Source organism: Lactuca sativa, chromosome 5, assembly GCF_002870075.4.
Source record: "Lactuca sativa cultivar Salinas chromosome 5, Lsat_Salinas_v11, whole genome shotgun sequence".
Lineage (NCBI taxonomy): Eukaryota > Viridiplantae > Streptophyta > Magnoliopsida > Asterales > Asteraceae > Lactuca > Lactuca sativa.
Genome location: NC_056627.2, coordinates 129708514 through 129780602, shown reverse-complemented (window position 1 = coordinate 129780602; position 72089 = coordinate 129708514). Strand labels below are relative to the sequence as shown.

General features: G+C 33.7%; 5 protein-coding genes across 39 annotated transcripts; 2 read left to right on the top strand and 3 right to left on the bottom strand.

The window, feature by feature from the left end:
• The first annotated feature begins 18975 nt into the window (after window positions 1-18975).
• On the top strand, window positions 18976-21181 carry LOC111880392 (uncharacterized). Of its 35 annotated transcripts, none has more exons than XR_008224347.1 (6): window positions 18976-19282; window positions 19371-19476; window positions 19591-19625; window positions 19842-19970; window positions 20252-20518; window positions 20816-21181. XR_008224347.1 is itself a non-coding variant. In XM_042902553.2 (6 exons), the coding sequence occupies exons 1-6, from the start codon at window positions 19165-19167 to the stop codon at window positions 20900-20902; spliced, it is 480 nt and encodes a 159-aa protein (XP_042758487.1). In that variant the 5' UTR covers window positions 18976-19164; the 3' UTR covers window positions 20903-21181. The 35 variants fall into 35 exon arrangements, 16 of the variants coding, with proteins under 16 accessions (XP_042758487.1, XP_042758492.1, XP_052620250.1 ...); XR_008224346.1 differs by having other exon boundaries at window positions 20813-21181; XR_006192382.2 differs by having other exon boundaries at window positions 20799-21181.
• Window positions 21182-25210: 4029 nt separating this feature from the next.
• Window positions 25211-26755, bottom strand: LOC128134212 (uncharacterized). The gene has a single exon (XM_052771688.1). It carries the CDS (start codon window positions 26753-26755, stop codon window positions 25211-25213), a length of 1545 nt encoding a protein of 514 aa, XP_052627648.1.
• A 399-nt stretch (window positions 26756-27154) lies between these two features.
• Window positions 27155-44656, bottom strand: LOC111880382 (uncharacterized). Its single transcript, XM_052771687.1, has 13 exons — window positions 44226-44656; window positions 43966-44120; window positions 43698-43862; window positions 42683-42792; window positions 42509-42580; window positions 42221-42297; window positions 39853-39924; window positions 38908-39781; window positions 38553-38793; window positions 37929-38448; window positions 37574-37814; window positions 28977-29160; window positions 27155-28862 (listed from the first exon to the last, which is right to left on the bottom strand). The coding sequence occupies exon 13, from the start codon at window positions 28481-28483 to the stop codon at window positions 27155-27157; it is 1329 nt and encodes a 442-aa protein (XP_052627647.1). The 5' UTR covers window positions 28484-28862; window positions 28977-29160; window positions 37574-37814; window positions 37929-38448; window positions 38553-38793; window positions 38908-39781; window positions 39853-39924; window positions 42221-42297; window positions 42509-42580; window positions 42683-42792; window positions 43698-43862; window positions 43966-44120; window positions 44226-44656.
• A 2894-nt stretch (window positions 44657-47550) lies between these two features.
• Window positions 47551-51324, top strand: LOC111880381 (uncharacterized). Its single transcript, XM_052771686.1, has 3 exons — window positions 47551-47745; window positions 47860-48100; window positions 48206-51324. The coding sequence occupies exons 1-3, from the start codon at window positions 47551-47553 to the stop codon at window positions 51322-51324; spliced, it is 3555 nt and encodes a 1184-aa protein (XP_052627646.1).
• Window positions 51325-53209: 1885 nt separating this feature from the next.
• On the bottom strand, window positions 53210-54314 carry LOC111880378 (CASP-like protein 1). Its single transcript, XM_023876797.3, has 3 exons — window positions 53956-54314; window positions 53743-53872; window positions 53210-53602 (listed from the first exon to the last, which is right to left on the bottom strand). The coding sequence occupies exons 1-3, from the start codon at window positions 54237-54239 to the stop codon at window positions 53375-53377; spliced, it is 642 nt and encodes a 213-aa protein (XP_023732565.1). The 5' UTR covers window positions 54240-54314; the 3' UTR covers window positions 53210-53374.
• Window positions 54315-72089: the final 17775 nt, after the last annotated feature.

Sequence of the window (72089 nt, the reverse complement as noted above, 5' to 3'; positions counted from 1 at the left end):
GTGCGCACATCTCTTTCTCCGTAATCGCCTTTCTAGCGAAGCCGTCATTCCCGAACTCCGAGGTACTCATGCATAGAGTACCTTATGATTCGTGTCCTTCCCGAAGAAACCTCAAAAAGCCTTCCCAAAATACCACTCGTAAAGTACGTCAAGTTCAATCTGAAGACTCTTACGGTTGATGTATCGCTGAAGAATGTATACACAAGGGTGGTATATAATCAAGGTTCTACAGGTTTAGAATTGATGATTCCGCTTTAACTTCTTTTCCTTGTTTGGATGTGATCTTAAAGAAGAATCATTTATTCGACTACCTTTTCAATCTTAATTATATACGACTCGTATACACGAGACTTTGATTGATGCACCATGTATGACTTCTGATATGAACTTCAGGACGGAGACTACTCAAAACTACGAGTGATCGTGTTTTCATGCGAATAAACTTAGAATCCAATCAAATGCTACTCCTATAACCGATTTTCCCTATAGTCTAGCACCTACAGAGACACAAGAACTGTCCGGTCAAAATTCACGCACTGCTCAGCAATGGCTTATTAAGACCAAGCTCCTCACCCTGGAGAGCTTCAGTCTTGTTCTTCAAGAAGAAAAACGAATTGTTTCGTAGGTCCATCGACTAACGGAGACCTCAGCAAGATCTCCATTAGAAATCATTACCCTGTGTCTTGCATAGACGAATGGGTTAACCAACCGCAAGGAACAATTTATCTTTCGTAGATAGACCTGAGTTCCGAATATCACCAGTTACGAGTATTAGAGAAGGATGTCCCGAGGACGACCTTCCGAACTCGATGCGGACGCTACGAGTCTGTAGTGGTACCCCACGGATAAGAAAAATGCGCCGCAGTATTCATGAACTTAATAAATAGAGTATGTCGTCCTTACTTGGATCAGTTCATCATTATCCTTGTTAATGACCTACTTATCTACCCTCGTAGTAAGGAAAGAGCATAGAAAGTATCTGTCCGACGAGACTCTTGTAATCCCACTCGACGAGATCGAGTTCAACAACAGCCACACCTTCATTAAAGAACCGTAGTGACCATGGACTAAGAGGTCAAGCGGACAAAGCAACGCTGCATCCCATTAGTGAAGGTTCGTTGGAATGCCAAGCGAGGACCTGAATTCACTTGGGAGCATGAGGATCAATCGAATAGGAAGTATCCCCATCTCTTTGCTTTATTATTCATACCTACTTCCGTACCTAAACTCTAATTTTGGAACGAAATTCCCTCTAACGGGGGGATGATGTGACAACCCGAAATTTTCTATCCTGTACAGTCAAACACTTCATTGAAAGACAAACTCATTTCTGCTATCTTTTATCACAATTTGGAGTTTATTTGAGCGTTCGGATCCTTGTACACTTACGGGATAAGTGTTGGGGTTTATCTGCTGAAGCTATAATACAAAGAAGAAGCCTCAAACACCTTGACCATGAGCTCACGGCTACCACAATGGAGTTTACGGCCGTAAACTCCATTTGGGCTGAAAACTCACACTATACGATCAAGGTTGGCCATTTGTTTCATTCCTTTCCTTCCCTTGGCTGATTCTCTTTCAAATCCTCTCAAGTATCATCCACATTTCCATCCTTAGATCTTCAAAACTTGTAAGTATTCTTCCTTGACTTGTTGATACAACTCTTAAACTAGCATTCTCTCATGATTCCATCCACAAAAATCATGTTTTCTTAGATCTTTAAGTTTCACCAAGAACACACACTAGATTTCTTGGCCAAAACGACCAGTTCAAGCTCCTATATCGTAAGAACTCTTGTTCTAAATTGTTGTACTCTAGATCAAACATGTTTAGGTCTTAGAAACATCAAGATTTGAGGGTTGGATAAGAGTTTACAACCAAGGATATCCCAAGGCCGTAAACTCCCTTTAAGGGTGCATTGATGCCCTAATTTCCTTCCTTATGCCTAGAACTTAGCCTAGAACCAATCACCAATGAACTACGGACCTTAAACATAAAAAAGACCATGAACATATAGAGTTTATAGCCGTAAACCCATGAGGAATGGTCCATGGGCCGTAAACTCTATAAACGGGTGAAAATGTTCCACCATGACTTCCTAAGGCTTAGAATTGAAGTAAGGATGCTTCTTTATGAGTTATAAGACCTCAAAACACCCAATGGCACTTAGTAACATGAGTTTACGGCCGTAAACTCATGAAGGAATGTTCCTTTGGCCGTAAACTCATGTTAAGATCAATTCTTGGACCTAAGCTCATACAGCCTCTTATTTTACCTTGGAACACTTAACCACTTGAGACTACATACCTTTAAGCCTCTAAATATGACCCTTTAGAGAGTTTACAGCCAGGAGTAAACTCCCCTGGGCCGTAAACTCCATTTAGTGTGGTCCATGGGCCATAAACTCAATAGCAATGCCTTACACTCCTTTGTTGCAACCTAATGGCCTCCTAACACTTAGACCAAAGTTTTTTCCACACATTAGGGTGTTTATACTTGTCTAAATAGTGTTAAAATCACTAATTGTATACATATATGTCTTTATATGTTATTAGGATCATTGTGTGTGTTTAAGTCTTCACTTGACACCTAACACTTGTCCGACACTTCCATACGATCCACTCACTACAGGTGAGTTCATACCCCCTTAATTAACCTTTTAAATGTTTTTAAATGTTTATAAATGATTTTATGGGGTGGAATACAAGTTGATTAATGCTAGTTATTATATCAATCACATGTGATTAATAACTAGCATAGAAATGGATTTACTACACTTTTAGTTGTTTACTAAGTATACTACTTCCAAATGACTTACTCAAAACATTTTTACATGTTTAACTCTTTATCAAACTGTCTTACATACTGTATCTTTCCTTTCAAGCTCTATTACAATTGTGTTTCAAACAAAGGATTTCTTATACTTTAAACTGTTATTATCAAACAAATTGTTTTCAAATCATTTTATAAACTGACATCAAATCATCAATTCTTATTTATTAAACTTTTCAAAGGTTTTACAAAACTTATTTTATACTTTTATATTTTCAAATGCATGCCTATATATGTATAGTTATATAAGTAATGTTTAAAAGACCTAGGACTACTAGCTCGCTTTAATTCCTTTTCCTTGTTTGAATGTGGCCTTAGGGTATCGGTTATTTGTCTGAATGTCGTCTAAATATTGGTTATATATTATGTATACATATATAGTCATAAAACTTCTATCAGTCAATTCAGTACCTTTGGGTAGCAAAGGGATACTTTCGGTTATACATGTACATTACTAGTAACAATAATAGGTATAGTTAGGAGATACTACTTATTATTCCAAGTACAAGGAATCACACAAGAGTAAGTTCATTCATGAGTCTATACTAATACATTACATACTATATGAAGAGATACTATTAGATACTATATGAAGAGATACTATTACATACTATTACAGAGATACTATTACAGAGATACTATTACATAATACTATTCCATAGATGCTATTTCATAGATACTATTACATACGATATGGGACTGACCATTCTACACCCGACTTTTTGCTACAGTGGGAAAATGCACATCGACGGACGTATACGGTTGTACTGTTCGGCGAGTTACCACGCCGTGAATATCCTAGTGCAAAGGGATACGATTTAAATAATTATATTACTTTCCTTATTACCTTTATTTTGTGTCACATTCACATAATCGATGAGGTAGACTAGATTTGAATAATAATAGTTGTACAAGGGAAAAATCTTCACTTATGTAGAGGTTCAAACCTTCAAAACAGTCGAGTCTTGGTAGAAGACTACTTTTTATACTAGTAGGAAATATGGGATTTTCTAACATTTTCATACTTATACAAGCTTTTCTTCAAACATTTACAAGTCTTTTTTTTACAGTTTTACAAATCAAAGACACTAAAATACTTATGAATTCACCAGCTTTAAGTTGATACTCGCTTTTAAAATAACTTGTATTCTCAGGTCACCAATAGATAGGTACGATGTCTAGGTTTTGTGAAGACAGAGCAGTCAAGACTCGTCTTTTATTTTGATTATTCATTATGTTGTTTTATTCTATGAAAGAACACACTTGTATTTAAAATTATACTATTAATGCAATGGATGATGTTGTTGCTTGTTTACTACTTTGTGTTGTTGTGATACTTTACATGACGTCCTCCACCCCAGAACGTTTCCGCCGTTCTTGGTTTTGGGGTGTGACAGTTTATTGGCATTCTATGTAGTGGTATCGAGATTCAAGTGAAATTGAGGAATCAAGCATACTAGTCCTAGTTTTCAATATTGACTTAAGTTCCTACGAGACTTGGACCTAATTTATACCACTAGGTCAAGTGCATGATGTGTGTATATGATTCATGAAAAGGTGTTCAAGTCAAGGAATGAATTGAATTTGAATAGTTGTTACAGTTAAAGTAACTTTAGAAGTCACATACCAATGTGAAATCTAAGTACATTATCCTTCGACTCTACATGTTTCCAAGTTTCTAGTAGGTTATAACATACCTCCTAGTTATATAGTCTAGTATGTGTCATGCCTATATATGCAACTAAGATTATTCAAATCTAGAACTATCTCAAATTTCGACGGTTGTCACAGTCTCCCCCCGATTGAAAGAATTTCGTCCTGAAATTCAATTCGGATGTATTCTATTAGAACTTAGTTGAATACAATTGTATATTTGGAGAGGTGGTCACTTGAAGAGCTATTTGATTATTTTGAGTTAATTCCTCAAGGGAAGAGCCCAATTCATTAGCTATAATCAAATTAGTTTTTCCCTAATTCGAGTTCTACAGACTAGACTGTGAGAAATTAGGATCATGGTAATCATAATCCAACCATGGCGGCCAAGTTGAAAAGATTATCTAGTTTGATATTATTTAACTTAAAAGAGCATTATAAGTTTTTCTGAAGCATCAACTGCATCGGGTGCTAAATCCACACTGATCCTTAAGTCGCATTCTAAATCATCACTAAGTGTAACTTCACTGTCTAATAAAGAAGGGATTAGGAACAATTTGTTCACTTCCGGATTAACTACTAAATCTGAAAAAGTTATATTCGGAAATAAGAAGGGGTAGCACGAATGAAAGAGAAGCAATCGAGGGTAAGTTCCTAATGATACTTGCTAAGGGTAGGTAACGAAGTTTTGGTACATCTCAAGTGTAAAGACTATTTAAGTATCATCTACAAAATAAATTACAAAATGACCAAGGATTTCAAAAGCGATATTCATTACTATTGTTACTCTTGTTACAATAAAACCATAGTTGAAGAATATATATATATATATATATATATATACAGAGAGAGAGAGAGAGTCAATGTTGCAAATAGAGGCGATGAAGGTTTATGATAAACTAAATCACATTGTGTAAATAGAATTTTGAGTGTTTAGAAATGATAATTAAGCTCACTGTTATCAAAATGTGTAATAATTCCTAGAAAATGAAGATACATGAGTGATAATCAAACGAAGTAGTAAAATAATATAAAGATTAATTAAGGTTAAAGGCTTAGGTCATCATTAAGGGAATTCGTAGAGAAATATTTATATTACAATTTTTGAAAAATTGTCCAACTGTTTAAGTCAGGACAAATTCAAGTTTACGAGTCAGAATATTTATGAAAACAAGGTTGAGAGTTTAGGAACTCACTAAAAATTACAAAGTAGAATGCTACTTAAGAAATGTGTAAAAATGTCGATCATTGAAAACAGTGCATTCTTAATTTAGTGTTTCTACAAAAACAATCATTTAGAGAACAAATAATAGTAAAATTCAAAACTTTTGATGTATTTAAAAAAAGAAACATAAGAAAACATATCCTTCACATATATTTTCCGGATATAGAAAAATGATAAGCATAAGGGTATTCATCTTGTATATTAATTATAAGGAAAAATACAATGAAATTTACATTTTAAATCAAGTTTCCGAATTTAGAACAAAATAGCAAATGTAAATAAGGATTACTTGTTTACAATATATTTTAAAATAAAAACAAAATGTATATGATAAAAGGCATATATGAATATATCAAAGTTGACTAAATCAAAATTATGCATCACGCCTATATACACATTAATCGCTCAGATTGATAAGGATAGCCATATAGTCTGTATATATGCATAGGGACATGGTACCAAGAGAAGAAAAACAGACAGAAATAAAGTTAGACAATGTATTATTTTATTATTATGAGTGTGCGAGATCTGAAATCAGAAGGAGAGCAAGAAATCAAGTGTGGGGGAAAGAAAAGGAAAGTAGCAGCAATATCTTTTTATTATTAAAATTTTAAGATCAATAACTATATGTAGATTTAAAACTAGGATGAGGTATAATTTGAACTTCAATCCTTATGTTGATGATTAAATAGAAATGTGGATGTTTTAAAGTGTTTGCTAAAAATCATGAGTTATCTTATTAAGTTAAACTCCATATGTGAAAAAGAAGAAACACTAAAACTGGTAATTAAAAATCTGACAATTTGACTTTTAGAATGGAGTCCAACAATGGTTAAAACAGATAAGGTAAAGACTCAATAGATTTAGAAGAGTAATTATACATTGTTGAAAGCACGTCAGTGGAAATTTAAAAGTGAACACTAATTGTTGCAATGCTTTATATTTAGAAATTTTACAGATTATAAAACTTATTTGAAATAAAATAAACAAATGAGGTATGTTGGAAATTTTGGAATTAGAGATGTCTTATAAACATGTTTAGAGTAGAAAGTTGTAAAAATATCATGTTGGGTTTCAAGAAAACACATTTAGTAAAGTACAATGCCTAAATGAGAAAGTGGTCAAAAGAGTTAAAACAAAAGTGGTTTGAAGATCCGATGAAGCATTTACACATAATATGAGCTTTAACGTCATATGTTTCAGTTTTATAGCATAGAGTTTAAACACTTTTATAAAAGAAAACGTTTCTAAGTTTTTCGAAAACATGTCAAAATAGTAATCAAGATTTAAAATGGTTTATATGCCCTTAAAAGCACATTTATCCATTGAAATGAAATTGAAATAGCAAGGTTAAAACCAATATTGGTTAAATTGTGTTTTGAAGAAAAATGTTAAGTTAAAGCAATTTGTCAAAATATTTTGGCAAGAATATGGCTTACATTGTTAGGAAAGGTCTAGTAAGTTGTACGAAGTGGTTATAAAGTATTTTATCGATGATAAATAAAACCGATGAAGCGAAATAACTTTTCGATGGAAGATTAAGAAGTAAGGAATATGTAGATTAGTGTAGCTGATCGTACCTAAATACTAAGACGAGTACAAGGCGAGTATAAGGCGAGTACCGATGTCTTTTCCCCAATATAAAGGACAAGAAAAATTGTTTGTAAAACGTTTTATGGTGTCAATGTAGTTTCTGGCCTTTTTTAGAGGTCAAAGGGATATCCTATGTCAAGTTTTAAGCTCAAGGTGGAAACAACCTAGAGTTAAATCGTAGCGTAGAAATAAGGTCTCACTTATAGGTTAAACCTTTATGTCTCCTCGTGAGTCGAATCGGGAATGCTCGCCAATGATATCCAAGTGATTATTAGTGGCGAATCATCTACCTCCTTATGCGATGCTCCATTTCTCATCCGTGTCGGTATTGGAATACTTTTCCTATTTGTAACTCTAGTACGAAGACGATGAAGAGGTATTAAGGAATAATTGGTATAGGTTTTAACTTAAGATTATTACTAGCATCTATCTAGCTACTAACCTTACATCTAAAGTCAATAGCTATTGAGGAATACTCATTCTCAATACTAAGTGGATGCTCCTAGAGTGGCTAGTGATTTAACCTAAGTGGTTAACCTAGCACTTGATAAGGGATAAGAATATTTCTAAATATGACATTATGGTAAAAGTGTACTTAGTTTCTAAGTGTACCTAGATGAATGTCTATAATATGCAATGCCTATACACACACCAAAAAATTTTGTTTATAGAAGTTCAAGTTGAAAATCATTTTGAACATAATTCTACTACAATCGTTTCCAGCCTCACATTAACTTTCCTTAATTAAGCATAGTTGGCCAGGATATACTTAATTAAAGTCCAATAATGCGTACTTGAATTAGTTATACCAGTAGTATGTTCAATATTTTAAAAATGTTTTGAAATTTTTTGGCTATAGTTGTGGTTCTCCAAAGGAAAACTGGTATTCTCTATAACCTTCAGCTCTGATACCATTTATGTCACACCCTGCTAAACGGAGCGCGAGAGTATAAAGGGTCTCATTTCAAAAGTTAAAAGACAACACCAACCATAGTATTTAAAATCATTAAAAATTTACAATGAGTTTGAACAACTTTTTAAAAGAAATTAAAATGTATTTAAAAGTCAACACATGCAAATGCTCCTACAAGTGTTGTGTCTCTACGTGCGTCTTACTAGATGATTCCTGCAAAAGCATGTAAAACGAGTGTCAAGTAGAAAAATAGTTGGTGAGTACTCATAGATTTAAAAATAATATTTTTTTCATGAATCGAAATCAAAGTTTGATAAAAGTTTCCATATATGAAAATATATTGCAAAAATGAGTAAATAAGTTTGTGTAAACAAATTTTGTTGTCATCATGAGAAATAAGGTATGTTGCCCAAGTGAGTTGCAACATTCATATTCTCATGGGAAATAGAGTCTGTTGCTAAAACGAGTAAGCAAGTTTCATTGCTATAATGAGCAAACAAGTTTGTTGCTACAAGGAGCAAAGAATTTCATTGCTAAAACAAGTATATAAGTTTCCAGTAATAAAATTCCGTTGCTATAATGAGAAACAAAGTATGTATGTGCGTAGTGATCAAATCATGAGTTCACAACCCAAGCCTAAGACCGAATGCAAGTTATATTGTATAATGAATGAGAATTTTCATCTTTGGAAAATTAAGACTAATTCTTTGTTCACATGTATATGTGAGTCAAGTGAAGGACTAAGGGATCGAGTACACATTTTCATGCACTGGTCAGGTCCACCACAAAGATCGATAAGGCTATTCGTCATGATTTACTAAAAGTTAGTAAATATGGTTACACTTACAAGTTTAAGTATAATTCTGAAACATTGGAAAAGTTTCAATGTATGGCAGAACGAATGAGAAGAATCAAATTAGGCAGAAAGATAAAAGTTTCTCAAATCTAAAAAGATGGGAGAGTACTTTAGTATCATGTTTTGTGATCATCTTAATGACTAATAAACCATATCATAATTAGTCCTCTAAGGACATCTTAGTGCATTCCTATGGCTAAGAAGAGGAATCATGAATTGTTGAAGTGGTTAGATCAAGAAGATGAGTCATACTTCGTTCCAAAACAATTCCTAGAGTCATACTCCAAGATTGTAACTTGAGTGACATATCTTAAAGAAGGTTTATAACATTTGTCAAATGTAAGAGTAAAATATGTTCTACTATTGTACATTTGAAATTGGTAAGTTGTGATATTTTGGATAAAACAGAGACCAACCAAGGCCAATTGTGTGAAGTGTTTGTCTTGATAAGCATCTGCACTATCTCTTGAATATTTGTTTGTCAGGGAATGGTTCTTGGCAAGAGAGTCTTATATGTCAAGAGGACAGTGGGAGTCTAAAAGATCCTGAAATAGTTTCAAGATCTAATCAAGAATAAAACCTGATTTTATCACTAGCACACGACTTGAGGATTGTAACCTATCGTGTTGACATATTCTTATTTATATGTCCATTCCGGTTAAATCTGACTATGCATATGAGTTCTACAAGTTCTTAGTTGTCTGCATAACTACTTGAAAGCAATGGCAGGCCCTTGTGCTGCCATGTGGCAAGAAGTTAAGATTACACAAGTTCAGTCCATATGGTATAGGTTTGTCACTAACCTTGTCTTGTGATTATGGTTATGACAAATTCACATGGATAGGAACACATACACCATAAAATCTAAGTGTCATAAAATTTCTCTTCGATTCATGAAAATGATGGTGAGGAAACACTTTCACTAAATAGATTTTAAATAGATAGCAATTGTGATATTTGCATTCTCAAAGTCGTTAGTAGAGCGTGTGTGATTAACCGGAACACAAACATGGACTTGTGAGAAATGGCGAAGGTCTAAACAACTGAGACTATGATTACAGCATCCCTTTTCATAGTTCTACAAATTGTTTAGACACACATGTGAGCTATCTAAGAAAAGGTGTATGATTTTGATAAGGTTTTATCAAAGCATCTCGAATCAGAAATCTAAACTTTGGTAAGAAAGTCATTAAAGTATTGATTTCTAGAAGTCCAGCTGATTTCTGGATACATGTCAAAGCTAGTGGAAGCATAATTGCTATGCTGGTAATTATCATGCTAGTGGGAGCATGATAATTATGATAAGTATTGCAAGTTAGAAATGTTAATTATAGAAAACAAAAGTTTCAACAGGGAAAAGTTGTTTTGCTATAATTAAGGGAGATGAAATTATACTTCATTTCAATTCTAAAAGCTTAGATTGAGATTTTAATCATCTTTAGTCAATGATATATATATATATATATATATATATATATATATATATATATATATATATATATATGAATTTTATTTTGGAATGGTTCAACATAAGGAAATTCTATATATATTGCGTTCTCAAAATTCGATTATGATTACGACATCCCTCTTCATAGTCGAATTATGTAAACATCGCAAATAAAAAATATAGTAGCAAAAGACTGGTCTAGGATCATGTCTTTATGTGAGACATCATGATCGTGTCCCATATGCTTCGGGTATAGGATCGATTACATGTGCTATAATATTTATCATTTCTAAATTTTCCAAATGCTTAGGGCATTAAGAGAGGAAAAGGTATGGAATTGGATATGACTAAAGATTAATCAATTGTTAAAGACAATCTGAGGTTTTACCAAAGATTGGTTGCTCAAGGACAGTTGGAAGTATGGTGTAATTTTTTTGGAAAGGACCATAATTGACACATTCTGAAGAAAGAGGCAACTCTTGTTCAGAAGTGATAGTCAAAATGGTAATATGGAAATGTATCCATAGGTGTAAGTTATTCAATCTGTGTAAGATTAGAAAAACTTAATGCAAGAAGGATGTTCAAAGGAATGTACTTTGTATTTGAAACTTCATTTCCATGGAATTAATCTCCATTGAAGTACATTGTAATGTTTGTTGCCAAGTCTTTGTAACTTTGTGCATAGTCATTACAAGAGGATCAATGCATATGTGTTTAGAATCTAATTGATTTCGGTAAATGGAAGGAATTTGGAATTCTTACATTTACGATAAGGATTTGGGATTGTGAAATAAGAATCATTGGAATTATGTTCAATTGATTTATTCCACATATTAAGGATCATGAAAAAACATAGTGTGCATACTTGGTGTATGGCATAACTATTGTTTGGACAAACATAGTGTGTATGCTTGGAGCATGGCATGACTATTGTTTTAATTCAATTATTAAGTTGATTATTTGAAACTTATACAATGAATAATGTGTAATCAATATGGTGATAAATAAAAGGTGTTTTACTTATATTCATAAGCTCTGAGACCATATTGGGTTTGATTATTCTTCTGTTTCACTTTGCATGTTTTGACTTCCAAAATAACTAGGTCATTCTTCTCGAATAACTAAGTTATTCAAACCATCCATGGTCGATAATACGTTGGAAGTAGGTATTAAGGCAATATTGTTATGAATTGGGTTTGTAGATGTCTAAAGTGTTTAGACATAGCAAAAGGTTGTTGCAACATTCATGGGTGCTCCTGGAATGAGATTCAAGTATTGGATTCAACCCACGCTCGTTTGAATCACTTCGTGGATTTTATCACGAGTGAATCATGAGACGATAATATCTTATATTCTTCAAACCTAGAGATATGAGTTGTTGACTATGAGTTGGTTATACATTGATTGTACGAAAATGCATTGGTAACTCGTTCTAAAACATGCCTTTGTGTATGATTCAACAAGTAGTAGTACAAGCATATAAGTCGAAGTTTATCCATTCCTTTTACCCTTGGAGGGATAAAATCGATATATGTGGTCCCCTTAATGATTTAGTGATGACACCCCTAAGTGCTTGGCCAAGCCTGGACTGATTTGATTTGTTCAATTAGTCAGTCGTCATAAATCGTAAATTGGGAAATAAAAAATGGAGAGAGAGAATGATTATAATCCATGTCGTAGTCCATATGATATCTAGAATGGAGGAATATATGATCCTTTATCTAATGAACAACGTCATTGACTTGGTCAGAGTTCGGCAGCGGCTTCAAGAGCTACGATTGCTAGTTGGGATCTTGGAGTCATACGCAATAATAGTTTTAGACTTATCCAAGTGGGAGACTATTGGATTAGATGTCTAAGCCCATAAATATTATTGGTATGTACTAGACCCGAGAGTAGCATGGTCCATTTAGGTTGCATGGCATCAGAACAATTGGATAGACAAAATGAGAAAAGGATACTTATGATTTATATTAATATATTATAAGTTCTAATATGTTAATATGAAATCATATTATTTAATTAGTATTGATCAAGAATTAATTTAGACTTAATTTAGTGATCAAAAGGAACTAATTAAATATGGACTCTTATATATATATATATATATATATATATATATATATATATATATATATATAGGATAGGCCAAGTTCATGTAGGTTGGGCTAAGCTTTCATGGATAGTCCATGGAGTGTTTAACCCATGGATCCTATGGAAATGAAAAGTCATGGGTTTTAGGATTTACATGAATGTAACCCTAATCCTCCACACTATATAAAGAGGTCTATGGTTCATGAAATGGTGGCTAACGACTAGTGTATAGTACACAAGAGGGCAAATCCGATTTCATAAGAGTAAACTTAATTATTCTTCTTCTCAAGTTATTCCAAGGGTTTTTGGTGTTGTGTGAACCATTTGAGGTGCAACACTTGGGGCACTAAGCTCTTAAAGGTTCAGTACTTCAAGATCCATCAAAAGGTATGTCATTCTACTAGATTTTTGTATTGTTTATACTTTATATTATGCTAGTTAGGATGAAACCTTGGAATAGTTAATATTTGCGTGTATAATAGAGAAAACATATATCCAAGGTTTACAGGGTTGCATGTACACCATAGGAGTGTTAGAATGCTCAAAACCCATCAAAGATAAGGTTGAGGACAAAACCAAAATCAAATTTTATGTTTCCTTTCCTTTCATGGACTGAACTTTGCTTATTCTTAGTTTCTCGTCCTCTAGTGGCACAAGGGCCTACCAGCCATTCCAAGTTGCCACGTAGCTCACTCCCGTTGACCAATGTACTATCACTGACCAATGTGCTCTGTCTTTTGTAGTCAAATGAGAATTATAGAACTCACATGCATAGTCAACTTAACTAGAAGGTGCACAAAAACAAGAATGTGTCAACATAACACGATATGTAATCAACCTCAGGTCGTGTGCTAGTGTTAACTAACATGTTTATTCTTCATTGACTCCTGAAACAATTCAAGATCATTAAGACTCCCACTGACTTCTTGACATATAATGTTTTTCTGTTAAAGAACATTCCTTGACAAACAAAAACAAACATTCAAAAGTTAGTGTAGGTTCTTATCAAGACAACACTACATTTAATTGGTATCAGTTTATCTTTTTTTAGCAAAAACATCACAACTACCAATTTCAAATGTGCTCGAGTAAGAAAAAATTTCTACTCCACATTTCATGAGGTGTTATAAACCAACTTAGTTTGAAATAAGCTTCAAGATAAGATTTATAGTTACTAGAGTATGACTCTAAAACTTGATTTGGAAAGGAAGTATGATTCATCTCTTGATTAAACTATTTCAGCAATATTTGATTCATCTTCTTAGTCAAAAAAATTGCACAAAGATGTCCTTAGAGTATCAATTGTGGCATGGTTCCACAATCATGAAGATGATCATAAAACATGATACTAAAGTACTCTCCTTTCCTTTCAGATCAGAGAAACTTTTATCTTTATGCCTAATAGATTCTTCATATTCGTTCTGCCACTATTTGAAACTTTTCAAAGAATTAGAATTACACATAATCTTATAAGCATAACCATATTTACTGAATCATCAATAAATCATGACGAATAGACTTATGTCTTTTGTGGTGGATCTAAATAGTCCACATCAAAGTGTACTAGATCCTTTAGTCCTTTACTTGGTTCACATAAACACATGATCAACAAATTAGTCATGATCTTCCAACGATCAAGGTTCTCATACATCACACAATCAAATTGTATGACTCGAAGTTTCTATCCAATTGAAACTTTGGTAATGAGAATTCATTTTCACTTGGTTGATTATTACATTACCACAAACGATATAACTAAGAATCAATCCACATTTAACATTGCCAATAATAGAAATATCATCACCAATTTTCATAAATGCCATTGCAAGGAATATAAAGTAACAAAAATTCACTTTATTGATAAAATGCCAAAAAATTTGTCCTTACAATGGAAATATAAAAACTATGTTTGTAGACATTTCCTAAGCAATCTATCCGATCATAGAACAAGACGACTGAAATCCATCTTTCATGATCAGATTAAGCTTGCTCTTCTTAAGCTTCCTTCTTTCTCTTAGATTCTACAAAACATCAAAATGTGACTATCACATCATGTATTAAGAATCTATGAATAGGAACTTAATAGAGTTATATAGTGGATGCACCTGAAGTAGAGTCACACAACTTGACTTTACTATCTCTATGATCTTTCAGGTGGTCTGGGCAGCTTCACATCCAATGTCCCTTCATTGGCAATAGAAACATATGGAATCTTCAGGAATGACACATAGGACTATCTAAGAATTAGTCTTTCTCTTAACCATATGGTCAAACGGTTTGACCTTGGGCGATCCCTTTCCATTGGGAAGAGAAACCTTTTCTAGACTACCAATGTTACCATTGTCACTGTCCATGGAAACTTGGAAGACAGATCCTTCAAACATATTTGCTTGACCAGTGCACTTGAGCTTTTCTACTTCAACACCAATTAGCAAATATGTCAGATCAATTAGGGTCATGTTGTGGTTAGTCATATAGTAGTTCTTAATGAACTAACTATATGAATCAGGATGCGAGTGAAGAACCAAGTCAACAACTAGCTCATTTGGGAAAACGACACCCAACATTCCTTATTTGTCAATGTGTGACTTCATTTTTAGAACATATCCACACATAGAATTTCCATCTATGTGTTTACATGCCAACAGGGCTTGAGTAACTGTGAAATTTTCAAGTTGAAGAAAATGTGGGTCGGGGAGAATCACTGGAGGGGGGTGGAGGAAGAATTGGAGAAGCATGATTTCCAGTTCCACCGTTTGAAGAAAGGAACATTCTTTCACCTTGATCAACTTGTGGAATATCATCTTCAGATTGAGAAGGAAAACCATTTCGAAAAGGATGAGGAAGACCATAGATGTCTGACCTCGACATCTATAAAGCGAGAAAAGGATTCAAGTTAGTTGATTTATTTAATCCTTAGTTATTAACCCAAAATTTAAATTAAGGCTAGGATCCATATTTTCTATTTGAATTCTGAAGAGGGATGTCGTAATCAAATTCGAATCTATTTCAGGTAGGTAAGCTTTTACCAGTTTCAATCTAATGAAACTCCTAGATTGTTGAGATTCATTGAACTATTCAATGGCATGTTTAATCTCGATTATGCTCTAAATTTTGTGACTGGGATGTCGAGGATCACAAACGAGATGTGAATAACCATGCAAATTAGCTAGGTACTCTCGATCTCATTTATCATTCAATTAATGTGTCGGTTAACCACTCACGCTCCATTAATCAATGATAATTTACGTGACACCCATTGCCAACAATATTAGTTCATATTAGTTTGCCGACTAACCACACATGCTCTACTAACGCCCAATAAGGTGTAATGTGCAATTTCATGGGTTAGCATCAAATTCATATTTTTCCTAAAGTAACTAAGAATGAGATTTTTAGAAAATGGTTTAGTTACTTTATCATTATACTTTTAATGAGGATTAAGTGTCCTATCGAACTCGTTCGGCTAACGACCCTCCACCATACAAGAGAGCGGTGGGTAAGAATAGATACCCAATGGCGGTCATTTTATAGGCCGCTTCCTTAAACTACCCTTATCGTATGGCTTCGTGAATGAGGCGTACTAGCGATTTGACAAACTTTTCTTATACACATATATAATATATTGAACATTAAATCTTACATATAGTATAGGGTGTATTTTAAACATTTTAAAATACTAAGGGTTTACTCTTTTAATAAATTAAACATTTATATAATATATTGAACATTAAATCTTACATATAGTATAGGGTGTATTTTAAACATTTTAAAATACTAAGGGTTTAATCTTTTAATAAATTAAACATTTAATTTAATTAAATTTAAACCACCTATGGATTTACTAATTAACATTAATAAAATCCATAAGGATATATTTTAGGGTTTATCATTCTAAATTTCCAAAATTAAACCTTTTAATTTCAAATTTCAAACAACCCAAAATTATTAATTATTAAGTCCACTTAATAATTATATAGTAACCAGTTATGGATATATTAATTGTCCTTTAATTAATCAATTGATTAAATCATTAATCATATCCATAAGGATAATTACAAACAAATAAATCATCTTTATCTCATCCATAATTATCTCCTAACATTTAGGTTATATTTAATTATTTAATATTACCAAAAATTAGATTAAGGCAGAATAAATAAAAGATAATTACCAAATATAAAACTAGTACATTAAGTTAGGCAAGAAAATCCGAAATATGGGATCCGAAGCAACAACTCGACGAGTTGGAGGACCAAAATCGATGTGTTCATGCAACTCAATGAGTGCCAAGAGCAACTTGACGAGTTCATTGAACAAAATGTCGATTCTGTTCCCTTCTCCTAAGAACAATTCACAATTGCATCATATTCAATAGAAAACTAATCCGAGGCTCTGATACCACTGATAGGTTTCAAGAAAAACATACAATCCTATCTATGAATGAAACCATAAATTGATTGGATCTAAGTTTTCTCTAATTGAACATGCAAACTTCAACAACAGAGAAGAAACCCTAGATTCTATGTATTATAATCGAAATTCACATAATAAAGATTAAAATGCATACCTTGATTGTTATATTGTAATAACAATCTAAAAACCTTGCTTGAAAGACCTTCGGTAGCAAGCGCCACAAGTGTCGTGCCTCTAATGGCTCACAAACAAACCTAGCAACCAAGGATTGCTATATATATATATATATATATATATATATATATATATATATATATATATATATATATATATGTGTGTGTGTGTGTGTGTGTGTGTGTGTGTGTATATATATATATATATATATATATATATATATATAGAGAGAGAGAGAGAGAGAAAGAAAGAAAGAAAGAGAAAGAAGATATAATTTCAGCTTTAAACCTTTAGGAGGAGTGCATTGATGAAATCCAACCCTATGGAGGGTTTATATTGATGTTAAGAAGATATTAGATTAGGTAAGTGTATCCAAGATAACCCTAATCCCTTAACTTCCTTCCTAAGGCATCCATGGCACCCTTAGTGCCCAAGGAAACCCTAGCAGCATCTAGATTGTGTCCCCCCCCCCCTCCCCACACTTAGGGCTAGCAAATATGTACCATGGAGAACCAAACAACATTTTACCAACCGAACCAATAAAATCGGTAATCAAGTTGTTTGGTAACCAATATGTTTGGCTGGTAATACCATGCCAATTAAGTAGTATTGGTACGGTAACAATATGAAATTTTTAATACCATGGTTGTACCGTACAAAACAATTCATATATATATATATATATATATATATATATATATATATATATATATATATCAATTAATAAAAATAAATAAATATTAGTTCTCATATATGCATGTTTTAGTTAGAATAACAAATAAAAAGTCTTGGAATTAATAAATTAACACATTGATTAACAAATTTCTTGATACTTATTTTTTAAAGAGCATGAAATCGATGATACAAACGCACATGACGCTAAAACTCAAAAGGAATACTAACTTCTCATTCCTTGTATTGCTTCAATTTGCTTCCTCAAGGAATTTGCTAGGGGTGGGCCTCTTTTAATCCTTTTAGTCGCTTCCAAAAGATATAGTAGTAACACAAGCAAGTGAAGCAACGATTAATTGCCCACAAATTTAACTCATATTCACGTATAGGTATATATTAGTTAAGTTTTTTGGTATTTACCATTATGTACTAACGAAATTTGTCGGTAGCCAAATTAGTTGGTACCAAGTATACTTGGTACGGTACTAGTAGTTAAATTCTTATGCCAACTCTAGTTGGTACGGTGCATGGTTTGAAGAAAAAAAAAACTTGGTACGATACCAATTCCACCCCTACCCCCACTATAGGGAGATTCCAAAATGCTTAATGCTCAACCATTAAACATTGTCACCTTTAGTCCCTGTAGTTTCAATTAACTCCTTTAATCTCAAAACTAATTACAAATTAATTTCTTATTAAATATTAATTAAACATTATGATTTCTAAATAATATATTATTTCAATAATACATTAATAAAACATTTATTTTGATTTCTAATTAAATTATTAACCAAATAATAAATTAATAAATCATTCTTCTCTCTCTAACAGTTATCATATTCAATTGTCAGTTTCGAAGGCAACGAAAAGGACATTGCTACTATCAATTGAAGTACATACCAATTATAGTTGTCAGCTTAGACACCTAATCCAATAATATATATATATATATATATATATATATATATATATATATATATATATATATATATATATATATATATATATATATATATATATATATATATATATATATATATATATATATATATATATATATATATATATATATATATATATATAAAAGTTGTGATGAGAAATCCCTATCGATCAAACTTCCTTGGCTCTCACCATCTCTAATTAAACCCCAGGTCTCCCAAAACCTCACCCCATGCCTTGCATATGCTCTTTTTCTCTCTGGAACTTTAAGCGGCATCATCGTCCCACCGCCTTCCCCCTCTACCTTCTCTCTAACCCTAAACCGCCACTAAATCTCCGTACACACAAACATGTACACTCTAAAGAAAACCCCAGGTGTATGTCATTTGCCAATGCTGATATTAGACATCGACGCTACAATTGAAGGAGTCAAGGAGGTGTTTCATGTGAATCCATATCTGTTCTTAGGTTTGTCTACGGATCTTTATAATGAAGTAGATTTATGATTTATTTATCCTTACATCGATTTGTTTTGTTATCTTTTTCTTATATGAAGGTTTCTTTGAAGAGGGACATTTTTGCTGTTATATTTCTCTTGGATTTTCTTTGACCGTACCACTCTTCGTAATAGGAAGACACGCTACAAAAGGTCTACTCTCCATGTAAAGAATCTCTCGTTTCATTACCTTGACTTGATGACAAAAACTCATATTCTTCTTTTAATAACATATTCAATCTGTTTTTTTAATCATATTGAACATGTATCTACACGAAAGCCGAGTATCTGGTCAAATCCGAGAGTTTTATAAAGGTGTAAGTTTTACCAGTTTCATTTTATAATTGGATTTTCTTCTTTTTTATAATTTGAATGAATCCTTCTTTGTGTTTGTTAAATTGGTGGTAGTTTTTACCTGGTATAATAATAATTTTAATACCAGAGTCAAAACCCTCCTATTTTTTCAAAGCTTAATATGAGTTATATATATATGGTATAATAATAATTTGTTTGTATGTTGCCAATAAGTAGTTTACTGGTGTTTCAAGGGAAAGAAAGACATAATCTCTCAAGTGAAGGGAGAATTGCATATGGATCTGGGTGTTGTTGTTAAGCTTATGTCAAATTTATTGATCAAAATCATTAAGTTTAGAAAAGAGGGTGAGTTGATTTACCTAATTTAACTATACCTTTGTTTATTTTAGTGTGTTAAAATTGGTTTCTATACCTTGATATTTGGTTTTGAGTTTAAGACTCATGTTCTGTAACGTCAATTTTGATTTCTAGATTTAAATTCTTGACATATATACTGTCCAAGTTTGATCTTTCTTATAGTTTGTGATTTGATCACTCTATGTGTTTTGTTAACTTCATAACTTATTGTTAGATGGGATTTTTAGTAAAATTTTCATATTATCTCTTCTTTTTGTGTTTATGGACAGGCTGGAGTTGTGACATGAGTAAGTGGTCTATGGTCTTAATTCTATTTGGTTCAGTTGGCTTCATTTTTAAAATTTTCAAGATTGAATAAACCTCTAAGGTTTGTTTTTTCCCTGTTTTCATAATTTTTATTGCTTTTAGGAGAAAGGTTATGATGTTAACACAATGAACTATTAATTCTAAAAAAACAGTTAAACAACTTTGATCCGTTCTTGAAACAGAGTGTCCCTTATGGGAGTTGATTGCATCGAAAGGAGTTAAATTTGTTGGTAATTAGTTTTCCATAATAACACCTTATTGCAATTTGCACATTATGTTACTGTTGATCTAATTATGAATGTAAAAAGATGATGTTTTTTTTTTTTTATTTTCATTATGAAATTAAACATTGCATTTAGAAAGATGTTTTTTTATTTTATTTTACTTGATTGATATAACTATAAAAAATATTAGATGATTAATATATAAATCACGCCTTCTCTCTTTCTCTCAAATGACATGCTTCTGTTTTCTGTTTTCAGGTTATTTACATTTTTAATCATATCACAGGCTTTCGCTTTCAGCAGGTTATGCAAATGAGTAGGAAGACAAATCAACCACAATTTATACGGGGAACAATCTCGAAGGGAAAAAACAAAGAGAAGCAAAAGTAAAATACTCCAAAAGCAGCGTAGCAGCATGAACATCTGATATAAGCAATTAAGCAGGAACATAGAAACCGAAGTGTATTTTAGTAAAAAATTTAACTATTAATAAAAAAACAATAATTGGTTATTTGAGAGTTTGTAGTTCTTTTGATTTATTAATTTTGGAAATCTCACATTTTATTCTCCTAACTTTACATGTCATGGTTTGAGTTTATCTATGTAAATGATTTACCTAACGTTGTTTTTTTCTTCGAATGCAATGTTTGTTAGTGGCAATTTAATTTATATATTTCACAATGAAATGTTTTATTGTCCGACAAGATTAATTAACAAAACAGACTATACAACATTTTCTAAACATATATTTTTTTTGTCAATTAAATAAGTAAATTACATGAAAGGTCCCTATGGATTGCAATATTATTTATACTCGCTCAATATATTTTTCAACTCAGGAAAATTATAATGGTTTGGTTTTATTTTGGTTTAGTCATGCCGAACCAAAAATGTCTTTATTGCCCTTTAATATTTTATTTTTATTTTTCTTATTAATTATTTGTTTAGTATAATTTTAAAACTTAAATTTGGCCCATACCTTAATTTACCCCCTATATTATACGACATGGTTCTCAGTTTAACATCATTTCATGTCACTGTTGCGCACGGTATTGTAAGGCTATGAACCTAGCAATAAACTATATATGAAAGGGAACTATCTAGCGCAAAACAGTCTACCAAAAGGCCGAAAAGAAACTATATTCCGAGAGGAACTAGCTAACGACGACACATCGCGTGGGTACCTCAGTAGTATATATATATATATATATATATATATATATATATATATATATATATATATATATATATATATATATATATAGGTTCAGGTTCATTTGAGACCATTCTAATTTTGTAAGACCGTGAGACCAAATCTAAAAATAATTTTAAAATGCAAAATAAATGGAAAAATCCAAAAAAAAAAAATTAAATATTATTTTGGGAACTTGAATTAACTAAAAAAATAAAAACAAACAAAAAAAATAAAAAAAACATCCTTTTTTTTGAAAAATACATGAAATATTTTAATAGAATATTGCACTGACATATTCTAAAAAATAATTTTAAAATGCAAAATAAATGGAAAAAATCTAAAAATTCTTTTTTTAAATATTATTTTCGGAACTTGAATTAACTAAAAAAAATAAAAAAAAAGTCCCATTTTTTTTTAAAAAATACGTGAAATATTCTAATAGAATATTACACTGTATATATTCTAAAAAATAATTTTAAAATGCAAAATAAATAGAAAAATCCAAAAATTCTTTTTTTAAATATTATTTTCGGAACTTGAGTTAACTAAAAAAATAAAAAAAAATAAAAAAATACGTCTCACAGTCTCACAAAATTAGACCGTCTCACATGAACCTAACCATATATATATATATATATATATATATATATATATATATATATATATATATATATATATATATATATATATATATATATATATATATATATATATATATATATATATATATATATATATATATATATATATATATATATATATATATATATATATATATATATATCAGCTTATTTATTTTAACTCCTTCCTATTATAACAATTTTTTAGTATTGAATTTGAAGTTTGCTCTAACTTCAATTAATATAAAAATCTATTCTAGGATATCAATATTGCGATTAAACCTGAACTTTTATTTGAAAACCGATTTTAGCATATAGTTTTTAATCCGATAAAGATTTTCTTAATTTGTTATACAATAATATCAAAATCGATATTTTGCTAGATTATCGGAAGTCCGTTGAATCATAACCTATTTTAAAGTATAATAGTTTACATATTCCTATTAGCTCGTTTCCTTCTAAAAAAGTTCAATGACTAAATGTGAACAAACTTCCTATTGTATTATATTTTAGCAAAGTATTTATTTTTGTTAAATTCTAGTAACATTTGTTGATGAAGAAATCTATGAAATAATAAAAGAAAAAAACAAAACCCCGAAAATATATTAAAAAAAACGAAAAACCGAAACCGAAATAAAAAAAGCAATGGTTTGATATTTTTCAAAATAAAAAATCAAAATTTCAATCTGATTTTGGTTTTACAAAAAATGAACTATTCTCAGTGATGTGAATTATGACCATTGATTTGGCATGCGGAATTAAAGAACACACAAAGAACACAGTGATTTGGTTGTTTAAGAGATGCATTCGATTATGAAAGGTGTTTACAAAAAAGGATCTAGATCTAGATTTACATAATTAACACACACTAACATTCTCAATGTTACATCTCTCAAGCACACCTCTACCTGTGGTATGAACCCATTTTATATAAAGGTGTTTACATGTCTATCTCTCTATCTCTTATGTCACAAGGGGGAATTTTAGATAGAAAAATTCCGAATTGAACGCTTTCTCATTTCCTTTTTGGTTTTATAATTATTTTTTTATTATAAAAAGGGAGAGAGATTTAGATATAGAAATCCAAAAGTTTAATTTTTGTAAAACCAACATCAGATTGGAAAATTGTGATTTTTTATTTTGGAAAAATACCAAACCATTGGTTTTTTATTTTGGTTTCGGTTTTTCGTTTTTTTAATATATTTTTCGGGGTTTTTATTTTATTTCATGGATTTCTTCATCAATAAATATTGCTACAATTTAACAAAAATAAATAATTTGCTAAAACATAATACAAGAGGAAGTTTGTTCACATTTAGTCATTTAACTTTTTTAGAGGGAAACGAACTTTCGATTTTGTTCACATTTAGTCACTAAACTTTTTTTTGTTATTTATTTGCCACTGAACTATTGAAACTGTTCACATTTTACCCTTATGACCGGTAACAACCGGTCATAAGGGTAAAATGTGAACAGTTTCAATAGTTCAATGATAAATAGATAAAGAAAAAAAGTTTAGTGACTAAATGTGAACAAAGACGAAAGTTCGTTACCCTTTCAAGTCATTATCCCGAAGAATAAATACGACAAAAGTCAAAAATGGATAATAAATATGAGATGGAAGAATATTTAATATTATATTATATTTAAAATATTTATTAATATTATTGGTTCGGTTCGGTTAATAGTGGTTCGATTTTGGATGAAAACCATAACCGAACCATATGTATTCGGTTAAGCAAAATTAGAAACCGCACCATATATTTTAGTAATGATTCAGTTAAAATGGTTCGGTTATATTGGTTAATTTGGTTATGGTTTGGTTTTTTGGTTAATATTCTCACCCCTAATGTCCCGAACATCATTTTGCATGAGCCTATATATAATTTGAAAATGAATAAAATGTCATAAACCAACATTAAATAACATATTCGAACAAAGCGCAAAAATATATTTTCTTCCTAAAATCATTAATAATTTGTAAAAAAGATTGTTCACATTTTGACAACTTTTTTTTTTTTTTTTTTATAAATTTGACCATTTAACTTTTTAAATAGTCTATAACAGGTGACAATGATAATATATGAATACATTTAACAAGTTAAATAGTAAAATACATATAAAAAATTACTTAAACATAAAAAAAAATAAAAAAAAAATAATTACCTCGCAAATAATTTTCCCTTGTATTAATTATCTATCAAATTTTACACCTAAAAAGCTTTTGTCTGTGTGAATAGTATATAGCACACCTTTTGGGTGTGTTACTGTACAACATGAGTGAAATGGTGCAAAGTTTGGACGCCGGTTGGAGCAAAGCAAAAATTGACACCAAATTACTGTTTTGAATACTGTAAAGAGCCTTAGAGATGCCCTCAGCTAAATCTGACTAAGAGAATATTCAAATTATAAAAATTAAATGAATAAAAAAATATGTTCTAATAAGTGATCATGTAATTAATGTTTCTTATCTTAGATTAAAGGTAGGCCAAGATGCCGAACTATATTTACTAAACTATTTCGACGTTTTTTTTTCGGCGCATTTTAGGGCAAACTGCCAAACAAACTGCCAAACAATGTTTAATCAATACAAAAAGAAAAAAAAAATTATAAGCAGTTGATGTAAACAAATAGACAATAAGATAAACTTTCGGTAATTCTTGTACTTCCAAATAGCCGTCTACCCGCGCCAAGCGCCGGGTGCGATTTTTCTTTATTTTAGACATTAGTTCGTATATAGGATTAGTGTTTTTGCACAAATAGTTTGCTACACATAAACAATTATCAATAAGAGTCATGCTATCAAAAACGAAATCAGAAATAATTAAAATTGAAAAGTTGTGATTCTGTAAAAATGAATATGAACACATGATTGGCTAGTCATTATTTATCATGCAACACTTCTTTATACACGACATTTGACGTATAGACTTCACTGCCGTTGAATTGTTCATCGGGTTTCACCAATACTTTTGTAGTGGCACGTGATATCCCTCTGGATAATGCCACATAAAGTTGGCCATGTGAGAAAACCGATTCTGGAAGATAAATTCTTACACTTGGAATTGTTTGTCCCTGAGCTTTATTTATTGTCATTGCAAAACATAATCGAATTGGAAATTGCTTTCTCTTCAGCTTGAACGGGAACGTGTCATCTTCAGACGGACTTAGAGGAATCCTTGGCAAAAATACCCTCTTTCCAGCATGTTGACCAACAGCTATTTCAGCATCAATGACATTGTGCTGAAAACTTTTACATATCAATCGGGTGCCGTTACATAATCCATTTGATGGGTCGAGATTCCGTAACAGTATTATCGGGCATCCAACTTTCAGTCTTAAGTAATGAGGGGGCAAACCACTAACACTGAGCGTGTTCAAGAATTCCACAGGATAGAAGTTATTTATATCGTCCACGACTTCATCAAAACTATAGTAAATTCGCTCTTCTCCATGGAATCGGCCGATCAAATAATCATTAATCTCATCGACACTATCATTTCTTGTGGATAATATTGCACGCGAAATTATATAATCTGGTTCAGATCTATTAATTTCAAAGGATGGAAAGATTGCATCAATCAAAGCATGCAATGACTTTTCTTTTTTAGTGAAGGGAATTACCATATCATCAGGGATGCGAATAAAGTTTCCGTGCACCGTTTCTTCAACTCCATCACCGACACGTAATAGAAAGTCTGAGAACCATGGATCGGTTAGTGCTCTCATATTTATAGTTAACCACAACTTGGTAATCGAAGACCAAAGAGGTGACATACGTATGCTAGAATCCACAGTCTGTGCTCGTGTTCCAATGACAACCGACAATACTTGTCTGAAATCACCTCCCAAAACCATTATCTTTCCATCAAATGGGAGCATCACCCCAGTGATATCTTTCATTGTACGGTCAACCGCCTCCAATGCATGTCTTTTAGCCATCGACACTTCGTCCCAAATGATTACTTTTGCAGTCCGAAGTAGTTGTGCAGTACCACTTTGTCTTGAAATCTTACAGACTGAGTTATTTTCAAGATTGATAGGAATCTTAAAGTGAGAGTGAGTTGTTCTTCCCCCGGGCATGTTATTAGCCGCAACACCAGATGAAGCAGTCGCGAGTGCAATATGACCACACGAACGAATATTAGCAAGTAAAGCTTTGTACAAAAATGTTTTTCCTGTTCCACCAGGACCATCTATGAAGAACACTCCAGGAATATCATTATGGACATGCCGCATGATCTCATCATATGCAAACTTTTGTTCGGGATTGAGAGAATCTCGAGCTTGTAAATGTTCATGTTTTAAAACAATAGAGCATTCTTCTTGTACCTCACGAAAAACTCCAAATTCTAAATCGACGTTTTGATTTATTTTTGGAAGATCAAAATCATCAATGCGGTCACCCATAGATTGTAGGAATACCATGATTTCAGTGAGGACCATATTCTGGACTCTCTCAACACTGCCGTATTGTCATCTATAATCTTCTGAAAGTCCATTGTAGTGCTCATGCCATAACTTACGAACATCTCCTGGCTCACAAAACCTCAATATTGTTGCAAACAACCTTCTAAGAGCATTGGGAAATTGAAACAAAGATGCCTCTGTAAGATATTGAGACAAACCATCATCGGACTCTATTAAGCCTCTTTCAAGAGCTGCTTTCCGAAATGTTGGGTATTTTATATTGTTGACCGTATACAGATCTTCAAAACACGTAGGGCCACTAATATGAAATAAAAGTAGGCGAAGGTAGTATCGCTCCCCTTCAGCAGGATTAGCAGAAACCAAACGACCTCGCATTAATCCTAGTTTTCGATGATTCTAACGATGTGACATCGGATCCCACGTAAACTTTTTAGGAAAATCTCTGTATTTATATTCTCTTGCACGAATATCTTCTTTATTTTTTAGAAAAAACGCAGTCAACAATGATCTATTATCTCTCTCCTTTTCAACAACGCTAGGCAGTGTATCATCCTCACTGAACCTAACTAACTGTTGATTTGGGAGATGCACCTGCAAAGCCATCACACAAGGGTATATCTGAGAAAGGGGGAACCTAAAAATCCTCCATATTGCCTCAGGAGGTGAGACATATCGTGCATCCTGATACCGTTTTATCTCATTGATAACAACTGGTTGTCCATCCGGATCAATATTGATAACTTGTTTGTCATGGCCCTTGTAAATATACTTAAACACATATTTCACAGAGGTTATACTCGAGCAGACTTCAACATTCATATGGCAGTTAAACATCATTAACAACTTTGGGTTATACGGGACAACCCATCTGTTATCCATCTTATTGCCCAGTATGTCCACCTCTATACCATTATCTCTTCTTCGGTACACAGGATATGAGTCCTTTCCTTGTAATGTTGTTTCATTGAATTGTCGAGGGTATCTAAAACGAGATTTCTTTTGCTCATTATTCATACAAGGACAATAAGAGTTTAAGCTACCGCAAGGACCATGTATCATGTGTGAGATGACCAATTCGTGCATTTTAGGATACCTTATTGGGTCTGGAATTTCAGCACATACTATTTTGTCGTAATGGTCTGCATTAGTAAGCTTGTATGGAGGCATCATTATCAAGAGGAAATGCGCATGCGGCAAACCACGCTTTTGAAACTCAATGACATAAACGTACGAACCCACTACACCAAGTACATGCTTATTGAGGAGTTGTTTCTTAAGATCCTCTAACTTAGCACGAAAAACTCTTGACACAAGTTCTGATCGATCTTGGGCCGTCTGCCAAGGTAGTAACTCATTTTTTATTTCTGGCCAATTTGGATTGCATGTCATTGTAAGAAATATGTCAGGCTTCCCGTCATCTTGAACTAAAGTCATGGCGTCAAGAAATCGTCGCCGCATGTCACGGGGTCCTCCGATGAAACTTGCAGGCAACACGACACATTGCCCTATCATAGTCGGTCGAACCTCACCAGCATTAACACAATCCACTACACCTTGGTATAAATCTGCTCTTATTTTGGACTGGTTTTTTCTATAAAAATCCAAACGTGAAGTCTCAAGCTTGATGTAGATATCTACTACAAACTGTTGTAGCAATCTCCCTCTCAACAAAATTACATTATAATTTGGCCGAATTTGAAACTTATAGCAGTAGTACTCTCGCATAGATACAGTATTCCGCCCTTTTTTTGTATTAGAGTCTAACCAATGTTGATGTCGTGAAAAAAATTAAGAATTAATGTTGTGTACAAAATGTAATGTTTGTTAACTTAACTAAAATTTTAAAAGTTATGATATGTGTACCTTCTAAATCATCCCCGATGTCTTCATCGTCATTAATAATATCATTGATGGAAAATCCATGTCTTGGGATTTTTGAATGCCATCCAGACTCACCGTTAGGAAAAAATAAAGGATAACACAATGGATCATAACATCCCCAATAAGATTGAATTGTTTGCGGTTTCTCAGATTTTCCATAAACGATAATACTTCGTTTATATGCGGCTATGTTGTCGTTACCTTCAACCCAAATACCAGCGACCTGAGGTTTTTACGATACAAACGACATGATTAAATATGGTGTGTAATATACACTGTTGTATTTCATACGTGGTATATTTATTTTATAATTAGTAGAAAATAATTATTATGGTACCTCAGATGTGGTTAGTCGGTTGTATACCCTTTGATCAAGTTCTACCGATGCATTTAAAGTGACTCTATAATTGTCAAGCGGCACTAGATCAGCAAGTCTTCGAAATGTCTTCACGTATGGGTTTGTAGCAAGAACACGAATCAACTTTCCAGCAATTTCTTTATCAATATTCTTCCTTTGGAGTCTATGTGACATCTCATAATCAGCGTCGTAAAAATACAATTGTAAGTACCGAGGTATTCCATCTCTTGGAATCAACTAATCGATTCTATGATATATTCCTCCATTCACACAAAAGGTGTATACTCCAGATGTCATATTTGTCAATGTTTTGTCATAATTAACGCCAATTGATGCGAAAGAAAAGTTGCTGTTGTAGCAACGTATCATTTGTCTAAATGTCCTACCTAATTCGTTTCTGGATGTGAAGAGGTTGAGTAATTCTTCAGGAATAGAGGAATGTGATAACTTTGTCTTACCATCCATGCAACAAAAGGTAGGGAATTCAAACTGAAATCGTTTTGCTCCACAATGAACACATGGTTGTTGTACCTTCAAAACACGATGTTCTTTAGGGATACCATTATAAACAAAGCTATATGGATCCTGATGACTAATTTCAATAGGTGTTGTCGGTGAGTTTCGTTCCTTGCGTCGTTGATATGCATTTCTGTTCTTAATCGATTTCCTTTGAGCAAAATCCAATACACTTGTAGGAGTTACATTAGTAATATCAGCCAGGGTCCTCTGTGTTGTAGACACATTTGTCATAGGTGTCATGTTTTGACTACTTACTTCTCCATTAGCTGTTTGTCTCATTTTCTTCTTCTCCTTTAGTCGTTCATAATATGTCTTATTATATAATTTTCTTTTTTCTGCAATAATTTTTTTGGATGAATTATGCATAAAGATAACGTATTAATCATGTTGCGCATATGAAACATACCCTTTTGTGTATTTACATCAAGTTGGATAGCCTCATTAGGCCTATTTTCTTTATCTACAATCATCATGCCAACTGTAAAAACATGAAATTAATAATATATAATTTTATTTTTTTATAACACATTGTAATAAAAAATAATTTTTATATACAATACTTATAACCGTATTAATTGAATACCGATTGAGTTGAACTAATTATTTATATGTGAGATTGATACTTACATTAAATTATACTGCTTTTTTTAATACTTGAAGTAATGTTTTAACAATTTGTGTTTTTTGTTAATATATATTTATTTCAAGTTTCATTAGTTTTTTTCGGTAAATATTTCTTTCATGTTTTAATAGTTTTTTTCAATAATTGAAAGAATGCATATTGATTGATTTATATTTAAATGATATTGTAAATTTTATTTGGTAGATTATTTGTTTTACTTATTATACAAATGTATAAATATCTAATAAACAGAAAGAAGAAAACTAAATAACATAAACAAAATAGTCAGACAAAGAAACTAAAATTTATAAACTTAAAAGTTTTAAATCATTATAAAATACTAAAAATCCATGTCACAAATTCAGCAAAAAATAAATATAAAAAGTACGCAAGCAAACAACCTTCTAAAAATCAGCAAACGTATAACTACCACATAATCCGCAAACAAATAACTACTACATGATCCGCTAACAAATAACTATAGAAAAATTAATTATTCTCTCTATCTCGAATCCTAATTCGCTCAGCTTCCGGTGTCCTTGGATGCAACGTGACATCAGTTAATATAGTAGAAACCAAAATATTGTCTGTATGGACATGTAATATATAGTTAGTAAGGTATATTAAAATAAATAACATGTAAAGAATGAAACTATATATAATGTTGCCCATGGTTAACTTACACAAATTTAAGTGGACCAACTTGACCCTAGAGACATAAATTATGGATTGATTGAATATTGCAAGATACAGTGGTATCATAAAGCTCATCGGTACGTGATTGAACATCAACTTGATAATATGTCCCCTATTCATTTAAACAAAATTTTGTTAAAACACATAATAACAATGAAAATTGGTTAATATATTTAAATATACTTACATCTCATTTTGGAGAAATAATTCAAATGCATAGAATGACGTGATTCGTCTTCCCCAAACGATTTTTCCAATAACATCTAAAGCATATTAAAATTACTATAATTTTAATTTGTTGTATGCAATTGATAAAAACAAAATATATATAATTAAATATATAAATGTACCGATGATCATTCTTCGACGACTAAAATCTCTTGCGAGGCTTGTGATAGAAGAACATAATGGATAATGTGGAAATGAATTGGCGACATCATTTCCCAATCGAGTAAATATTGTGTTAATTTTTATTAATATTGCCCAATCACCAAAAAAAATTCTGTAACTTTAATACGTGGGGTGATCTTCGTAAAACTGCTCAACTTGGAAATGATTTAAGGACAATACACGTCCAACCAAATTCATGTTCAAAACTGTTTGCCTCAAACATTGTGGGACGATGGCGATCATTTTGTCTCTCTGGATATGTAATATATTACCAATTATGTAAATAATAAAATGAAAATTAGCCAAAAAAATGTCATATTTATTTTATTGTATTCATACTTACGTTACGATCAATCAACCAAATCAGGACTCGATTATTTTCAACGTCGTCCCACACATATAAAACCCGAACAGCTAATATGTTCCACCATATGTAAACGCTTCGCAATGTCAAAAATTTTTAACAGTAATATGATCATCCATCACTGAAATATTTTTCAATTAAAGTTATATTTCACATAACAATTTCTTGTATTTTGTTTAACAAAATAAATCATCAACTTATTGAAAATAATAAAAATTTAAATGTTTACATGTTTTATCATATATATATATATATATATATATATATATATATATATATATATATATATATATATATATTATCATATGGAAGACAATAAAATACATAGTAAAAAAACGCTTCTTGAAAATACAAATGAGTTATGGAAAAGTTGGATCGGTATTTAAAAACCAAATAAAATCAATCCAATATATATTTTAAACATTCTTCAGAATAAATACATTCATACATTTAATCTGGTAAATAGATTTTTATTTTTAGGAAAATAAAGTTATGACTTCCTTTTTCTAACAACACTCTCCTTCCTTTGTGTAACCCTAAAGATGCTGACACTCTCCTTTCTTTGTCTAACCCTAAAGAAGCCGACACTCATCTACCACTCTTTCTCTTACAAACGCATATACTCTTTCTCATAATTGATAACCTCCTACAAACTTAAGAAGAGATATGTCGTCCTTAGATGATCCGTTTAACATCCAAACGCAGCATCCACGCGTACAACCTTCATCAATAGAAACCATTAGCGACCACCACGACCACCGAATCCTTCTGATCTTCAACCCCTATCCCTCATCTAGATCTACACGACGATTGGAGAAACCCAACAGGGTTATGTTGAGGTTGTGTCGGTTCTTATTGGTTGCTGCTTCTCTTGTTGCTGAAACGCGTCTGCTTCTTAATTTACAGGTTTTGAATCTTTCTTTTAGTTAAATTTTCATCCTCTATATCTATATCTCTACCATATACCTAACAGAAAACCCCTAACCCAAAGATTTATTGTATAATTTTCAGAAATTTGAAGGAGAGATTAGCAGGAAGTTCTTGTTTATTCATAATTGCATCCGTATTCGAAAGTGGTTAGGGTTCAATTGGTTTAATTTCATAGATCGACAAACCCTAGAAATACTAACATTCACGCTTCTGATGCAATAAATTCTTAATAGAACGTATGTATCAAATCCCTAATTTTGAACTTTTTAGTTCTATACATTAACATCACTTAATTTATCTATTTGGATTTCAATGTGGATTTTGAATATCCATTCACAGATTGTACAGTTTAAGGATTTAATGTACGAAGCATTAACAATTGAAGAAAGTTGGGACAGAGATGAAGATATGAAATAAATTATCCACTAATTACTCAATCCTCAGTGCCTTCACTCTCGTTGTTTCTCCATCTTCAGTTCCATTACCGGTGATTAACATAAAAAGGTAAAACAAATTGGTTAATCCGTTGACTATTAATTGATTGTAGGTGTGTTTCCTTTTAATTAATATTGTTGTCTAATTTTAGGTTACCCCAAAATGATATGGTTTATTATTTTGATTGGCTTGTTGAGAAGCTTCATAGATGCCTTTTCCTCCTTTCAGTCATTTCTTTCTTTTTGTTAATCTGTTGACTATTGACTCAATCCTTATGGAATTTTATTGCCTTTCCATATCTATCCTACTTTGGATCATAAAGGTTTTATGCTCTTTGGTTCTGTTGTCCTTTGTAATTTAGAATTTGTTAAAAAGGTAGGACTTATTTTACAAGGTTTTATTGAATATTGTTATATGTTATAGGATTAAAAATTAATCGGGGAATGGAGTAGATTTCCTGACTCCAAAATTTATTGCAGGTTTTATGTTTTGATATTTAGTTTTTGTTTAATAGCATATCTTGTTTAAATATGTTTGCTTCAAGAAGTCCATGTTTTAAGTGAAGTTTCTAAATTTGAGTTTGTGGGAATTATAAATTCTTAAATAAAAAACTTTGTTATATTGTTCCTTTATAAAATCAGGTATACCTTGTAAATTTGTATGATAAAAGGGCATTATTATGTCATTTTTTCCAGATCATTGAAAACCTTAGGACCGCCAGGGAGTAGACTTCCTGACTCCAAAGGCACAATGAAAACCACAGGCCCTTTACATGTTTTTGTTCGGGAATCTTTTTGGTGCTACACCTAATAAATATTTATAGTTCCGCCCCTGGGCTATGTTTGTTTCATCTCAGTTAACATCAAATAATGCGTATTACATTATCCTTGTTTTGATGATATATAATGAAAAATAAAGGCCTAAATCACATTCATAAACTAATCAATTTTTGTATTTTTTTCAGGAAAATCTTAAGAGAAACCATCAGAAAATGTTTTTTTAACTCAAAATCGGTTCTTCCTCACACATAGGTCTTATCTGCTGCTGATGGCTCCTTAAACGGTTCTGAGATAAGTTATATATGTGTAATTATTTTTATTGAACATGATTTTGGTATATATGTTGACATATTGACATTTTTTTTAACAATTTTTGGTGTTCGTATGATGTATCAAGACTGCATGGGTTGCCGACAGATCTTGATTGTCCGATATTTCATTTCTTAGATGAAAAAAGCTACATGGAGAGGTAACTAAATTTATGAAGTTGTTTAAATGAAAAAAATATTGTTCTTTAGATTTATGGATTTTATGGTTATTTTGTTTTTATGAATCAATATTGGAATTGGAATATGGATTCTCCTAATAGATAAAATATGTTGAGGATCATGTTACCAATCATACATAGACATATATTACATACAATTTGTTTGATATTTATATTATATATGATTTTTCAGGGAAAATTATTAGCTTTGTAAGGGTTCTATTGGTTAATGAGCTCAAGAAACTATCTGCAACAAACCTATGTTTCCAAGTAAGTGTCAATTTCTTGGTTTCAAAAACTCAATCTTAAATTTCTTAGTCAATCAGATGTGATTAATTAATTAATAGTATAAGAGTAATAATACTTTTTAATCTCTGATTAAATAGTATTTAAACTTAACAGCATTTACAACCAACTATGCAGTTCTTCATTGATATAATCAATAAAGTAATAAAACATAGTATTCCAATACATATTACTTAAATAAGAGATAATCTTAAGGAAAATAAACATACCTGTTTTATTTTGATGATGTCGATAGAATAGATGGTTGTTATGAAGAACAAATTTCGTCTATGCATGTATAAAGAAAAACATAGTTATTGAATATGATGTATATGTGAGGAAGTAAAACAATATAGTTAAAAAATATGGAAAACATACGTATGAGCAAATTGTGGAACTGGTGAAAGTTTTCTCTGTTAATATGAATTACAAATTCCGTTTGCAAATGACGTATCTATATAAATATATAAATAGTATATATATTCTAATAAATTTGTTTAAAGTTTGTTATGAATGGATAAGATACAGTTCATATATATGTGCTTGTATATTTAAAATATTGTTTTGAAAATGCATAATCTATTTGGATATACATTATCTTTTTATCTGCTAAATAATCAAAATTTATGTATTAATTTAATAAAAAAAAAAAAGATTTTTCGGTTTTGGTTTGTTTAACATTGAAATGCATGGTGCTTTTTGAAACATATAAAATTATTTGAGTCATTTTTCTAAAATAACTTCCAGGGACAGGATGGTCAAAAGGACGCCAAAATAGCAATATAGATTGGTAACAAATCCCAATTGACATTAACTAGAAAATTAGTTACTTTACATTTTCTAATGACCTACTTACTTTTACACCAACTTCATTTATTTATACCTCAATATAAACTAAACATCTTATCAATATAACAATATAATTCTATTTTAGTAATAACATCACAATATAATTTTTCCTGCAAAGGCTCTAATGTATTTTACTTTAAACAATCTTCAATTTATTTTTTTCAGTTATATTGGCTCTATACTGAAACTACAACAATGTTATTTACGGTGAAAAATCAAGACATAGCAATGATAATCATAAAAAAAACAACTTAAAATAACAACATTAGAAAATGTCAAACTTTATTTAAACAATCTAGGGAAGGAAAAAACATAAAATTTGCGCCTTAGTTTCAACTGTTCATCTTTAGAACTTGAAATATCAATAACTTCGTCCTATTTCCAGTTTGCCAAAGCCAACTCTCTTTTCTTTTGTTTTGCAACATTCCATTCATGCAACACAAGTTTAAAACATTCAACTTGTTCGTTAACCTCATCATCGGTAAAAATCCTCATTTTATCTCTTAGGTGTATTAATATTGGTGTTAAAAAGTGAGTATTACTAAAGCTTAACTGAGACTATTGCTAAAGCACGATACTATCCCTAAAATTTAGGAATGAAATTATTTAAACTTTTTAGTACCTTATCGTGGATTAGTCAATATATTATTTTAACAAATTTTAATAGGAATGACGGGATTTGTTCTTATCTTATTTTATAGCTCATTTGTACCACATATGACCCTAAGGTTATTGAAATGCATTTTCTGTTCACTTTTTAAAATAAAATTCGCAGATAATAAAAAAGATACTTCAAGTATTAGGGATAGTATCGTGCTTTAGCAGGAAAATGAGTTATAAATAGTCTCAATTAAGATTTACTAATACTCACTTTTTAACACCAATATTAATACACCTAAGAGATAAAATGAGAATTTTTACCGATGATGAGGTTAACAAACAAGTTGAATGTTTTAATGATTTAAAACTTTTAAGTTTATAAATTTTAGTTTCTTTGTCAGACTATTTTGTTTATGTTATTTAGTTTTCTTCTTTCTGTTTATTAGATATTTATACAGTTGTATAATAAGTAAAACAAATAATCTACCAAATAAAATTTACAATATCATTTAAATATAAATCAATCAATATGCATTCTTTCAATTATTGAAAAAAACTATTAAAACATGAAAGAAATATTTACCGAAAAAAACTAATGAAACTTGAAATAAATATATATTAACAAAAAACACAAATTGTTAAAACATTACTTCAAGTATTAAAAAAAGCAGTATAATTTAATGTAAGTATCAATCTCACATATAAATAATTAGTTCAACTCAATCAGTATTCAATTAATACGGTTATAAGTATTGTATATAAAAAATATTTTTTATTACAATGTGTTATAAAAAAATAAAATTATATATTATTAATTTCATGTTTTTACAGTTGGCATGGTGATTGTAGATAAAGAAAATAGGCCTAATGAGGCTATCCAACTTGATGTAAATACACAAAAGGGTATGTTTCATATGCGCAACATGATTAATACGTTATCTTTATGCATAATTCATCCAAAAAAATTATTGCAGAAAAAGAAAATTATATAATAAGACATATTATGAACGACTAAAGGAGAAGAAGAAAATGAGACAAACAGCTAATGGAGAAGTAAGTAGTCAAAACATGACACCTATGACAAATGTGTCTACAACACAGAGGACCCTGGCTGATATTACTAATGTAACTCCTACAAGTGTATTGGATTTTGCTCAAAGGAAATCGATTAAGAACAGAAATGCATATCAACGACGCAAGGAACGAAACTCACCGACAACACCTATTGAAATTAGTCATTAGGATCCATATAGCTTTGTTTATAATGGTATCCCTAAAGAACATCGTGTTTTGAAGGTACAACAACCATGTGTTCATTGTGGAGCAAAACGATTTCAGTTTGAATTCCCTACCTTTTGTTGCATGGATGGTAAGACAAAGTTATCACATTCCTCTATTCCTGAAGAATTACTCTCCCTCCCAACAAAATTACATTATAATTTGGCCGAATTTGAAACTTATAGCAATAGTACTCTTGCATAGATACAGTATTCCACCCTTTTTTTTGTATTAGAGTCTACCCAATGTTGATGTCGTGAAAAAAAATTAAGAATTAATGTTGTGTACAAAATGTAATGTTTGTTAACTTAACTAAAATTTTAAAAGTTATGATATGTGTACCTTCTAAATCATCCCCGATGTCTTCATCGTCATTAATAATATCATTGATGGAAAATCCATGTCTTGGGATTTTTGAATGCCATCCAGACTCACCGTTAGAAAAAAATAAAGGATAACACAATGGATCATAACATCCCCAATAAGATTGAATTGTTTGCGGTTTCTCGGATTTTCCATAAACGATAATACTTCGTTTATATGCGGCTATGTTGTCGTTACCTTCAACCCAAATACCAGCGACCTGAGGTTTTTACGATACAAACGACATGATTAAATATGGTGTGTAATATACACTGTTGTATTTCATATGTGGTATATTTATTTTATAATTAGTAGAAAATAATTATTATGGTACCTCAGATGTGGTTGGTCGGTTGTATACCCTTTGATCAAGTTCTACTGATGCATTTAAAGTGACTCTGTAATTGTCAAGCGGCCCTAGATCAGTAAGTCTTCGAAATGTCTTCACGTATGGGTTTGTAGCAAGAACACGAATCAACTTTCCAGCAATTTCTTTATCAATATTCTTCCTTTGGAGTCTATGTGACATCTCATAATCAGCGTCATAAAAATACAACTGTAAGTACCGAGGTATTCCATCTCTTGGAATCAACTGATCGATTCTATGATATAATCCTCCATTCACACAAAAGGTGTATACTCTAGATGTCATATTTGTCAATGTTTTGTCATAATTAACGCCAATTGATGCGAAAGAAAAGTTGCTGTTGTAGCAACGTATCATTTGTCTAAATGTCCTACTAAAAGTTGCTCCCTCCCAACAAAATTACATTATAATTTGGCCGAATTTGAAACTTATAGCAATAGTACTCTTGCATAGATACAGTATTCCACCCTTTTTTTTGTATTAGAGTCTACCCAATGTTGATGTCGTGAAAAAAAATTAAGAATTAATGCTGTGTACAAAATGTAATGTTTGTTAACTTAACTAAAATTTTAAAAGTTATGATATGTGTACCTTCTAAATCATCCCCGATGTCTTCATCGTCATTAATAATATCATTGATGGAAAATCCATGTCTTGGGATTTTTGAATGCCATCCAGACTCACCGTTAGAAAAAAATAAAGGATAACACAATGGATCATAACATCCCCAATAAGATTGAATTGTTTGCGGTTTCTCGGATTTTCCATAAACGATAATACTTCGTTTATATGCGGCTATGTTGTCGTTACCTTCAACCCAAATACCAGCGACCTGAGGTTTTTACGATACAAACGACATGATTAAATATGGTGTGTAATATACACTGTTGTATTTCATATGTGGTATATTTATTTTATAATTAGTAGAAAATAATTATTATGGTACCTCAGATGTGGTTGGTCGGTTGTATACCCTTTGATCAAGTTCTACTGATGCATTTAAAGTGACTCTGTAATTGTCAAGCGGCCCTAGATCAGTAAGTCTTCGAAATGTCTTCACGTATGGGTTTGTAGCAAGAACACGAATCAACTTTCCAGCAATTTCTTTATCAATATTCTTCCTTTGGAGTCTATGTGACATCTCATAATCAGCATCATAAAAATACAACTGTAAGTACCGAGGTATTCCATCTCTTGGAATCAACTGATCGATTCTATGATATAATCCTCCATTCACACAAAAGGTGTATACTCTAGATGTCATATTTGTCAATGTTTTGTCATAATTAACGCCAATTGATGCGAAAGAAAAGTTGCTGTTGTAGCAACGTATCATTTGTCTAAATGTCCTACCTAATTCGTTTCTGGATGTGAAGAGGTTGAGTAATTCTTCAGGAATAGAGGAATGTGATAACTTTGTCTTACCATCCATGCAACAAAAGGTAGGGAATTCAAACTGAAATCGTTTTGCTCCACAATGAGCACATGGTTGTTGTACCTTCAAAACACGATGTTCTTTAGGGATACCATTATAAACAAAGCTATATGGATCCTAATGACTAATTTCAATAGGTGTTGTCGGTGAGTTTCGTTCCTTGCGTCGTTGATATGCATTTCTGTTCTTAATCGATTTCCTTTGAGCAAAATCCAATACACTTGTAGGAGTTACATTAGTAATATCAGCCAGGGTCCTCTGTGTTGTAGACACATTTGTCATAGGTGTCATGTTTTGACTACTTACTTCTCCATTAGCTGTTTGTCTCATTTTCTTCTTCTCCTTTAGTCGTTCATAATATGTCTTATTATATAATTTTCTTTTTCTGCAATAATTTTTTTGGATGAATTATGCATAAAGATAACGTATTAATCATGTTGCGCATATGAAACATACCCTTTTGTGTATTTACATCAAGTTGGATAGCCTCATTAGGCCTATTTTCTTTATCTACAATCATCATGCCAACTGTAAAAACATGAAATTAATAATATATAATTTTATTTTTTTATAACACATTGTAATAAAAAATATTTTTTATATACAATACTTATAACCGTATTAATTGAATACCGATTGAGTTGAACTAATTATTTATATGTGAGATTGATACTTACATTAAATTATACTGCTTTTTTTAATACTTGAAGTAATGTTTTAACAATTTGTGTTTTTTGTTAATATATATTTATTTCAAGTTTCATTAGTTTTTTTCGGTAAATATTTCTTTCATGTTTTAATAGTTTTTTTCAATAATTGAAAGAATGCATATTGATTGATTTATATTTAAATGATATTGTAAATTTTATTTGGTAGATTATTTGTTTTACTTATTATACAACTGTATAAATATCTAATAAACAGAAAGAAGAAAACTAAATAACATAAACAAAATAGTCTGACAAAGAAACTAAAATTTATAAACTTAAAAGTTTTAAATCATTAAAACATTCAACTTGTTTGTTAACCTCATCATCGGTAAAAATTCTCATTTTATCTCTTAGGTGTATTAATATTGGTGTTAAAAAGTGAGTATTAGTAAATCTTAATTGAGACTATTTATAACTCATTTTCCTGCTAAAGCACGATACTATCCCTAATACTTGAAGTATCTTTTTTTATTATCTGCGAATTTTATTTTAAAAAGTGAACAGAAAATGCATTTCAATAACCTTAGGGTCATATGTGGTACAAATGAGCTATAAAATAAGATAAGAACAAATCCCGTCATTCCTATTAAAATTTGTTAAAATAATATATTGACTAATCCACGATAAGGTACTAAAAAGTTTAAATAATTTCATTCCTAAATTTTAGGGATAGTATCGTGCTTTAGCAATAGTCTCAGTTAAGCTTTAGTAATACTCACTTTTTAACACCAATATTAATACACCTAAGAGATAAAATGAGGATTTTTACCGATGATGAGGTTAACGAACAAGTTGAATGTTTTAAACTTGTGTTGCATGAATGGAATGTTGCAAAACAAAAGAAAAGAGAGTTGGCTTTGGCAAACTGGAAATAGGACGAAGTTATTGATATTTCAAGTTCTAAAGATGAACAGTTGAAACTAAGGCGCAAATTTTATGTTTTTTCCTTCCCTAGATTGTTTAAATAAAGTTTGACATTTTCTAATGTTGTTATTTTAAGTTGTTTTTTTTATGATTATCATTGCTATGTCTTGATTTTTCACCGTAAATAACATTGTTGTAGTTTCAGTATAGAGCCAATATAACTGAAAAAAATAAATTGAAGATTGTTTAAAGTAAAATACATTAGAGCCTTTGCAGGAAAAATTATATTGTGATGTTATTACTAAAATAGAATTATATTGTTATATTGATAAGATGTTTAGTTTATATTGAGGTATAAATAAATGAAGTTGGTGTAAAAGTAAGTAGGTCATTAGAAAATGTAAAGTAACTAATTTTCTAGTTAATGTCAATTGGGATTTGTTACCAATCTATATTGCTATTTTGGCGTCCTTTTGACCATCCTGTCCCTGGAAGTTATTTTAGAAAAATGACTCAAATAATTTTATATGTTTCAAAAAGCACCATGCATTTCAATGTTAAACAAACCAAAACCGAAAAATCTTTTTTTTTTTTATTAAATTAATACATAAATTTTGATTATTTAGCAGATAAAAAGATAATGTATATCCAAATAGATTATGCATTTTCAAAACAATATTTTAAATATACAAGCACATATATATGAACTGTATCTTATCCATTCATAACAAACTTTAAACAAATTTATTAGAATATATATACTATTTATATATTTATATAGATACGTCATTTGCAAACGGAATTTGTAATTCATATTAACAGAGAAAACTTTCACCAGTTCCACAATTTGCTCATACGTATGTTTTCCATATTTTTTAACTATATTGTTTTACTTCCTCACATATACATCATATTCAATAACTATGTTTTTCTTTATACATGCATAGACGAAATTTGTTCTTCATAACAACCATCTATTCTATCGACATCATCAAAATAAAACAGGTATGTTTATTTTCCTTAAGATTATCTCTTATTTAAGTAATATGTATTGGAATACTATGTTTTATTACTTTATTGATTATATCAATGAAGAACTGCATAGTTGGTTGTAAATGCTGTTAAGTTTAAATACTATTTAATCAGAGATTAAAAAGTATTATTACTCTTATACTATTAATTAATTAATCACATCTGATTGACTAAGAAATTTAAGATTGAGTTTTTGAAACCAAGAAATTGACACTTACTTGGAAACATAGGTTTGTTGCAGATAGTTTCTTGAGCTCATTAACCAATAGAACCCTTACAAAGCTAATAATTTTCCCTGAAAAATCATATATAATATAAATATCAAACAAATTGTATGTAATATATGTCTATGTATGATTGGTAACATGATCCTCAACATATTTTATCTATTAGGAGAATCCATATTCCAATTCCAATATTGATTCATAAAAACAAAATAACCATAAAATCCATAAATCTAAAGAACAATATTTTTTTCATTTAAACAACTTCATAAATTTAGTTACCTCTCCATGTAGCTTTTTTCATCTAAGAAATGAAATATCGGACAATCAAGATCTGTCGGCAACCCATGCAGTCTTGATACATCATACGAACACCAAAAATTGTTAAAAAAAATGTCAATATGTCAACATATATACCAAAATCATGTTCAATAAAAATAATTACACATATATTACTTATCTCAGAACCGTTTAAGGAGCCATCAGCAGCAGATAAGACCTATGTGTGAGGAAGAACCGATTTTGAGTTAAAAAAACATTTTCTGATGGTTTCTCTTAAGATTTTCCTGAAAAAAATACAAAAATTGATTAGTTTATGAATGTGATTTAGGCCTTTATTTTTCATTATATATCATCAAAACAAGGATAATGTAATACGCATTATTTGATGTTAACTGAGATGAAACAAACATAGCCCAGGGGCGGAACTATAAATATTTATTAGGTGTAGCACCAAAAAGATTCCCGAACAAAAACATGTAAAGGGCCTGTGGTTTTCATTGTGCCTTTGGAGTCAGGAAGTCTACTCCCTGGCGGTCCTAAGGTTTTCAATGATCTGGAAAAAATGACATAATAATGCCCTTTTATCATACAAATTTACAAGGTATACCTGATTTTATAAAGGAACAATATAACAAAGTTTTTTATTTAAGAATTTATAATTCCCACAAACTCAAATTTAGAAACTTCACTTAAAACATGGACTTCTTGAAGCAAACATATTTAAACAAGATATGCTATTAAACAAAAACTAAATATCAAAACATAAAACCTGCAATAAATTTTGGAGTCAGGAAATCTACTCCATTCCCCGATTAATTTTTAATCCTATAACATATAACAATATTCAATAAAACCTTGTAAAATAAGTCCTACCTTTTTAACAAATTCTAAATTACAAAGGACAACAGAACCAAAGAGCATAAAACCTTTATGATCCAAAGTAGGATAGATATGGAAAGGCAAAAAAAGGCAATAAAATTCCATAAGGATTGAGTCAATAGTCAACAGATTAACAAAAAGAAAGAAATGACTGAAAGGAGGAAAAGGCATCTATGAAGCTTCTCAACAAGCCAATCAAAATAATAAACCATATCATTTTGGGGTAACCTAAAATTAGACAACAATATTAATTAAAAGGAAACACACCTACAATCAATTAATAGTCAACGGATTAACCAATTTGTTTTACCTTTTTATGTTAATCACCGGTAATGGAACTGAAGATGGAGAAACAACGAGAGTGAAGGCACTGAGGATTGAGTAATTAGTGGATAATTTATTTCATATCTTCATCTCTGTCCCAACTTTCTTCAATTGTTAATGCTTCGTACATTAAATCCTTAAACTGTACAATCTGTGAATGGATATTCAAAATCCACATTGAAATCCAAATAGATAAATTAAGTGATGTTAATGTATAGAACTAAAAAGTTCAAAATTAGGGATTTGATACATACGTTCTATTAAGAATTTATTGCATCAGAAGCGTGAATGTTAGTATTTCTAGGGTTTGTCGATCTATGAAATTAAACCAATTGAACCCTAACCACTTTCGAATACGGATGCAATTATGAATAAACAAGAACTTCCTGCTAATCTCTCCTTCAAATTTCTGAAAATTATACAATAAATCTTTGGGTTAGGGGTTTTCTGTTAGGTATATGGTAGAGATATAGATATAGAGGATGAAAATTTAACTAAAAGAAAGATTCAAAACCTGTAAATTAAGAAGCAGACGCGTTTCAGCAACAAGAGAAGCAGCAACCAATAAGAACCGACACAACCTCAACATAACCCTGTTGGGTTTCTCCAATCGTCGTGTAGATCTAGATGAGGGATAGGGGTTGAAGATCAGAAGGATTCGGTGGTCGTGGTGGTCGCTAATGGTTTCTATTGATGAAGGTTGTACGCGTGGATGCTGCGTTTGGATGTTAAACGGATCATCTAAGGACGACATATCTCTTCTTAAGTTTGTAGGAGGTTATCAATTATGAGAAAGAGTATATGCGTTTGTAAGAGAAAGAGTGGTAGATGAGTGTCGGCTTCTTTAGGGTTAGACAAAGAAAGGAGAGTGTCAGCATCTTTAGGGTTACACAAAGGAAGGAGAGTGTTGTTAGAAAAAGGAAGTCATAACTTTATTTTCCTAAAAATAAAAATCTATTTACCAGATTAAATGTATGAATGTATTTATTCTGAAGAATGTTTAAAATATATATTGGATTGATTTTATTTGGTTTTTAAATACCGATCCAACTTTTCCATAACTCATTTGTATTTTCAAGAAGCGTTTTTTTACTATGTATTTTATTGTCTTCCATATGATAATATATATATATATATATATATATATATATATATATATATATATATATATATATATATATATGATAAAACATGTAAACATTTAAATTTTTATTATTTTCAATAAGTTGATGATTTATTTTGTTAAACAAAATACAAGAAATTGTTATGTGAAATATAACTTTAATTGAAAAATATTTCAGTGATGGATGATCATATTACTGTTAAAAATTTTTGACATTGCGAAGCGTTTACATATGGTGGAACATATTAGCTGTTCGGGTTTTATATGTGTGGGACGACGTTGAAAATAATCGAGTCCTGATTTGGTTGATTGATCGTAACGTAAGTATGAATACAATAAAATAAATATGACATTTTTTTGGCTAATTTTCATTTTATTATTTACATAATTGGTAATATATTACATATCCAGAGAGACAAAATGATCGCCATCGTCCCACAATGTTTGAGGCAAACAGTTTTGAACATGAATTTGGTTGGACGTGTATTGTCCTTAAATCATTTCCAAGTTGAGCAGTTTTACGAAGATCACCCCACGTATTAAAGTTACAGAATTTTTTTTGGTGATTGGGCAATATTAATAAAAATTAACACAATATTTACTCGATTGGGAAATGATGTCGCCAATTCATTTCCACATTATCCATTATGTTCTTCTATCACAAGCCTCGCAAGAGATTTTAGTCGTCGAAGAATGATCATCGGTACATTTATATATTTAATTATATATATTTTGTTTTTATCAATTGCATACAACAAATTAAAATTATAGTAATTTTAATATGCTTTAGATGTTATTGGAAAAATCGTTTGGGGAAGACGAATCACGTCATTCTATGCATTTGAATTATTTCTCCAAAATGAGATGTAAGTATATTTAAATATATTAACCAATTTTCATTGTTATTATGTGTTTTAACAAAATTTTGTTTAAATGAATAGGGGACATATTATCAAGTTGATATTCAATCACGTACCGATGAGCTTTATGATACCACTGTATCTTGCAATATTCAATCAATCCATAATTTATGTCTCTAGGGTCAAGTTGGTCCACTTAAATTTGTGTAAGTTAACCATGGGCAACATTATATATAGTTTCATTCTTTACATGTTATTTATTTTAATATACCTTACTAACTATATATTACATGTCCATACAGACAATATTTTGGTTTCTACTATATTAACTGATGTCACGTTGCATCCAAGGACACCGGAAGCTGAGCGAATTAGGATTCGAGATAGAGAGAATAATTAATTTTTCTATAGTTATTTGTTAGCGGATCATGTAGTAGTTATTTGTTTGCGGATTATGTGGTAGTTATACGTTTGCTGATTTTTAGAAGGTTGTTTGCTTGCGTACTTTTTATATTTATTTTTTGCTGAATTTGTGACATGGATTTTTAGTATTTTATAATGATTTAAAACTTTTAAGTTTATAAATTTTAGTTTCTTTGTCTGACTATTTTGTTTATGTTATTTAGTTTTCTTCTTTCTGTTTATTAGATATTTATACATTTGTATAATAAGTAAAACAAATAATCTACCAAATAAAATTTACAATATCATTTAAATATAAATCAATCAATATGCATTCTTTCAATTATTGAAAAAAACTATTAAAACATGAAAGAAATATTTACCGAAAAAAACTAATGAAACTTGAAATAAATATATATTAACAAAAAACACAAATTGTTAAAACATTACTTCAAGTATTAAAAAAAGCAGTATAATTTAATGTAAGTATCAATCTCACATATAAATAATTAGTTCAACTCAATCGGTATTCAATTAATACGGTTATAAGTATTGTATATAAAAATTATTTTTTATTACAATGTGTTATAAAAAAATAAAATTATATATTATTAATTTCATGTTTTTACAGTTGGCATGATGATTGTAGATAAAGAAAATAGGCCTAATGAGGCTATCCAACTTGATGTAAATACACAAAAGGGTATGTTTCATATGCGCAACATGATTAATACGTTATCTTTATGCATAATTCATCCAAAAAAATTATTGCAGAAAAAAGAAAATTATATAATAAGACATATTATGAACGACTAAAGGAGAAGAAGAAAATGAGACAAACAGCTAATGGAGAAGTAAGTAGTCAAAACATGACACCTATGACAAATGTGTCTACAACACAGAGGACCCTGGCTGATATTACTAATGTAACTCCTACAAGTGTATTGGATTTTGCTCAAAGGAAATCGATTAAGAACAGAAATGCATATCAACGATGCAAGGAACGAAACTCACCGACAACACCTATTGAAATTAGTCATCAGGATCCATATAGCTTTGTTTATAATGGTATCCCTAAAGAACATCGTGTTTTGAAGGTACAACAACCATGTGTTCATTGTGGAGCAAAACGATTTCAGTTTGAATTCCCTACCTTTTGTTGCATGGATGGTAAGACAAAGTTATCACATTCCTCTATTCCTGAAGAATTACTCAACCTCTTCACATCCAGAAACGAATTAGGTAGGACATTTAGACAAATGATACGTTGCTACAACAGCAACTTTTCTTTCGCATCAATTGGCGTTAATTATGACAAAACATTGACAAATATGACATCTGGAGTATACACCTTTTGTGTGAATGGAGGAATATATCATAGAATCGATTAGTTGACTCCAAGAGATGGAATACCTCGGTACTTACAATTGTATTTTTACGACGCTGATTATGAGATGTCACATAGACTCCAAAGGAAGAATATTGATAAAGAAATTGCTGGAAAGTTGATTCGTGTTCTTGCTACAAACCCATACGTGAAGACATTTCGAAGACTTGCTGATCTAGTGCCGCTTGACAATTATAGAGTCACTTTAAATGCATCGGTAGAACTTGATCAAAGGGTATACAACCGACTAACCACATCTGAGGTACCATAATAATTATTTTCTACTAATTATAAAATAAATATACCACGTATGAAATACAACAGTGTATATTACACACCATATTTAATCATGTCGTTTGTATCGTAAAAACCTCAGGTCGCTGGTATTTGGGTTGAAGGTAACGACAACATAGCCGCATATAAACGAAGTATTATCGTTTATGGAAAATCTGAGAAACCGCAAACAATTCAATCTTATTGGGGATGTTATGATCCATTGTGTTATCCTTTATTTTTTCCTAACGGTGAGTCTGGATGGCATTTAAAAATCCCAAGACATGGATTTTCCATCAATGATATTATTAATGACGATGAAGACATCGGGGATGATTTAGAAGGTACACATATCATAACTTTTAAAATTTTAGTTAAGTTAACAAACATTACATTTTGTACACAACATTAATTCTTAATTTTTTTTTCACGACATCAACATTGGTTAGACTCTAATACAAAAAAAGGGCGGAATACTGTATCTATGCGAGAGTACTACTGCTATAAGTTTCAAATTCGGCCAAATTATAATGTAATTTTGTTGAGAGGGAGATTGCTACAACAGTTTGTAGTAGATATCTACATCAAGCTTGAGACTTCACGTTTGGATTTTTATAGAAAAAACCAGTCCAAAATAAGAGCAGATTTATACCAAGGTGTAGTGGATTGTGTTAATGCTGGTGAGGTTCGACCGACTATGATAGGGCAATGTGTCGTGTTGCCTGCAAGTTTCATCGGAGGACCCCGTGACATGCGGCGACGATTTCTTGACGCCATGACTTTAGTTCAAGATGACGGGAAGCCTGACATATTTCTTACAATGACATGCAATCCAAATTGGCCAGAAATAAAAAATGAGTTACTACCTTGGCAGACGGCCCAAGATCGATCAGAACTTGTGTCAAGAGTTTTTCGTGCTAAGTTAGAGGATCTTAAGAAACAACTCCTCAATAAGCATGTACTTGGTGTAGTGGGTTCGTACGTTTATGTCATTGAGTTTCAAAAGCGTGGTTTGCCGCATGTGCATTTCCTCTTGATAATGATGCCTCCATACAAGCTTACTAATGCAGACCATTACGACAAAATAGTATGTGCTAAAATTCCAGACCCAATAAGGTATCCTAAAATGCACGAATTGGTCATCTCACACATGATACATGGTCCTTGCGGTAGCTTAAACTCTGATTGTCCTTGTATGAATAATGAGCAAAAGAAATGTCGTTTTAGATACCCTCGACAATTCAATGAAACAACATTACAAGGAAAGGACTCATATCCTGTGTACCGAAGAAGAGATAATGGTATAGAGGTGGACATACTGGGCAATAAGATGGATAACAGATGGGTTGTCCCGTATAACCCAAAGTTGTTAATGATGTTTAACTGCCATATGAATGTTGAAGTCTGCTCGAGTATAACCTCTGTGAAATATGTGTTTAAGTATATTTACAAGGGCCATGACAAACAAGTTATCAATATTGATCCGGATGGACAACCAGTTGTTATCAATGAGATAAAACGGTATCAGGATGCACGATATGTCTCACCTCCTGAGGCAATATGGAGGATTTTTAGGTTCCCCCTTTCTCAGATATACCCTTGTGTGATGGCTTTGCAGGTGCATCTCCCAAATCAACAGTTAGTTAGGTTCAGTGAGGATGATACACTGCCTAGCGTTGTTGAAAAGGAGAGAGATAATAGATCAATGGTGACTGCGTTTTTTCTAAAAAATAAAGAAGATATTCGTGCAAGAGAATATAAATACAGAGATTTTCCTAAAAAGTTTACGTGGGATCCGATGTCACATCGTTGGAATCATCGAAAACTAGGATTAATGCGAGGTCGTTTGGTTTCTGCTAATCCTGCTGAAGGGGAGCGATACTACCTTCGCCTACTTTTATTTCATATTAGTGGCCCTACGTGTTTTGAAGATCTGTATACGGTCAACAATATAAAATACCCAACATTTCGGAAAGCAGCTCTTGAAAGAGGCTTAATAGAGTCCGATGATGGTTTGTCTCAATGTCTTACAGAGGCATCTTTGTTTCAATTTCCCAATGCTCTTAGAAGGTTGTTTGCAACAATATTGAGGTTTTGTGAGCCAGGAGATGTTCGTAAGTTATGGCATGAGCACTACAATGGACTTTCAGAAGATTATAGACGACAATACGGCAGTGTTGAGAGAGTCCAGAATATTGTCCTCACTGAAATCATGGTATTCCTACAATCTATGGGTGACCGCATTGATGATTTTGATCTTCCAAAAATAAATCAAAATGTGGATTTAGAATTTGGAGTTTTTCGTGAGGTACAAGAAGAATGCTCTATTGTTTTAGAACATGAACATTTACAAGCCCGAGATTCTCTCAATCCCGAACAAACGTTTGCATATGATGAGATCATGCGGCATGTCCATAATGATATTCCTGGAGTGTTCTTCATAGATGGTCCTGGTGGAACAGGAAAAACATTTTTGTACAAAGCTTTACTTGCTAATATTCGTTCGTGTGGTCATATTGCACTCGCGACTGCTTCATCTGGTGTTGCGGCTAATAACATGCCCGGGGGAAGAACAACTCACTCTCGCTTTAAGATTCCTATCAATCTTGAAAATAACTTAGTCTGTAAGATTTCAAGACAAAGTGGTACTGCACAACTACTTCGGACTGCAAAAGTAATCATTTGGGACGAAGCGTCGATGGCTAAAAGACATGCATTGGAGGCGGTGGACCGTACAATGAAAGATATCACTGGGGTGATGCTCCCATTTGGTGGAAAGATAATGGTTTTGGGAGGTGATTTCAGACAAGTATTGTCGGTCGTTAGACGTGGAACACGAGCACAGACCGTGGATTCTAGCATACGTATGTCACCTCTTTGGTCTTCGATTACCAAGTTGCGGTTAACTATAAATATGAGAGCACTAACCGATCCATGGTTCTTAGACTTTCTATTACGTGTCGGTGATGGAGTTGAAGAAACGGTGCACAAAAACTTTATTCGCATCCCTGATGATATGGTAATTCCCTTCACTAAAAAAGAAAAGTCATTGCATGCTTTGATTGATGCAATCTTTCCATCCTTTGAAATTAATAGATCTGAACCAGATTATATAATTTCGCGTGCAATATTATCCACAAGAAATGATAGTGTCGATGAGATTAATGATTATTTGATCGGCCGATTCCATGGAGAAGAGCGAATTTACTATAGTTTTGATGAAGCCGTGGACGATATAAATAACTTCTATCCTGTGGAATTCTTGAACACGCTCAGTGTTAGTGGTTTGCCCCCTCATTACTTAAGACTGAAAGTTGGATGCCCGATAATACTGTTACGGAATCTCGACCCGTCAAATGGATTATGTAACGACACCCGATTGATATGTAAAAGTTTTCAGCACAATGTCATTGATGCCGAAATAGCTGTTGGTCAACATGCTGGAAAGAGGGTATTTTTGCCAAGGATTCCTCTAAGTCCGTCTGAAGATGACATGTTCCCGTTCAAGCTGAAGAGAAAGCAATTTCCAATTCGATTATGTTTTGCAATGACAATAAATAAAGCTTAGGGACAAACAATTCCAAATGTAGGAATTTATCTTCCAGAATCGGTTTTCTCGCATGACCAACTTTATGTGGCATTATCCAGAGGGATATCACGTGCCACTACAAAAGTATTGGTGGAACCCGATGAACAATTCAACGGCAGTGAAGTCTATACGTCAAATGTCGTATATAAAGAAGTGTTGCATGATAAATAATGACTAGCCAATCATGTGTTCATATTCATTTTTAAAGAATCACAACTTTTCAATTTTAATTATTTATGATTTCGTTTCTGGTAGCATGACTCTTATTGATAATTGTTTATGTGTAGCAAACTATTTGTGCAAAAACACTAATCCTATATATGAACTAATGTCTAAAATAAAGAAAAATCGCACCCGACGCTTGGCGCGGGTAGACGGCTAGTGTGTATATATATATATATATATATATATATATATATATATATATATATATATATATATATATATATATATATATATATTTCGTTGAATTCTAATGAGTTTCATGCATTGTAGAAATATTAATGTAGAGCTGTATAGTAAGTAAAATTATGATGTGTCAATCAATTAAACTCTTAAAAGTTTAATGTATTATGGATGTCCTTAATGGCGACATGTTTTTTTGCGGCGACAGGACATTTGCGACGACGGTGAGAATTAGCGGCGGTATATAAAACATTTGCAGCGAGACAATAGTAGTGACCTTTTTGCTGCAACGCATCGCCGCAAAAGGCTTTAAAGGCGACACACCTAGCTTTTAACGTGGACGCTTGTCGCCGCTAATGCTCCCATTTCTTGTAAGGGTGGCTAAGAAATTTTAGCATTTTGTAAGAAATTTTAGCATTTTGTCACACAAAAAGGATTTTTATGAACATGCATTCGATCTTTGCTACTGATATGACTAATTTCATCATACTATTTAATCACATAAAATTGACTTTGTGTGAACCTGTGGTTGCATAAATGGATTTCCGTTATCATATATGTACGTCTAAGTTAATAATAGTGTCAGAATAGATCTAGATATCACTCACAGGTGATAAATGATGACATTTAGCCACAATAAAAAAACTGTGGTCGACACCGTTTTTCTGCTTTAATTCCTACAAATCAAAACCGATATATAGACATACTTGAAAACCACAGGAAGCAAAACCGCTCTTTAGCCGATTTCGGGCCTATACAACAAAGTCTCGACCTTCTTTTCTTAACATTCAAATAAATATCAGAACTTCTTAGTCTTATAATATTTGAACTTTACATATTATTTTCTGATCAAGTGGGAAAAGTATTATTTTTAACTTTTAGATAGTAACGTTTTCATTTATCTGTTGTTTAAGATATATTATTTTTTTATTCATTTTGAAGAATCTATTTTAATATTTAAACAATTGTCCTCAAATACTGTAATAAACCTCTTTTAATTAAAAAAACAGAGTTTAATTGAAATAGTGTTACTTTTTAGAGCATAATAAATAATTATATGAAATTCAGTGACTATATATTTCAAAGTTCAATGGGCAAAAAATATATTCTTTTTAAATTTAAAATAGATATTCCAACGTTTGTAATATTGAATGCGTTGTAAAAAGGGAATGATAAAAATGATACGAAAAGTAGAATAATAACATGAAAATATATATTAAAGTCTAAAAAGTACACCCTAGTAGTTATATCGACACATTTTTTTGTTTCATGTAATCATATTTAAAACTAAAGGCTTGCGTTCACGTCATAACTTACAAAAATTTGAAAATCCTTGAATTATTCTAATGTCAAAAAGATCAAATGCTCTAAAGTCGTGGAACGACGAAAGTTGGAATGCTGTAAAGATTTATCTTCCTCTTTCAACATATGTATGTAGGACCACTAATGCTTTGAAATATAACAAAATCAACTATATATATAACTTTAATGCAATCTGTATCAATCACAAATATCACAAACAAAAAAACTGGCACGAAGTAAAACATGTACATAGAAATTTTACACTACAAAAGATAAATAACATGAAACTCGTACTTCCGAAATATTTCACATATCAAACAAACTATAGCCTGGCGATCTTCTTGGAAAGTGCATAAGTGTTGATCCAAACCAACAGTAGAAGTGTTATGGAGGATACGAGAGACAAAGCAATAGAGGCTCCAACACGGATGCAATAAGTATCGTACGTGTCACAGATCTCGTTCCATCTGCTATGAGAGTTTCCTTTGAGTCCTACGTAAGATACACCTCCTGATGCTCCTGTTGCTGCAGCCATGATACCTAATAGCAGCTGCACCATACCCGATGATAATTATATATGTTAGTATCATTTTAATAGATAAAATTATGTTATTTTGTTTTGCTTATATATATACGGATGAAACATGGATTAATTCGTTCTAAAGAAATTAGTGTGGTTCAGGAGCTTACTGAATCGACTATCACAAAATGAAATTTTAGCTTTGTTGAGGTTCCTCCTGGCTTCCTGAGTGCGAAAACTGATATTAAACCAGTGATGATGCTGTATAAAGCAGCCGTGGAGAGCGTTGCCAAAAGGTTTCTACATCACAAAATTAAAAGAGTGTAAATATCACGTCCCACAATAAAGATGCATTTTGTGCCAAGTTGATCTTGATTACTTACATGTGAGCTGGGGAGTGACTGAATTTTCCAGTCCTGGATATTGCTATCCCGGGTGCAATCGGAATAAGCTCAGTTTGATTAGAAATCACCAGAAGAACGATAGCAGCCACGGAAGTTGCAAAAAGCACGACCCTGAAGAACACATCAACCACTGCATGCTTCTTAGATCCACCTGCGCCTCTTGTAGCACTGTACTCCGGTGGTGGCGCTGACGTCTTTAGTGGTACCTCCATACTAACGGCGGCATGGGCATGTGGAGGAATAGCGGAGTCATTGGATGCCATCGTTTTTAAGGATACACGTTACAGCAAAGGATAGTTTGTTAATTATTTCTTTGTAAGTGTAGTTGGGTATATGGCAACAGATTCTACGTTTATATAGCAGTAGGGTCAACTGATTGCATGATAGCAATGATAACGGTTGGATGTTTCACATGTGAATAGATAAATTTTATATGTCAATATGTTCACACAATCATTTGGGAAATGGTCAACAAGGGATAAACATATTTGTAGATGGCTTGCTTTCGTTGAGAAGTACAATTTGTGGTCAATTTGACTTTGTCGAAAATCCGATTACGTTGTTTTTCCTACTATTATATCATTATATGTGTCTTTAAATATCATAAATAACAAATACAACGCATTCACACATATGACAAGGCATGACGAATAAATGGGGTACATATAGAACTTCATGAATTATTGTTGGTTGCAAATTAATAAACAATACTATTTTAAATATATTATAACACATAAAATAGAATAATGTGTCTATGTACGTAAGTTTACATATAGAACCTCCAAACAAGGTAGTTTTTATCCATTTATATTTAAACTAATAATGACATCTCTTTTACTATTATTCTTTAATCATGTAACTTACTAAATCGATCGAATTTAAGTTCATTTTATTCATTGTGTCTATGAACTAAAAGCATTAAAAGTCATAATCATTTAATCAGCCCTACTAAATTTTAAATGAAAACTAATAGAATAAAAGATAAAAGAATAACATGCAATAACTTAATCAAACTTTTCAAAAATCATTCGATATAGTTTTTCAATTGAAGGATAAAATGTTTGAGTTATATTCGTTAAAAAATATTAATTTTACTTTCTCCATAAACTTTAATGATTTTTTTTTTTGCAACAAAAAGATATATAGTTGATCTTTTTCATTCTATAATTGTAACGCCGAAAATTTCAAAACAAATTTTCATTTAAAAATAATCGTTTAATTCTTAAAATACTTTGCTTAAAATCTCATTCATAATCGAATTACAAAACATAACTCCATTTTCACTTGCATAATAAACCAGGATCCTCAAAACATGACTCTTTCTCTGGTGTGTACAATCGAGCCGGTGTCGTCCCGTGATCCTGAAAGAAACCTGAAACACATAACACAAAACACTGTAAGCACGAAGCTTAGTGAGTTCCCCAAAATACCACACATACACATATTAGCCACCCGAGACTATAACTGTGTGGGTCCGTGGACCCTACTCTATGAACCCTCTGGTTCTAACTCTGTGAACCTTTCGGTTCTAACTCTGTAAACATGCACAACATAAATCACATAGAAATAATGCAGTACAACACATAGCATACAAATACTCTGTCACATAACTCTGGTTACCTACTCAAGGTAAAGTATAGTGAGAAGACCCACCTAGAAATCAGAAAGCAATTATCTGCACATGCGAACCTCGGGCTCGCCACTGCCTAACACATAAGGCAAATATCTCTAATTAATACTCGAAGTCCCAACTCTAATTAACCGGCGATTACTCTTTCCCTCTCTAGTCAGGTAATGGGTAAAAGACCATTTTACCCCTCCCCGACCTCTATTACCTCTGTTGACCAAAACTCCCAAAGTCAACATAAGACAACTCAAGTCAACGATCAACACTGACCAGACTCGGTGAGTACACAAGAGTGACTCGGCGAGTCCATGCGGGTTCTCTAAATTCTTTTTAACCTCTTAGACACGACGAGTTCCCTCTCTACTTGTCGAGTTACTCGGTAACGAAACGCGGGGCAACCCCGACTCGACTCGTTGAGTCTGCCTATGGACTCGGTGAGTTGCTCCCATGACAACCCTCATCTGACCTTCTGAGGTCAGATCTGCTTCACCAAACCATAGATCTAACTCCCTCAAAGCCAATAACCACAAAAGGTCGAACCTTGGGCACTCATGCAAGGTTCTACAAGCTCATTTGGGTGAAACCCTTCATTACATAACAACCCTAGCTCAAAACTCTAAATAGAATGCATAAAGCACGATGGAAGGGACTCTCTGGACCTCTTTGGGTCTAGATCTATGGCTTCACACTCAATGGGACACTATACTCCACAAATCAAGCCATAAAAGAAGCTAGAAAACCCTAAAATCACCAATCTTACCCAAAACAGAAAAGGGAGAACGATTTGATACCTCTATGGTGAAGATGCAAGCTTAGAAGCTCTGAATCGACACCCCCTTGACCTCCCTTTGCTGGAAATGACTACTCCATTGCACAGCCACCTCAAGAATGCTCCAAAATGGCTCTTCTTTACTCTCTCAGCTCTCTGGTTCGATAGGAGTCTCTCAAGGGTGTAGGTGGCCGCCACTGAAGGCCATAAGGGCCTTTAAATAGGTCCCAAACCCGGACAATTAGGGTTTTCCTTGACAGCGCCGACTCGGCGAGTCCAAATACCCGACTCGTCGAGTCCCTTCACTAAACTGGTCCCCAAAACGCGATCCTACTCGACGAGTTGAGGCGTCAACTCACCGAGTCTCCTCATTTCCCCAATATAAAAATACTCAAATTCCCATACCTGGATATCCGGATGTTACAATTCTCCCCCACTAGAATTAGACTTCGCCCTCGAAGTCTCACTCTGGAAACAATTCCGGATGCTGCTCACGCATCTCGCGCTCCGGCTCCCAAGTACGCTCTGACCCCTACCGGTGCTGCCACTGGACCTGCACTAGAGGCACCTCTTTGTTCCTCAGAACCTTGATCTTTCGATCCCGAATAGCCACCGGTCTCTTAACGTAGTTCAGGCCCACATCCACCTGAATATCCTCTAATGGCACTACTGCCGACTCCTCGGCTATACACTTTCGCAGCTGCGACACATGGAAAGTGTCATGGATCTGACCTAGCTCTGCAGGTAGCTCCAACCGGTAGGCTACCCTGCCTACCCTCGCGATTACTCGAAAAGGACCGATATATTGGGGCCCCAACTTTCCCCTCTTCCTGAATCGGATCACTCCTTTCCAAGGAGAGACCTTCAGGAGTACAAAGTCACCGACAAAAAATTCGAGCTCGGACCGGCGCCTGTCCGCATAACTCTTCTGGCGACTCTGAGCGGTCAACAACCTCTGCCTGACCTGCTGTATCTGCTCTGACGTCTGAAGCACAATATCTGTACTTCCCATCACACGTTGCTCTACCTCTCCCCAGCAAATGGGGTCCAATACCCCCTTCCCTACAACAGCTCAAAGGGCGGCATACTGATGCACTAATGATGGCTGTTGTTGTAGGAAAACTCTGCCAAGGGCAAATACGGGCCACAATTTCCCCCCAAAATCAAATACACATGCCCGAAACATATCCTCGAGCGTCTGAGTCGCTCGCTCTCTCTGAAGTGTCCACAGACATCACCATGGTAAACTCTAGATCATTTCTCATATTCATCTTCGATACCGAGCACCAGGTCAGCTTTTGGCCCCACAGCTGAACCCCCAAAGATCACACATAACATGATCCAAAACATTTCACTAACTTCCTCCCCGTGACCACTATCACGGCCCAGTGACACGCAAGTCACGGAATTTCCTTTTTCCTCATAAAAATACAATCCAATCGAAGATCAACTCAGCTCTAACCTCTGGCATCTGTTGTGCATATTCTCCCGCGCGCCTCGCTGACCCTCCCGAGAGAGACGGAGACCCCAGTCTCGCCCCGGTTTAACCACTAGGCTTCCAAAAACTCAACACTAGGGCTACTCAAGCCTAAAGCTCTTCTGCATCATGCACTTATCGGAGAACACTCCATCATCACACTCTCTTGCCATCTAGTGGGTACTATGGCTTCCCACAACATTACGACAGCCTCTGACTAGTGAGTACTACGACTCCCCGTAGTATCACAACGCCAACTAACTAGCGAGTACTACGGCTCCCCGTAGTACCACGACTCCCTCCCTCTGACTTGTGAGTACTACGGCTCCCCGTAGCATCACAACACCCTCTGACTGGTGAATACTACGGCTCCTCGTAGCTTCACCCTATACTTTCATTCTCATTACAACGCCACACTATGTTCACTAACTCATGCACCAAAGACTATCATAGATAGTTACACACACACTTGCCCTGATATGCATTACAGAATCTGGCGGCAACCGCCATAACACATAACCTACCTCTGCGGAGATCGACTTCCTTAAATAATCCCTCTTTGTAACGCCCGCAGATCCGGGCTAGTCAATTTAGAGGCAATAGGGGTCGAAAACGACTTTTCGACAAAAAGATTATTTAGAATAAATAATCTTAACCAAGTTGTAGAATATGTCACAGGGTTTCCGTACATATAAAGAACGCCGAAATCCGAGTTATAACGAAGAAGTTATGACCCGTCGAAGTTTCGCGTCGGAATCGGCACGGCGCCGGGAAGCGTAAATAGTAAATTTATGATAGAGTGAGATTTAGACTTAGCGCTCTAAACGAAAGTCATAGAATATGTTAAACTAAGAACTTCGATAAAGTGAACGCCCAAATCTGACTTCGTATGAAGAAGTTACGATTTTTCGAAGTTTCGGATTACCAGTGTACAACCCGAAATTCGAATATTAGATCGAGCGATTTTTAGCCGACACAACCTAAACGAGAATCGAAGATCTCATTATTAGTAGCGTAACAATAAAAAGACAGACGAAAATGGACATCGGATGAAGAAGTTATGAGATTATAACGGACCAATCCTGTCCCGGCCTGTTAAAAATATAACTTTAAAAATAAATTCAAAATTAGCCGACAGAGTTTAAACGAAAGTTGTAGAGTGCGTCTCCACCTACGCATGGATATAAAGAACGTCAAAAACGGAGTTCGTATGAACGAGTTACAAATTATAATAGCATATTTACGTATTAAAATAAAGTATAAATCATATATATGTACACACACACACACATATATATATATATATATATATATATATATATATATACATATGTATATATCATTAGAAATGTATCGACGATGCGGTCATTATAAGACTAATGTTGAGTTCTTTCGACATTAGTTTAGTACAAATATCTTTAAATCTATTTAAAATAGTATTATAAAGGGGTGTTTAGTTGTTTATATAACTATAAGGTCATTAAGTAATTATGGGGGGTAGTTTTTGTAAATTCAATTACTATAAATAAGAGGCTTGGGCTCTCATATTTCTTGCACCATTCTCTTGATTCAAGAGTCTTTCTCTCCTTATCCCCCGAGCATTTCGGTCCCTCGTGATTCGACTTCTCTTTCTGTAGTTTTAGTATAGTAAGGTGAGCGCTGAAGCGCTGCACGAATCTTTCTTAGAAAGATTCAGCGACGAAGTTCTGCCCCTACAGAGCCCGACTCCTAGCTAAAATCCCCTTGTAAGTAAGTTATGCTTACCCTATTTTAAATATAGTTTATATTTAAAATTAGTATTGTTATTATAAATTTATAATAAATATTTGAGCTATTATTATGACTTATATAATATCTTTTTAACTACTCGCGGTACGGGGAATCTGGTTTAAAGGGCCGCATAGGGTTGTTGGATTTTAGAAGTGCTATATGCCAGAATGGTCCTGCCCTCCGGTGTTTTATGTCTGGCCCCTGTCTGTACATAGTGGTTGGAAAGTATTGTTTAAACGCTTATATAATAATAATAAGACTAATAATTAGTCACGGTAAATATTAGACTAAAATCTAGTGGTAATAATACTAGGTTTCGTCGAAGGAAATTATTTTAAAGTAAACGAAGCGCTGTCCGAGTACCGAGTCACCACCTTCTCAAGTGAGTGCATAGTTACTTTCATCTTACACATAGATATGAAGTATTTAATATATATTACGTGTTGTGAGTGCATGGTCCCTTTCATCTTACACATAGATATGAAGTATTTTATTATAAATTTACGTGCTATGTGTGCATATTGTCTGAATACTTGCTGTCTATGCTGGTGAAAGATTTTTATACATGTTTTAAATGATGTAAACTGTATAAAGTATTTTATATCTACAAGATATGTTGGGTAAAACATGGGTAGATGAATGATGAGGGATAAAAGCTGAAATAGAGGAACATTAGTAGCATGGACCTAGTTCCCTATAGGTATACATTGGCATCAGTGGACCTAGTACCATATAGATGAGCACTGGCAGCTGCGTTAGATCTACGGTAAACCTCCTAGCAGCTGCGCTCTAAGGACAGTATCGGCAGCTATGCCTAATAGGGAGCCTTATGACCATGACAGTGGCGTTAAAAGGTCAATACCAGCAGAAGCGCCTCATAGGAAATGTCCCAATTCTGGCAGCTGCGCCTAAGTGACAAGATTAGCAGCTGCACTTGACCAAAATTTCATTGGCAACAATGGACTTCATGTTTTTTCCTTAGGATGATCCTTAGGAATGAATGAATGAGAAATAGCTGGTTCTTAGGGTAGATCCTTAAGAATAAAGAAGATAATGGGGATGGGTAATTGGATTGATTGTTTGATTGTTAAAACATAATAAGTATATTATTGTGGGTTGAAAACCCTATGTACTCACCAGGTTTCCCATTCTGACCCACTCAGTTTATTTGTATCACAGGTGTCGATATGAAGTCACATTACACTGGAGATTTAAAAGAGATGTAGATCACTAGTGTAAATAAATGTAAGTTCTATTTATGCATATGTTTCTGTATTGACGATGACATCCCAAATGTTTTTAAAAGTGAATAAAAAATATGTTTCTTTAGAAATGCTTTGATAACGCGACTATCATGTTTTTCTGGGAACAAATTCCGCAACATTTTTATTAAAGGAAGTACTCTGATTTTTATAAAGCATAAACAAAATCGGTCTTTTCTGGCCGCGAAAATGGGGATGTCACACTCTTGATGACAATACACGAAGGGCTCCCACTGGAACCGTGGATACATGATACATCACTAGTCATCTTAAACCCAAGACTCTAAATATCTCTGAAATCGGGACGCTATACGCGGAAACCACGGAACACCCTAACATAGCATCACAATGTCCTGCCTCTACCACTGATTCCCTTACTCCCAACACCATACACATACAACAATACATTTCCTCTGAATCCCATAATAATTTCCTATTTCACTCAATGCGTAACTTCAGTGCATCCAAACACTCAATTGGAATACAAGGAAGGCGCTAACCCTTCAGAACACACTGATGATCCTCCGAAACCCTTTCCACTACTGCTCAAAATCTAAGCAAGAATACACATCCCATCCCGGGAGTTGGCTACTCAACAATCTTCTACCCATGTTTCAACCCAGAAGTTCTCAACTGCCCATACCATCATTACGAGTCTTCCACTTGAAACGACTCTGACCACCACCAGATTCCTGACCATTGACCACCCGCCGTGGAGACACCCATCCTTCTCTCAGACATATACCACATGTATCGTGAAGTATAAGCGTTTCTCGAAGTAAAAGTGTCAATAAAGTATAAGCATTTACGACGTAGTAGCATTAATCAAGTAGGAGCGGTTCGGGAAGTGTTAGCGGTAATAAAGTAGGAACGTTTATGAAGTAGTAGTATTTCTAGAAGTAGAAGCGTTTAACAAGTATAAGTGTATCACGAAGTAAAAAAATTAACAAAGTAGAAGAATTTAACTAAGTAGGAGTATTAACTAAGTAGAAGTATAATGAAGCAGTAGTATCTAACAAGTAGGAGTATAAAAACATGGAAGAAAACCTTGATGAAAACATTGGAAAACCTTTATACTTAAGAAAATCACAACTTGGTATTCTTTTGTAAAATAAGTTTGAAAAACCTTTAGAAATCCCTTGGGAACCTTTCATAAACAAGTTTTAAATGAAACTTTGATAAAACAATATAAGTAAGAGTTGAACAAGTAACGACGTTTTAGAAAACCATTTTCAGTATCATTCTTGGTAAAAAACAGTTAACAGTGTAATAAATCCTTATGCATGCGGGTTATCAATCACATGTGATTGATATGATAACTAGCATGTTTAACTTGTATTCCCCCCGCATAAAAGCATGTAAAAACATTTAAAAGGTAAATTCGGGGGTATGAACTCACCTGATGTAAGTGGATCCGACGAAGGTGCCGGTTGGGTGCTCGGTGTCAAGTAAAGACTTGAACACACTTAGTGACCTATTAACATATGATAACATATGTTTACATACAATTAGTACATATAATATTAATTAAACAAATATACGCATCCTAAAGTGCGGAAAACACTTTGGTTGAGAGTTTGGAGTGTCCCGGGTAACATTTAAGGGCTTGTATGACTTAGGAATGGAGTTTACTCTTCAAGAGTAAACTCTTATAAGAGTTTTCAGCCCTAAACACCATATTCACATGAGTTCACGGCCGTGAACTCATGGATGGGAGGTTTATGGTGCAAAATGGCCTTGAAACACTTGGGGATTAAATCTAGGTTTGAGTCTAATGCATTGGAAAGGGTTTTAACTCACAAATGGAACATTTATTGGAGTTTACGGCAGTAAACTAGGAGTTTACGACCGTAAACTCCCCCACACATATTCCTTATGTAATTTGGAGGCCATAGGTTAATCATACGTGGTTCTACTCATTTTTACAAGTCAAGGGGTGAGTTTAGGGCACCAATTAACCCCTTTATAGGAGTTTACGGCCCAGGTACCCATTCATGAGGGGTTTATGGCCGTGAACTCCTTATGGAGTTGTTTTAATAAAGTTTAAGGTACCTAACTTGTTGGTGGTCGATTCTAGAATTTAATCCAAGGCTGTTGGTGTGTTTAAGTGGCTTTTAAACACTCAAATATGAGTTTACTCCCCATGAAGGTGAGTTTACGTCCCAAGAATTTTGGGCAGTAAACTCATGTTTACTCTCCAAAAACTCGTTTCAAGGTGTTCTAAGTCCGTTTCCATAAGTCATTTAGCCGTATCTAAGCCTTAGGGGTAGTTTAGAGGGGTTTTGGGGCTTAAAAACCCCATTTAGGGGTTTTCACGGTCCAAGAGTGTTCTTGGGCCGTAAACACATGATCTAGCCCCTATTTGATGTCTTAAACTCGAATTTGCATGCTAGGTAAGCTATACAACAAGTTAGGGTAGATTGCTTACTCGTTTGGGGCTCGAAACGGACGTTTTTGGCTCGAAAACAAGTTGTAGAGAGAGAGAGTTGAAAGGGTGGAAATGAAGTCCACTCCCCCTTATATAGGGCCTTGAGTTGAGGCTCAGTGAAAATCTACCCGATACTGCCTTTAAACGGGGCTTTTGGTCACACCCGATTTAGTGGTCGTATTTTGACTTGGTTGAAACTAAAATTTTTCAAAGGAAAAATTTGTAGTGTTTCTAATTTATTTCAACCTTTACCAAGTCATTATAAAAGTCCCAAATTTATTAACCTCTTCCAAAAGGTTAACGGACAGTTTGGTAAAACGAGGCTTATTAACGGAAAAAGGGGTTAAATATGACGGAATAAATTTCGGGTTGTCACATCATCCCCCCGTTAGAGGGAATTTCGTCCCGAAATTTAGGTTTAGGCAAGGAAGTAGGTATGAATGACCAAGTAGAGGCAGGAGGGTACTTCCTTTTCGGTTTGTCCTCGCACTCCCAAGTGAACTCTGGCCTGTGTTTGTCATTCCAACAAACCTTCACCTATGGGATGCGGATTCCGTCTCGTGCAGTTAGCGATTTCTTATCAAGTTTAAGAAGTGGATCGATCTAGGATGATGCTTGTGGAATATCCGAAAGTAGTAGTGGTCTGACGAGGGTTGGACCAATCTCCGTAAAGAATCTCGGATGGTCCTAAGCTCTCGGAAGGGTAGAGCTTTTCAGTATTTAGAACATAGTGTACTTCTATGGCGAGATCATCACTGGCGTGATCGCCATTCCGAAGTTTCCAAACGTTCTCTCTCATACTGGAAGTGTAGTCCTTCAGGGTGGGTTCTTAGGAAGCTCGGGTTGTCCTTGGTTTCGCTTTTCCTATCAATTGGCTTTTAGAGACTTTCTAGATCATTGGATGGGTTGTGTGTCTACGGGTACTTGTTTGTGCAGAGTGTCTATCTCGATCTTGTGCAAAATGAACCTGCACTAATGAATCTTGAGATATTCCTAACGGAAACCCTCATGGTCGGGGGGATAGGGTTTCACCAGCCGAGTGTTGGACTATCTCAGGAGGTGGCTCTACTATTTCTGTGCGAAATAGTATTCATGGAACACCTAGTAGTCCAGTGAATCTCTAAGATATGCCCTATTCTCTAAGGCGTTGGTTTATTTCAGTGCAGAAAGTGGTTGCTCTTGTATAACCCATCGACTAACACCTAGACCGGTGTCAAGTCTATAATCTCTTCGGGATCTGGGTTATAAGGCTCAACGCAACTACTTTCACACTTTGATCAAGTATTCTTGCCTGCGAAGGTTATCCTATGGTTCTCGGTATTCTAGTGTTTGCTTCGGAGAATGCAGTCTATCGCCTACAAGGCGGCGGTGACTTCCTCCATGCGAGAGGGCGGAGGATCCTAGGCACTACTCGTCTGTAACGGGGTGGACAAAGTACCTGAGTAGTGCGACCATCTTCTGCAACTACTCTTCCGAAGATTCTGAGTTTTCTCGAGCTAGGTCAAATCTAGTGAGTATTGGGTTCCATTACTCAGAACTTTCATCTCCTCATCCACTCTTCTCAGAGTTTAACATCATCGCAGCTTCCGAATTTCTGGGATATCCACTGAGATGCTTATTTTAGGGGATTAAGCGTGAATGGATGGTCGTAGTCAATGTCCTTGACTCTTACGACTCAGATTTCTTCACCAACCGAGGGTGTTTAGCTACTATGTTGGCTTAACCGGGATGACAACAAACTTCGGATCTGTGGTCGTTATAGTAGCTCAACCCGCAAGAGTTCTCTTGACTCTAGCTCCCGTTCCATGGGATAGGATGAAGGGTCTATCTGGGGGACCTACGGAGTATGCTTCGGGTGGTTATCGTCTTCTGGAATACATGCAGTGTCTTTCGCTTTGGTTCTTATCTGTCTAAGAGGGGTTGGGTAACAGCGCGTGGTACCCCTCTCCTGGGTACTTCGGAAGGTGTGAAATAAGAGTGACGACTGACGGATCGCATTAGTCTTTATTATTTTTATTTTGTTTAGGTTCGGAAGAACCTTTATTTGCCGAATGGCTATGGAGAAAGTTCTTTTTACACAGCACTAGGGAGTTACACACGGTTGCACTAAGTCAAACCATGATCGATAGAGGCGCCGAAGTTGGCATACATCGACATGACATAGAATGAGGATCGATAGGGTCATGTGCCGAACAAGCACACAAGTTCTAGGCGTCTCGGGTTTCGTCCCGTGTATCAGTGCCGCGGATACTTGGGCCGATAGAGTTGACGCGGAACTATAGAGAGTCCTAAGTGTTTCTGAGTAGAGTACCTTTTTATGAATGGATTCACACGAGGCATTTCTATAATCGCCTCACATATACTAGTCATGTATAATTAAGGTGGGGACGACTGTTTACTGAGCGACTCCGCCTTAAATCCACAACCAAACGAGGAACAGGAAATGAGGTGGCCTTCACTCACTCTAGGTCTATCCATCTCAATTATACATGGCCGTAACATATATGTTTACCCATTATAGTTTAACCTGATGAAATTTTAAATTTTATAACAGTGCTGCGACTTTCGCCTTAGCGGGGAAATAATTACATTTAGAATTAGCCTTTTTATGTTCTCGGTTTGTTATCTGAGATCGAGAGACGTACCAAAAATCTATCGGTTTCCTTGATGCTTCTCCCTAAGCATTATAATTAGCCTCCTCCTGTGTCCTTGTCTTTTCCTTCGGTTGGGCAGTCCTTCTTGAAGTGTCCAATCTCACCACATAGACGACAAACTGGATTGGCTGCCACATTGGTGGTTGATGTAATAAACTCAACCGGGGTTCTGCAGATGCAAGCAGTATGCCCCTTCATGTGGCACCTAGCACAAAAGAGTTCTCGACAGCTATCATGATGATGGTAACTGCACTTGCTGCAGTGGGGAAGGTTTCCTAGGTATGGTCTTCTGGAGGTTAGGATGGGAGGGCTGGCATGGGTATTGACTGTCTTAGCTCGTTGCCCTTCGGAAGGTCCTTGAGCCAAGTACTTCCCTCCTCGATCTTGAGTTTTTTCTTTAGTGGAGTTGGCTGAGGTTCTTGGGTGGCTGCGTACACAAAGGTTGGTTGCTGCTGTCCACCACTAGGATCGGAAATCTCGATAGGGCTCTTGCTAACATTGGCGTTGTTAGCATTCAGCTGAGCCATGACAGCTGCAACGGCTGCCGAGACTGCAGTCTGGAAGGTAGCTTCATCGAGTAGGAGAGTAGGTTTCTTGCTAGTGGATTGGTTACGCTTGCTCGGAGGCATGGTTTTTACCTATACGGAAAGGAACTCAAGCGGATGAGAGACGATGGTTAACCCTGGACATATTTGTCCTTACTGTATTAGGCATAAATTTTTCCCGTGCCTCGGATATTGGTTGTCTGAGTGTCGACCTACATCCCTATGATGTAGTCCTGGTGTACAAGGTAGGAGTGTGAGTATTGGAAAAAGCTATAAGATGCGAGTCGTTCCTACTAAGTTACCTTTATATTGGGAAAGGTTCACTCTCCGGCCTGGAGTTTGAGGACAGTTCGGAACGAAGACCGCGGGAAGAAAGGCTCATGAAGACTTATGGCCAAACAACCTCAATAGAGGTGTGGGGATCCGTTCTAATCATGTTACTGGCATCGGGAAATGGAGTTTTACCTAACACATAGCATGAGTAGTGTAACCACTAACTCACTAAATTGTATTATTTTATGGGTGTATTAGCGTGACGAACACGAGGAAAAGACACTTCTCGGGTTCCATGTACTGGTTCCCTCTGTCTACCTCGTATCTTTGACTGGGACCGGCGTTGGTTTCCTTCGGGTAGTTACCTAGGGTTCTCTCCTCGTATGGACATATTGAATCTCTACTCTGCCTTACTTCCGAATCCGACTCTGGGTGTCATCACTTCATGATGGATGACTGGAAATCTCATAAGTTTAGGCGAATTTCTTCACCAATGTCCCTAAAAGATATAGGCACTTGATGAATTCAATAGTCTCGACCTAGTTCATTTATTTCTGATCTGGAAATCTTCTCAATGAACCTCTTCTGGGTCTGAATCGACTCTTCCGTCAAGCACTGAAGTGGATAGGGTTTTCTACAGGGTTCGTGCGAGGATGGAAATGTCTAAAGAATCCTAAGAGATTATTAACATTTCACTGGGCGATCCATATCGAGTCCTGCTACGATTACATAGGGTATACAAATCATATATAACTTAGATCCGATAGGCCTTTGAATATGTGATACTACTCGATATCCACATCCAAACAAGGAAAAGGAAGTAGAGCGAAACCACACATTGTTAGTCTATGGGATCCTTATTATATATAACCTTGGGAGTATACCCTCTGTAATTGTAGGTATATCGATAAGGATCTTTTTAGTTCTTCACACAAGGTTATCTATGGATCCTAAAATACCCCTATGGCATTTTAATTCTTGTTTGTTTCCTTATCTTCTGATTATGATTCTGGGATTAATGTGAGTCTTTTAGTATTCCAAAATACTCCCATAGTATTTTAAACTTTATGTTTGGCTCTAGCATTCCTAGTTGGTAAGTTTCAGACCTGTTGCAACACCACTATCACTCCCAAGCACACGTTCATCGCATCTCGAATAAATGTAGTTGATCAGGTTACATTTATTCCAGCTTACGATTACATAACTGCCCAGGTTTGACGGTAATGCTCAACATCCGAAGACTTTTATTCTTGTTCTTCTTGTGATACTTATGTTCGAGTGTTTAGATTCTGGATGTTCTTATACTTTGGTAAAATATGGTTATATTTTAAGGTATAATTCTTGGTCAGAGTGTTTTATCCCTATGTATTTATAGGCTGTATATCTTTTATGAATTGATATACTTAGCTCACTATAAACAATGCTCTGATACCAATCTGTCACACCCCAAAACCGGAACGGCGGAAACATTCTGGGGTGGATGACGTCATGTTAAGTATCACAACATATGCAGTATAGTAATCAAAGTAAAACAATCATTGCATTAATAGTAATAGTTTTACATCAGTTTACATTGTATAGAATCATCAAAGTAATACAAGTGGTAATATAGGTGCAACTTGGTACTAAACTGTCTTCAACAAAAGCGCCTGAGATGTACCTGTCTAATGCTGACCTGAGAATACAAGTTATTTGAAAACGAGTATCAACATTTTAATAAATGCTGGTGAGTTCATAAGTATTTAGTGTCATTTTATTCAAATAACTTTATATAAGTAGTAGTAGTTTAAAATCAACAGTGTATTAGAGTCCTTTCCAGAAAATCCTATATTTTCTTAAATAAAAGTAGTCTTCTACCAAGACTGGTCAGAGTTATGTTGTAAAAAGTAATTTTCCCTTAAACACTATCATTACCAAAATACGGTGTTTGATTTTAAAGGAAGAAGGAGAATATCAAGGAAAATAACATATGCCTCAACAGTGAAGACTGCTGACTAAGGCAAAAAGAAATCATGGACTCCAGGAGAGAGAGCCGAATGAACGGTACGCCTGGCTCAGTCTAACAAAAGGGAGACACAGACCCCATACGGTATCAAATGAAAGATACATCTAGCAAGGTCTAAAAAAGTGAACACAGACCCCAGACAGTATCAACTGAATGATACGTCTAGCAAGGTCTAAAAACAGTGAACACAGACCCAGACAGTATCAACTGAATGATACGTCTAGCAAGGCGTAAAAACAGTGAACACAGACCCCAGGCAATATCAACTGAATGATACGTCTATCAAGGTCTAAAAACATTGAACACAGACCCCAGACAATATCAACTGAATGATACGTCTAGCAAGGTCTAAAAACAGTGAATATAGTGTTAAAACCTGTTACCTTAAGGCCATGAATTATAAGGTAACCCCGAGATACTCGTAACCATACTGATAGACACTAGAGAACTTGACGCCATCCAAGCGTCAGTGTAAGTGTGACATTTGTCACCCCTTGGCTTGGTAGGCCGTGGACTGTAGCTAGCAGTCAGGGTGCGGGGGTGTCAATCCCGTATAGATCTATACACACAATGTCCGCTCTCCCTACAAGAAACTTTGGTTACCAACTTGACAACGGAGAAAGCCGTGTACTGAAGATGTATCTCGTATAGTGAGATCTGATGTAAAATACTGGACTAATGATAGAGACTCACAACTGAACTGACTAATGTAAACCTATATGTCTATGCTTGTATACATAATATATAACTAATGATCAAACGACCTTCGGACGGATATCCGATCCCACCAGACCACATCTCAACGAAGAAAAGGAAATAGGGCGAACAAGCCTTCCTAAGTCCTTTAAACATTATATATATATATATATATATATATATATATATATATATATATATATATATATATATATATACAAGCACATGCATACATTTAACAAAGTTGAAGTGTGTAATGAAGTAGAAGTGTTTCACAAGGTATAAGTGTTAACAAGTAGGAGCGTATCGTGAAGTATAAGTGTATCCTAAAGTATAAGCGTATCGTGAAGTATAAGCGTATCATGAAGTAGAAGTGTATCGTGAAGTATAAGTGTTTCTCGAAGTAAAAGTGTCAATAAAGTATAAGCATTTACGAAGTAGCAACATTAATCAAGTAGGAGCGGTTTGGGAAGTGGAAGCGGTAATAAAGTAGGAGCGTTTATGAAGTAGTAGTATTTCTCGAAGTAGAAGCGTTTAACAAGTATAAGCGTATCACGAAGTAAAAACATTAACAAAGTAGAAGCATTTAACTAAGTAGAAGTATAATGAAGCAGTAGTATCTAACAAGTAGGAGTACAAAAACATGGAAGAAAACCTTGATGAAAACTTTGGAAAACCTTTATACTTAAGAAAATCACAACTTTGGTATTCTTTTGTAAAATAAGTTTGAAAAATCTTTAGAAATCCCTTGGGAACCTTTCATAAACAAGTTTTAAATGAAACTTTGATAAAACAATATAAGTAAGAGTTGAACAAGTAACGACGTTTTAGAAAACCATTTTCAATATCATTCTTGGTAAAACAGTTAACAGTGTAATAAATCCTTGTGCATGTGAGTTATCAATCACATGTGATTGATATGATAACTGGCATGTTTAACTTGTATTCTCCCCCATAAAAGCATGTAAAACATTTAAAAGGTAAATTCGGGGGTATGAACTCACCTGATGTAAGTGGATCCGACGAAGGTGCCGGTTGGGTGCTCGGTGTCAAGTAAAGACTTGAACACACTTAGTGACCTATTAACATATGATAACATATGTTTAAATACAATTGGTACATATAATACTAATTAAACAAATATACGCATCCTAAAGTGCGGAAGACACTTTGGTTGAGAGTTTGGAGTGTCCTGGGTAACATTTAAGGGCTTGTATGGCTTAGGAATGAAGTTTACTCTTCAAGAGTAAACTCTGATAAGAGTTTTCGGCCCTAAACACCATATTCACATGAGTTCACGGCCGTGAACTCATGGATGGGAGGTTTATGGTGCAAAATGGCCTTGAAACACTTGAGGATTAAATCTAGGTTTGAGTCTACTACATTGGAAAGGGTTTTAACTCACAAATGAACCATTTATTTGAGTTTACGGCTGTAAACTCCCCCACACATATTCCTTATGTAATTTGGAGGCCATAGGTTAATCATAAGTGGTTCTACTCATTTTTACAAGTCAAGGGGTGAGTTTAGGGCACCAATTAACCCCTTTATAGGAGTTTACGGCCCAGGCACCCATTCATGAGGGGTTTTCGGCCGTGAAATCCTTATGGAGTTGTTTTAATCAAGTTTAAGGTCCCTAACTTGTTGGTGGTCGATTCTAGAATTTAATCCAAGGCTATTGGTGTGTTTAAGTGGCTTTTAAACACTCAGATATGAGTTTACTCCCCATGAAGGTGAGTTTATGGCCCAAGCATGTTCTTGGGCAGTAAACTCATGTTTACTCTCCAAAAACTCGTTTCAAGGTGTTCTAAGTCCGTTTCCATAAGTCATTTAGCCATATCTAAGCCTTAGGGGTAGTTTAGAGGGGTTTTGGGGCTTAAAAACCCCATTTAGGGGTGTTCACGGTCCAAGAGTGTTCTTGGGCTGTAAACATGTGATCTAGCCCCTATTTGATGTCTTAAACTCGAATTTGCATGCTAGGTAAGCTATACAACAAGTTAGGGTAGATTGCTTACTCGTTTGGGGCTCGAAACGAACGTTTTTGGCGCGAAAACAAGTTGTAGAGAGAGAGAGAGAGAGTGGAAAGGGTGGAAATGAAGTCCACTCCCCCTTATATAGGGGCTTGAGTTGAAGCTTAGTGAAAATCTACCCGATACTGCCGTTAAACGTGGCATTTGGTCACACCCAATTTAGTGGTCGTATTTTGACTTGGTTGAAACTAAAATTTTTCAAAGGAAAAATTTGTAGTGTTTCTAATTTATTTCAACCTTTACCAAGTCATTATAAAAGTCCCAAATTAATTAACCTCTTCCAAAAGGTTAACGGATAGTTTGGTAAAACGAGGCTTTTTAACAGAAAAAGGGGTTAAATATGACGGAATAAATTTCGGGTTGTCACAACAAAGAATAAGAAGAACAATTGATTGGCACCATTATCGGTGGAAGGGAAATTCGCTACTTTGACAAATGAGAGAAACATGAAGGATCTTGGAGTGCTTGGTAGATCCAGCTGTGAATCTTATGTATTTTGAAGCTCGAATGACACAAATAGTTCTAGCCAATACTGAATTGGCATATCCACGACTTCGTTCTGAATTCGCTTCATAGT

Coding starts and splice junctions, on each gene's coding strand:
- LOC111880382 (XM_052771687.1), bottom strand. CDS start 28,483: ATGCGAGAGTACTACTGCTATAAGTTTCAAATTCGGCCAAATTATAAT.
- LOC111880392 (XM_042902551.2), top strand. CDS start 19,165: ATGTACACTCTAAAGAAAACCCCAGGTGTATGTCATTTGCCAATGCTG. Junction 19,283..19,370: donor GAATCCATATCTGTTCTTAG/GTTTGTCTACGG, acceptor TCTTATATGAAG/GTTTCTTTGAAGAGGGACAT. Junction 19,626..19,841: donor AATCCGAGAGTTTTATAAAG/GTGTAAGTTTTA, acceptor GCCAATAAGTAG/TTTACTGGTGTTTCAAGGGA.
- LOC128134212 (XM_052771688.1), bottom strand. CDS start 26,755: ATGGTATTCCTACAATCTATGGGTGACCGCATTGATGATTTTGATCTT.
- LOC111880378 (XM_023876797.3), bottom strand. CDS start 54,239: ATGGCATCCAATGACTCCGCTATTCCTCCACATGCCCATGCCGCCGTT. Junction 53,873..53,955: donor AGTCACTCCCCAGCTCACAT/GTAAGTAATCAA, acceptor TTTGTGATGTAG/AAACCTTTTGGCAACGCTCT. Junction 53,603..53,742: donor ATTTTGTGATAGTCGATTCA/GTAAGCTCCTGA, acceptor GGTATGGTGCAG/CTGCTATTAGGTATCATGGC.
- LOC111880381 (XM_052771686.1), top strand. CDS start 47,551: ATGTCACATAGACTCCAAAGGAAGAATATTGATAAAGAAATTGCTGGA. Junction 47,746..47,859: donor ACCGACTAACCACATCTGAG/GTACCATAATAA, acceptor TAAAAACCTCAG/GTCGCTGGTATTTGGGTTGA. Junction 48,101..48,205: donor CATCGGGGATGATTTAGAAG/GTACACATATCA, acceptor AACATTGGTTAG/ACTCTAATACAAAAAAAGGG.